We start from the raw sequence: 72,089 nt of genomic DNA, 5'->3' as shown, positions 1-72,089 counted from the left end.
ACAAATTTATTTATTACACAAAAGGCAAAGAAAGGAATAAAAAACATATTCAAACAAGATGCTGAAAATGAAATGCAACTGTAGAAGATAATAACTTCCACTTATTTATCTAACTGCCCATTACTCTTAGAATGTTGAGTGTGTGGTCAGACCAGGATCTTTATCCTCATTTGCTCCCAATTTCTCGACCATTTTACTTATCATGACTCCTTTTGATGTACCCTCAGATGCACAAATTTATGCTTTCTCCTGAGCAGCTTCTTCGTAAAATCCCAATTTCTTGTTATTCATCAGTTTTTCCTTCCCTGATTGGAAATTAGGCCCAAATTTAGATCCGAAGCGATTTTCCTTAGTGATGATATTTTTGGATGGATTCTGAACACATATTGCAACTGTAATTGGCGTAACATTCGTCAAACCTTCTAAATTGCCCAAAACCCCACTTGCCTTCAGGAAATCTGATATAGGTGTTTGAGATGTCTTCAAGGCTGCATCTATCCTATTAATTCTTAAACCCACGGGCCAGTCTCGAATTACATCCATGGAAGCCCTTTTGCTTTGATTTCCTTTCTCATACTCTTGTACCCTGTGTTCTTCATGGGAATTGATTGTATTAATCTCTGTTGAAGCAACAACCCCTTTCTCTTTTACTTTACACCTTTGAATTGATTGCTCTAAAGGATCCTCAAAGTTTCTAGGAACTTTAAATGAATAATTTGGGGTTCCTTTCTGGTTTATCCAAGGAATCACCTTATAGGTCCACTTCTCATTCGGGGGCCACTGTGGATGGACACATCCCGGTGTAACCAATCCGGCTGTGAGCTTTTTCTTCTCATGTAATCCCCCTGACGAGAGATTATTTGGTGATGGCTTTATAGATAGAACTTGATTGTCTTGAATGGAAGATTGTAAAGGGTTAAAACCTCTAATCATGAGAGATTGATCATTCTTAGCTTTCTTGATCAGCATTTGGTCCTCTTCTATGCCCCTCTTCTTTGAGTAAGACTTAATTTTCCCAAGGGAAATTTTATCTCTTGTTAGCTCTTAATTCATTATGGGCCCAGTGGAACCTTCTACAATCACAGTTTCAACACTAGCATTCATATTCTCATCTAACACGAGATCCTCTAGTAGCTCTTCTCCATAGATCACGACATTCACCATCTTCATTAATTTGGTTATCTACTCCATTGACTCGTCCTGAAACTTCTTTGCTTGATCATTCATTTCTTATTGAATCTTAATAAGTTGCTCTTGGAGTTTCTCGATTCTATAAACCCTTGCTAAAATCTCATTCATGGTTCTTATCATTCTCTAGAAAGACCAAGTTAGCTCCAATTTGATTTTGAAAATTCTGTCATGGAATCCTCCACAAATTATTCCCATATTTTCATGATTTAATGCATGTAAAATAGTTTGAAACAAAATGCAAATGCATGATGTAAGATTGAAACTATAAATATAACTATGCAAATATGCAAATGCAAAAAAATGAAAATGTAAATACAAACGTAAAAATGTGAATGCAAATGCAAATGCAAAAGGTATCGATTTCCAAAAGTAATCATTCTTAGAAAGAGTTTCATTCTTCCAAAAGAACTTTCATCTTTACAAGAAATATCAATCTATGAATGTGGTTTGGCCTTTTATTTAGCTTCATGATCTCAGTCATGATCCCAATAACTTTCTCCTTTTTCCATAAATAATTCTGAATCCAAACTGTGAGTACTTAAGTGCAACTTCTGAATCACCTTCCCTCCAATCTATGGCAATCATTTAAGAATCAAAAAGTCTCTGCCAAGATAGTCAGTGCAAGACTTATACCTTTCTCCAATCTATCAAAGCAATCTGTAACAACACTTTCCACATGGAACAAAGTCTTTGGAAATATCACTAAACCATATATAACAAGAGCAAATATGGCAAATATTTTATCTTCATCTATATGCTCGAATATCACCTTATTAAGATAATGCCAATGAAATCATTCACTTTCTCCTTTTTGTTGAATGTTGTACTATCCAATTTTTACATGTACCGGTAATCTTTATCAGTTTATTTTTAAAGGATTGAACTTTCAGAGGTCTGGAATAAACTTTATCCACCTGGATGTTTTCTGAAATTAAACAGAGATGTATACTTCTCGATTGTTAGTGTCAAATCCTGTCTGTTAAAAGTGAAATAGTTGTACGCAGGGTTCTATAATCGGACCAGAGCTTTGAGCAATGGTTCTTGTATCTTTACATAAAAGAGCTTAGCCATGTCACCATATTTCTTGTAGAACCTCTCTTTGGTAAGTACTCTCAAACTTTCCCAAATCTCTATCAGCTCTTGTAGATCATTTTTGCTTGAGATTGACATTTGTGAGCATTTGTGATATGAACTCCCCAGAAAAACTACATCTTTTTTGCCCTTTGTGCTTCTTTAGATCAATCTAGAACTACTGGATTGTGTTCTTCCTTGTTATGAAAACTCTTTTCCATTTCAATGATCACTCTTCTAATCTGATGATTACTTGGTTTAATCAACATCTTTCTTTTATTCATAATGATTATGCAAATGCGAAGATGCAAATGCGAAGATGTAAATACAATGTAATGTAACAAGAAATAAAAAAAATAACGCAAACAAAAGAAACAAAATAAGTTAGGATCACAAACAAAAAAAGAATTAGTATTAGCAAGATAATCAATAGAATTAAAAAATGTTATTTATAGATAAATATAAAACCTACCTAATCATGATATCTACCCGGGCATGTTTGAAATAGATAACAATCCTACTCGAACATGCTTTCTACCCAAAATAATTATTTTCAAGAAATTAATCTTAATCGCATGGTATCTAGTCACATGTTGTTATTTAACAGAAAATAAAAGGTTCAGAAACACTCATCCTATGTGTACACTTAATTTGGGTACCTACTGACGGACAAAGGTTCTGTATAACTATATCTAGGGTGATAATTCTACAGTTCACTATATGCATGGTTTCAACTCTATCAGGAAAAAGATACTCGAATTGTCCTTGATGTCGGTGCCCCCTTGGGCTACCAAACCCTCAATCCTAGCCTATTATAGGTTCATACGAATCGAGTTTAATTCGAGAGGATACATTCCCTTATGTCCATGCGGAGAAACAATTTATCTCACGTAGACATAAGGTATATGAAACCCAAAGATTACTTGCTAAAACCCGTGCGGAGAAACAAATTATCTCACGTAGGTTAAGCTTTCATCTCAACTTAAAAGGAACAAAGCTCGTAAGTGAGCTTATGGTATGCAAATGCCCGTGATGTGTGTGAGGAGGAACATTCAACCCTTTGACTCAAAAGGAAAACGAAACCACTTGACAAAAACTTGGACATATCTGAAAGCAAAAAAAAAATCAAAATGTTAGTATAACAAAAAAATGAAGCAATAACAAACATCAATAAATGAATCATAAATTAACTAAAAACCCAAACTCATAATTTCCATCACAACGACAATATGTAAATGACTAATAGACTGACTCTCAAAAAGTCCCCAGCAGAGTCGCCAAGCTGTCGTAACCGTTTTCCGGCGGGACAATCGTTAATTGTTTTAAAAAACCATTACGACTTTTAATTTGGAAAATTTGGTAGGTTTTGAATTAAATTGGATAAAATTTTATAGAGTCGCCATCAACATTTAGGTTAGGGAGGTCGAATACCTAAAAATGTCTTTTAAAAATAATTTTAAAAAAAATCATTTTTAAGACAAAAGTTGGTCTGCGTTTACCAAAGATTCGATTAAAACGGGTTCGGGAGTCGGTTACGCATGAGGAAGGATTAGCACCCCACAGCGCCCAAAATTGGTATTGTGTCGCTTATACGTTATCGTAACAAGGGAAACCCTGAATCAAATACAAAGTTAAAATATGATCCATTTATTGAATGTTAATTAACTTGCTTCGAATTAAATATTAGGGAAAATTCTTTAACTTGAAAAGAAATTTCGAGATTAGCAATTCTCTATTGGAAAAACTATTTCAACTATTTCTTATCCATAAAGAATATTACCTCCTCATTGATTAAAAAACGCAATTCGAATATAAATTAATCATCTTATAAAATGAAATAAATAAATAAAGTCAAACAAAATAAAATAGACGTTAGTAATATATATAAATATACAAGGGTAAATTAATTTATATATATGCACATATATATATGAATAATATGATATAATATATATAAACGACATAGATCAAATTATAAAGATAATAAATATATAAACATACTTATATGATAAAAATAAAAGTAACAGAAATCAAATTATGTAATAGGAGTCGAGTTATGCACATGAGGATGTCATACAATTTATGTAAAAAATGTCATACGATCACATATACATTGAAGAATACACAAATACCTATTATGCAAAGTAGCATATTCATATATATATATATATATATATATATATAACATGTAATATAAAATACATAGAAACATCAAACAATTATAATAACAAAGCATATTCATATATATATATATATAATACTTATGAACTAGTGTTCAAAAATAAAAAACGCATAACATAAATTACATACACCTGTAATATAGAATATATATAAGTTAAACACATGTTTAATCGCAAACACTAAATTTCGTACTAATATATCACATATATATTATAATGAAAATATATAAAAGCAACATAATGACTAAAATAAATAAACAAATAAAGTTAAGGTTAAATTCATAAATTAAACAGAGTTCAAGTCATAAAACAAAATTAATCACATTTTATGTACTAAAATTGATGTAAGCCCATAATTGCAAGTAGAATTAAAATGAAAGACGTGTGAAATGTAAAGGCAAAAAAAAATTAAACTGAGGACTAAACTGTATCAAATTAAAACTACAAAGAGTTCTCTCACAATTTACTCCCAACTTGGCAAGAGACCAATCACCCTTACTCAAAATGCCACCGTTTTGATGTACCAACTAAAACCTAAATTTTAATCTAATAAACAAAACAACACTCTATCAAACCTAAACCTTTACCCCTTTCCTGCGCAACTTATCTTCTTTCTCCCCTAATTTTCTTTTTCATTCGAGAGCTTCAAAGCTCTTTCTCAACATCGCCTGCAAGCCATCATTCATAAAGCTTCCATGAACACGCCATTCTCTAAACCTTCAAACCCATACTGTCACCTCTCGATTCTTCCATTTGTTTGGTCAAGAACGCTAAAACCCAAAATCACCATGGCTTTCGCCGTACTCCAGTGTTCTTTGGCACCAATATTCAACAAAAATGGTCGGAGAACCACCCCCAAAGGTCTAGACATCCTAAAAGCTTCACATATATTCTTAATTTGATTTAAGGAATTTTATTTACTAACATCAAATTCTTTCCTTTGGCGACAGGACTCAAATCAACGAGGTAAACGCTTCATTCTCTTATATTCTCTATACTTTGCTTTGATTTGAAAAGCACTGATTTCCTTGGGTTAACTACCGAAGGTTGAATATTTTTTATTGTATTGATGGTTGTTTAATTTTCTACTCATGTTGTTAGGATTAATCTATTTTGGTTTTTTACTTTGAAATCAACATGCACACAGTGACACACTAAAAATAAATAAATTCAGAAGAATACCTCAATTGATTTTGCTTTTGAAGAGAATAGGGAAAGACCCTTGTTACAAATTATTTATGTGGGTTTTCAAAATACCTGATTACAACAAAAGTTTATTCTTTTCGATTTCAGTTCTTTTTTCTTGTTTTTTTCTTCCCCGATCCCCCCTTTCGAATACTCTCTATTTTTTGAATAATTTCCCCCGTTTTTACTCCTCTTTCCCAATGCTCCTCCTCTCTCCTCATCCTCTGCGTATTTTATGGTTGATATATTCACCGAATCTCTTTAGATGTATCTGTATTTTCTTTGTTTTTGGTAGGATATTGACAGGTTAGGTATGATTTAGGTGATATGCTTTTGACTTTGCTGATATTGTTTGTTTGTTTTTGCTGTTCGGTGGCCGACATGAGTGATGGTGATGATTCGGACGTGTTCGACAATGGCTCAGGAGTCGACGGTGCGGCTCACATTCACGGCTAGAAGCTGAACATGTGTTGACGGCTGTTGAAGATATTTAGTATTTTAAAACCCTATCCTTTGAGTGATCTAGACCGTTGGATGGGTCCAGATCCAATGGCTAAGGCAAAGTGGCACTGGCAACTGCAATTAGAGTAAAATCCTAATTGGGTTTGGGTTGATGTTGTAGTGGTAGATTGCTGGTTCTATCTCCACTTGGGCTTGTATTGTATGTAATGTAGCCTGCAAAAACATAAATTTGTATTGATAATAATAATAATAATAATTTAATAATATTTTTTTGACCTTGATAAAAACGAGTGTCTACAATATGCTTCATGTTAACGTTTTATATTTTTCAAGTTGTGCATATGTAATTTCAAATTGCTCGTGTATTTTTCTAGAAATCCACTAAGAGCACACTGACGTAAAGCATGTTAGTGTATGATGTATGCATGTACCTCATGCATGTTATGCTTACATGTGTAAAGAATGTGAGGTGGTTAGAGATGTTTAGATCTAACAAACTTCCTCTCTCTCCTCTAATGTCTTTTCCCTCTATTTTCATATTTCTCTTCTCTTGTGTATAAAGGGAGCTTATCTATTACTTTAAATTTTGAGCTTTTCTGATAATAAAAAGAATGCACTCTTGATTCTCTTTGCTCAATCAGTACTCAGTTACTTTTATACTTTAACATGGTATCAGTCGCCAAGGGTTGAGAGCTCGAGCGTTGTTACTCTACTGCTGCGTGAGGTTGTGTATGATGGAGATCTCCTACATGCAGCACATACCCAAACAAGATGTGGTTAAACTTTCTGAGAGTACCTATTTACTATAGAAGCATCAAGTATATCTCATTATTGATGGTTATGGTTTGCTTCGATTTATTTGGATGACGGAGAATCTTATGTGGCTGTTCAAACAACGGAGTCGGGTCATGTTGTGGATACTCCAACGATCAACCTCTATTAGCAAGATAAACTACTAGCATCATGGTTGCTCACTACGGTTAGTATGAAGTCTTACCTCATCTTACTAGACTCACTTCTGCTAATGCTATTTGGACTACTATTGCTCGATTATTTGGTGCTCGATCTAGTGCCAAGGTATCATCCCTTCGACATAGTCTTCACTCTCAACGCAAAGCTGGCCAGACGGTGAGTGAATTTCTTGCCAAAGTCAAGTCAATCTGTGATATGTTATGTCCTGCAGGCAGTCCAATTACTGAACATGAGCAAGTTAGTGTCATTCTTACTGGTTTATCCATGGAATTTGAATCTGTTATTACAATTGCTTCTCGAGACAGTTTGTCGTTAGATGTACTCACTGAAATGCTGCTTGATTGTGAAATACAGTATAAGGCATTTCCAATGAAGGAATTTCAGCCAACTTGGTCTCTAGGTCTACTAATGATACTAAGGAGCATGATTATGGATCATCTGAGGTCACTTTTACTACCAAGCAAGATAGTTCTATGCGAGGTCAATTGGGTGAAAATTATCGTGGACGTGGTCAAAGACGTTTTGATAATTTGAATCATCCTAAGTGTCACCTCTGTGGTAAATTTGGTCATACAGTGCAAAAATGCCATCATCGTTTTGATAGAAATTTTGCAGTGTTTCCACTGATACTCGAAGTAGTGAAGAGTGGAGGCCATCACATGGTTTCTTTTACTCTAATCTGCATTTCATGATACCTAGTACATGAACTTTCTATCAAGGAGTTCCATGGTATTCTCTAATGCAAATGTATGGTGGTTTGGATTTAGTTAAGAATTCACAAGGATTTGCGAGTCCTTCATCTACTTTTGTTTCCACTTCTCACTCACCTCGACCAGCTGTGTCAACTGGTAATGTTGATCCAATATGGTATCCAGATACGGGGGCAACACATCATGTTGCGAATGATGTGTCTCTTCTTAATACTGGTATGGCTTATACAGTAATCATTGCCTTCATATTGGGAATGGGGAAGGTGTTAAAATCTCCCATATTGGTCAAAGTTGCTTACTCTCTAAAACAAAGCCATTAGTTTTGCAAAATGTCTTGCATGTGCCTGATATTCAGAAAAACTTGTTATTTGTTTCTCAGTTTACTCGTGATAATAATGTCTTTGTTGAATTTCATCCCTCTTGATGTTTTGTGAAGGATGCTTGGACGCAGACCGTATTATTGACAGGGAAGCTCACGTATGAAGGTTTATATCAGCTTCTGTCGCCTAATATGAAGCACATACAATTGAATAATGTGTCAAAGTCTTGTGATATGTTAGAATTATGTCATAAAAGATTAGGGCATTCAGCTGTGAGTGTGGTAAAAACAATAATGAAAGCATGTAATATTTTGTTAATGAAAGCACTTTGTATTTTGTTTGTAATTCTTGTTTACAAAGTAAAGCTCACAAGCTGCCTTTTTTGAATTCAATTACTGAGTATACTGCTCCTTTTCAATTAGTTATCTCTATGTTTGGGGACCAACCACAATTATTTCAAGTGATATATTTGCCTACTATGTGTCCTTTATTGATGTTTACAGCAGGTTTACATGGCTCTATTTGATTAAAAGAAAATCAGAAGTTATGGAATGTTTTCTCAATTTTTACAAACTTGTTGAAGTTCAATTTGGTGTCAAAATTAAGATACTACAGAGTGATGGTGGTGGAGAGTATCAGGCGTTAAAAGGGTGGTTTCTAACTAATGGAGTTCAACATCGAATCTCTTGTCCAAGTACATCTGAGCAAAATGGCAAAGCTGAACGCAAACATCACCATGTTATTAAAATAGGGTTGGTATTACTGTCTCAAGCTTGCTTGCCTTTGAAATTCTGGAGTTATGCGTTTACCTCAGCTGTGTATCTTATTAATTGATTACCTACATGAGTGTTACATGGAAAGTCACCTTTTGAGGTATTACATCAACAATCTCCTGATTATTCAATCTTAAGGGTGTTTGGTTGTGCCTGTTTTCCATTTCCAGACATGTAATTTTTTATGAAGGAAAATTTCCTTATGAAGCCTGTAGGTTGAAGAGTCATGATCAGGCAGATTTGCATGTTTTAACTTGGGAACTGCCACTTGTTTTTGCACCACATGTTCGAACTCAGCCAGGATGCGTCGATCATGGTATTGTTGGAAATAGTGTATCACATGTGCATAATGTGCACGATGAGGAAGGTACCGTAGTTCGTGTGTTCATGAAGGAAATAATCCATGAACTACTTGAATAGTGTCAAGCTCTACTAATATTGTTCCTACTACTATTCCTAGTCAAACAGTTGTTGGAGTTGACTGCAACTCTACCTTAAATACTCATCCAATGCAAACAATAAGTAAGAGTGGAATTTCAAAACCAAAAATATTTCAAGCTACAACTTGGATTAATGAAGAACTACATAGCATCAAGCAAGCATTGACTAGTCCCCATTGGAAAGCTGCTATTCAGGAGGAGTATGAAGCTTCGATGAACAATAAAACCTGGTCTCTAGTGCCTCTACCACCCGAAAGAAGAGCAGTAATGTGTAAATGGTTGTTCAAAATAAAGAAAAATGCAGATGGCTCAATTGCTCGTTATAAGGAAATATTAGTGGCAAAAGGTTTTCTTCAGTAGCCATGTATTAATTTTCATGAGGTGTTTAGCCCTGTTGTTAAACCAGTTATTGTTCGATTTATTCTGACTTTAGCTTTATCGAAAGGGTGGCAGCGTAGACATGTTGACATTAATAATGCATTCCTAAATGGTGTACTTAAAGAAGAAGTTTATATCACTCAGCCTCCAGGTTTTGAGTTTGGTGATGATAAGTTGGTTTGCAAATTGCATAAGGCCATATATGGTTTGAAACAAGCATCGCGTTCTTGGTTTGATAGCCTGAGGAGCTATCTTGAATCTGAAGGATTTGTGATAGAAAAATCTGATTCTTCTCTCTTTGTTCGAAAGAATGAGGATAGTCTGATTTATTTACTTGTGTACATTGATGATATAATACTCACTGGTAATAAAACAAGTGAGGTGCAGATGGTCATTGATAAGCTGCATGAAAAGTTTGCCTTAAAAGATCTGGGTTGTCTTAATTATTTCTTAGGCATTGAAGTTAGTTATGACTCTGATGGTGTTGTATTGAGTCAACAGAAATATATTAATGAGCTACTACATCGCAATGGTTTTCAACATGCAAATGGTCTTCCTACACCTATGGTTACTAACTGCAAGCTTTCAACCAAGGATGAAAATCCTGTTGAGAATGTCTCTCAATATTGCAGCATCGTTGGAGCTTTGCAATATGTTGTCATCACTCGCCTAGACATTGTTTTTGCAGTAAATCATATGTGCCAATTTATGCAAGCTCCGCTTGAAACTCATTTTCAAGCAGTGAAACGCATCTTAAGGTATTTACAAGGAACGATTGATTTTGGTTTGCATTTCTTGGCCTCTTCTCGGTTATCTTTGACAGGTTTTGCTGATGCAAGTTGGGGAGCAGATGCTGATGATAGACGATCTACGTCTGGGTATTGTATTTACTTTGGGGGAAATTTAGTTGCATGGAGTTCAAGGAAACAACAAGTTGTGGCTCGTTCAACAGCTGAAGCAGAATATAGAAGTGTTGCATGTGCAGCTATTGAAATAGTGTGGCTTGAATCCTTACTGAGTGAACTGCACATTGTTCCTCATGGGAAACCTACGTTGTGGTGTGACAATTCAAATGCGGTTGTTGTTTGTGCTAATCCTGTTTTACACTCGAAATTCAAGCATGTAGAACTTGATTTCTTTTTTGTACGAGAAATGGTTGCAGCAGGAAAGCTACAAGTTCATGAGGTTCCTATATATGAACAAGTTGTTGATATCCTCACCAAGCCGCTGTCAGCACCTTTGTTTGTGAAACATAGGCAAAAACTATTGATTGTTCAGCTCAAGTGAAGGATGTACGTTTGAAGCAGTAAGGGAAATGTTAATGTCTATGCAGTAAGGAAGTTGGCAGAGTGAAGTATGGACTAGCAAGGGGAATGTTAGTGTATGATGTATGCATGTACCTCATGCATGTTATGCTTACATGTGTAAAGAATGTGAGGTGGTTAGAGCTGTTTAGATTTAACAAACTTCCTCTCTCTCTAACGTCTTTTCCCTCTATTTTCATATTTCTCTTCTCTTGTGTATAAAGGGAGCTTAGCTATTACTATAAATTTTGAGTTTTTCTTATAATAAAAAGAATGCACACTTGATTCTCTTTGCTCAATCAGTACTCAGTTACTTTTATACTTTAACAAAGCAAATATGAATGTGGTGGTGTATAAGAACAAGTGTCAATATGGTTGTTATGCCTGAATATCAATACTCAACATATGGTACCTATAAAGATATTGTCACACCGATATGGATACATATACCTGAGTATCAATACTCAACATATGGTACCTATAAAGATACTATCACACCGATACGGATACATATACCTGAGTATTAATACTCAACATAGAGTACTGATATTATTTTTTGAATCTATCAAAAAGTTTTTAATTTTTTTAAAAGACCAAAATACCTTCTAAGTTTTATAATTCTTTTAAGATGATTCATATTATTATATTTTGTCATTTATATGATTTATTTTAGGAAAGAATTTCGTTAGATTTCATTTGACTTATAATATCTTTGATTCGGTAAGCGTTCAGTCCAGGCAAAGGTATTACAACTCTTATCTTATAAGGAGATTCATGTTATCTCGATCAGAGGGACAAATTTGGAGTTGCCATTTTGATGGGAATTACTCAGTTGAATGTTTAATTTTAAAAAAAAAAAGACAGGGTAATTCTGTCACTGTGTTGAAAATACCTCGGGATGACAGCTAAAAGGGTTATGAAGATTTGGACATATTGATGACCCGATGAGTACAATTCACAGGAAAGGACAGCTAACACCATGAGGGCATCATATAGATCGGACCATCAAGATCTTCGAATGGTGAACTATAAACTTGTTACTTAGGAAGGAATAAAGGACATACAGCCCTATTAAAAATTATAAGAGTATATATATACCTATTAAGCATTTAGAAATCTGTAAAAGTTGTATAAATTAATACAGCTACAATATAATATCAAAGTATAAAAGGTAGACAACTTTAAATATCAATACAGACCTAAATATATATAATTAATGATGTGAGAAGAGAAAAACAAGATTTATTGCCAATATAAATAAATTCTAATTTGTAATATAAAAGGATAGTTAAGCTTAAGGATCCAAATGTGACTCAAAATTAGTAATTATCCGCCGTATAAGAGAATGGTGGTTCCTTCTCTACGTTTTTTTTTCTTTTTCTCTTGCTTTATCTATGACAGTGACGAATAAGTCATAAAAATTCATTCGTATCTTGGGAATGGAGATTTTTATGATTTAAAAAAATGCCAAAAACTCTTAACTATATATGTTTGTATGTTTCCAAATTGGGTTTCTTTTTACATAAAAAAAAAAATTGGGTCTGCTACTCTTCATTACAGCCTTTAACTTCCAACGAAAAAAAAATGCCTTCTTATGGCAGAAGAATAAACCAATAAAAAGCAAACCCAGACAGCTTTTACAATTTGAATGCAAAAAAAATAATGATAATAATAAACCAATAGAACAATTCACAGTAGATGTAATATATATATATATATATATATATATGAAGAGGGGTAAATGAATTGAATATACAAACTGTGGAGTCCGCAATAGTGATAAGTCCCCATTGCTGACCTCGACTCGAAAAAGGAGAAAGCAGCATGCCTTACTCATGTAAAAATTGGAAGGTTGGATTCTCAAGAAGTTCCTCTGCTGGTTTCACTTCCAAGAAGTCTTTCTCTTGGACTGAATTGGAAAGGTCATCAACGGAGAAGGGGATGCTGTATTAACAAGCCTCAATTAGTTTTGTTCTCTATCCAATGCTCAGCATGTAATTAAATTCATTACTATTGCAATCTTTTTATATTAACTGACAACCCCCCCCCCCGATCACAAATCAATTTCCCTCGTAGTGCATATGGTAACAACTTACCTGGAATTGTCTTCCAATAAAAAGGAACTGCTGGCAGCATCAGTCGAATCCTCTGTCATTAGTACCCTCATGCTGGAAATAACCTGTTACAGAGTGCATGTTGCTAATATATCCTTTCTGATTTTTCAACTTCATATACAACCAAGAAGATAAATCATATGCCACACAAACTTACATTTGGAGCAACACTTCGAGTATTGTAGTTGTCATCCCAGTACAGAGTACATATTCTGTATAACTGCTGCACACTAAGAATCTGACCAAACCGAAAGTTAATGTCAGATGGTATTCAGCAAAATAGGTTATTAGAATAGGAGGGGTGGGAGAGGACTTACAGGGCAGAGATCATTTGTAATTTCATCATATGAAATTCTGTACTTCTGATGTATAACCTGTTATATTTTTCAATAAAATTTAGTATAACTCTATATTCACGGCTATTAACTGAAACATCAATAACTTGGGTAATGAATAATGAAAATAAGAAGACTACAAATCAGGAAACAACATTCTGTGCAAAGCACCACTACTTCAGCGGGTACAAATCAGTATAACAATGATTTCATGGGTCAAGTGTACAAATTTGAATAGATTTACAAGCATGATACAAAGATAGTTGAAGAATCATACTGTGCAAGAAAACAAATGCTAGTCAGGTTGATAGAAGTTCGACTAACCTACAACCACAGAATCAAAAGGAAATAGCAAAGCTACTGGTAATTCTGGCCCCTAAATATCTGTTACACTTCCCAAACCGGCTATTTTCATTATTTGTAAAGTCAAAAGTTGTTTTAAGCATCATATTTACATTATTTAGTTCCATAATGATATGGGGCATTTGGAAACCACCATCAATCAATGATTTTGTTACCTAAAACTTTGTGCACTGTCAAACATAATGATGACCCAATGAGTAAAGCTAAAAGGGTATGTGGGAACCGGTTGTCCAGAATTTTAATAAGTTAGCTGGGTGGAAAGTAAATTCACTGTCGTTGGCGGGCAGACTTGTTTTGGTTAAATCCGTGCTTTCATCCTTGCCAATTTTTTACCTATCTATTTTCAAGATTCCACACAAAGTGTCTCAGAAGTTGAACTCGCTGATGGCCAACTTCCTTTGGGGTGATGATCTTGAGAAAAAACGAATCCACTGGGTGAATTGGAAATCGGTTTGTCAACCAATCGAAGAGGGTGGTCTGGGAATACTGGATTTAAGGGTGATTAATAGGGTCCTTCTAGGGAAATGGGTTTGGAAATTTGCCAATGAAAAATATAGTCTCTGGAAGAATCTGATTTGCAGCAAATCCAACGTTAGCATTTTGTCTCTCTCAATTTCAGAAGCGGTTACACCTTTTGATTCCTGGATATGGAGAGGTATCCTTAGTAACTATAATAAGAATGATCAGATTGGTGGTTGTTTGAGAAATAATTCAAAGGTCATTGTAGGAAATGGGCGGTCGATTGCTTTTTGGAATGATGTTTGGATTACTAATTTGCCTCTAAAAAGACAATTCCCAAGAATTTATGCTTTGTCGACAAACAAATGGGGGATGGTCTCTGAGTTTGGTGAGTATGAAGATGATGTTTGGGTTTGGAATATACAACTTAGAAGAATTTTGTGTGATTGGGAATTGAACCAGTGGATTGCTTTTATGTCTTTGATTGACAAGTCGTCACTGTCACGATGTGTGGATGATTTTTTGGGTTGGTCAGGAAAGGGGGATGGCATTTTCTCGGTCAAATCTTGTCGATTATCGTTACAAGATAGGTCTGAAGGGAGTTTTGTATGGAAGAAGTGGGTTTGGGATGGATTGGCGCCTCCAAGAGTACAAACTTTATTATGGCAGATCTGTCATCAGAAAGTGGCAGTGAGAGTGGAATTGAAGAGAAGAGGACTTCAGATTTCGAATGTTCTTTGTCCACTGTGTCATGCTCAGGATGAAACTATTGCACACCTGTTCCTATCGTGCCCTATTGCCTCGGATTTGTGGAGTAAATTCCTAAGGTTATGGAATATCTCTACGGTGTTGCCCCAAGACCCTTCTTCAATTTTGTGCTCGTGGTCGAACCTAAGGAATAATTCCCTTATTTGGAGGTTTATTCCGGCTGTCATCTTTTGGTCTATTTGGAAGGCCAGAAATCAGGTTGTATTTGAAAACGGCAAATGTGACTCTTCTGTACTGTTCTTCATTACTAGATTTAGATTGGCTAAATGGTTCTTGGCTAAATACCCTGGGGTTCGGATTCTGACAGACCTTCTAGTAGGGGATCCTACGCGGGCGGATAAATTACTCTCTAATTCGAGTTCTAAGAAGGTTATTTGCTGGACTCCTCCTCCATCAGATATGTTCAAACTCAATGTTGACGGGGCAGTGACTGGAGATGGGATGCAGGGTGGTATTGGTGGTGTTTTGAGAGACTCCTACAGCTGCACTTTAGCTAATTTTTCTTCCGCAGTGGGCCCTGGTCCCCCTATACTATCTGAACTGAAAGCTATTAAGAAAGGATTGCTATTCTTCTTTTCATCCGATTGGGCCAAGGGAAGACTTATTTTGGAAAGTGATAACAAATTTGCAGTAGATTGGATTTTAAAACGGCAACCTACCCCTACTATTTTCAGTGAGTTGGTGGAGGAAATTGGAGTTCTTGTTACTACAAAGGGAGTTGTTCTGAGATGGGTTTCTAGGAGTTGCAATATGGAGGCAGATAGGTTAGCTAAACAGGGAATCGGTTGAGTGTTAAAGGCTTAGTGTTGTACTATACGATAGTGTTGGTGTGGGGTTAGGCTGATGGGTGATTTTTTCCCATCGCTATTTGTATTATGGTCATGTTGTATTTTCGAGGGTTAGAGTGTTATGTTTATCCTGTGTTTCTCAGGATCAGGATGTATTGTGTATCTTATGTAATTCTGGTTTATCAATAAAATGAGGTGCTCTTTTCCTCCCTCAATTAGTCTACATCAAATGTAAACTATGAGGGAGGTTCCTAATGAGTCCTCCTATTCCTATCAAAAAAAAAGTAAAGCTAAAAGGGTTATGGAGATTATTTCAGGTTTTTTTTTAAAAAAAATATGCTAAATAATCCTTTTGAAAGTTATCAGTAGTGGAATACCTAAAGTCAAGGACTCAAGACCAAATAACTGGGCAAGTGGACACTTACTCCAAATACCAAAAACTTTCAACAATGAAAAACAAGCAAAACAACCAACAACAATATCTATATTGCCAAAGCATGCCTCGACATACCAAGAATCCAACAGCCTGCCTTATGTGCTTAAGTTCATCCCATGATGACCCTGCGTACTGCAGTACAAGTAAAAGTGAAGTTAAAGCATCAGTATAGTTATGGGCCCAAAAAGTAAGCAAATTGTCCGGAAAACTTACGTAGCAACAACTCCAGTTTATAAACACAGATGAAAATTACAACCAAAAAGGTTACCTCTTCTTTCACTTGGCAGCACCAGAGCTCTAACTCAGCTAACCCAGCCTTAACATATTCTCCATTGCTAAATGTACAACACTCACGGCGTAGAAGAAGGCTGGAAAATGATGAAATAAGAAATGTCAATATAACCAAACCATTTGAAATAAAACTGCAAAGAACAATAAACAAAACATACCTATTAAACAATTGTACATTAATGTATGAAAACGTTTGAATAAAGATCTTCTGGATAAGAACAGAAGGCACCTGAAAACCAAATAACTGTAAAAACTTCTGTGCATTTAACTGGAAATCAAGATTGACAGAGGCAATCAAAGTTAATGAAGGTTAGAATGGGGAAAAAAAGTAGGTTCCTCACAAAATTTTCTTTCAAAGTGCTTAGGAGGGTGTTGAGGCTATCAATAATGCTCTGCCAGTGAGTTGAAGGAGAATCTTTGCTAAAGGACCGCCCAGACCGTAGTACACTTCCCTTGGATGTTCTCGGAGCCTAATATTCAGCAAGACAAATTAGACATACAAAGGGATCAAGATTAAGATAAGTATAGCTGCAAGATACAGATTCAAATTGTTGAACAGAAACTAACTGAATCGCCAGATACCTGGATGCATAGAGAAATCAAAGATGATAATTCTTTCTTCAAGTTGTCTCTAATGATTCCATAGTTCTTTTCCACATATGCTGCAAGTTGCTGCTTGAAAAGTAAAGCAGGATATTTGGCCTCTACTTGGCGAACTACTAGTGCAGCAGTCGCAGCAAGGTTGTTGGAAGAAGGAGATGAGCGGAAACCCTGGGTTAAGAGAGAAATGAATGTGAAAATTAGTCTTATACTTCCATAAAAATGATATACTCAGCAGGGAAAATAAGAATTTCAAATACCATTGTCATCCTTCCAAACAGAGAGGTTGCAGCAGTTGGCTTCCGACTTGGAGTTGCACCACTTGAACCAGCAGCTTTAAGGCTTTTTTGTAGCAAAAACAATAACGCTGATGTGTTGGACAACCAATAAGCCATATGACCATTGTTTTCTTCATTCTACAATAAAAGAAGTTTCATTCTTGGTACAGAATCAGAGCAAGAGAAAATGAAGCAGATGACACAGCCTGAAATTACTCCACCAACAAGACTGAATCATGAAACCAATTACCTCAATTGCAGAACCAATCATTTGAATAAGACGGTCAAACACATTAGTCCTTTCGGCTTCAAAAGATTTCCAGTGGAGAAGACATTTATATATGGTAAATGCGGCAACAGGTTTTCCTTGACTGAACCCAATATCTTTTGAAACACAATTGATCAGTGCATCAACGTTCTCCTGTTGAGAGAATGGCAGAAAATATAATTGACACGCTACAAAAAAGAAAAGGCTTGAAGATACAAAAATCAATTGAAGGAACACATACGTGTTGGCGTTCAAGATTGGATCTCCGCAGTTTGCCATCAGTTTCTGCGCCAACCTTCTTCACCGGAGTCACACGCTGTGGTTCCTGCAGTAACAACTCCTGTCGATGGTCACACTATAGAATCCAGAAAAGTATGATCAGAAGTATTAAAATCAGATCTGTAGCATACATTTGATTTGTTCAATTCATCCATATGGTGCCCATTTTCCAAATCCTGCAAAATTTCAGAGCAAAAGCATAATAGGAAACATCAACATAATGACTAATGAAACAGAATAATAAAAAAAATTAATGCTATGTTTTACCGGAAAGACTGGAATTGGTGGGAGCTGTGAAATCTTCTTAACAGGTGAATTTAATAGGGTTTGCTGCCTCAAAACTTGGTTTTCAGATTCTACGTCTGAAATCTTTTCTTCAAGACTGCTAACAAAGAAGCATTGATAACCAGGAAAAGGACAAAAAAGGATGGAAGAAAAAAAAATAAACACAGCTTCAGCAATACACACACAAATGTGCTCCATCCCAGATTCGGGTAGTTAACCATAAGAATTTATCTCAAACCGTTTTTCAGTAAGGGCACAAACTAACCTGTGCATAACAGTCTTCAGCTGAACTATTTTTGATTCAGCATCCAAAGCTTGTTTCAGCCTTTCTTCGCTTATCTTGCTTGTCGCTTCAAACTTTTTCTCTGTTTCATCAATTTTCTTTTCCAACGAACACACCATTGACTGTAGATAATCAGCACATGGGAGATATAATTATGAAATAAGTGTTCTCTTAAAGAACAACCTAAAGATACCCTTATATTGTCGTATGTTCACAACATCTTTATGAAAATACAGATATTAGACAGCCTCCACACCTTCAGTTTTTCATTCTCATTTGTAAGCTTCTCAAGCATCACGGAATCCACCACTGGAACCTCCTGAATTATGGGGACTATCTCAGCTGCCTTTTTAGCAGCCTCACGTTCCTTAGCAAGCAATTCTTTGGTTTCTTTAAACTGAAGTTGTATGTTTTGCAAAGCAGACTGTAGCTTTGCATTTTCTTGTGTTTTAGCCTCTTCCACGTCAACCTACAGAGTAAGACAAGAAATTATAAATTATGATAAGAAAATATTAGCTCTAATTTCAATTAGTATTTAAAACTAAATTTAAATGGAATGCATTCTTAATCTGAAATACCATCCAAAAGTGGCAAGAAATATACAGCCAAGGATAACATAAGAATCCATTACAATAAATGCAAATACAGTTAATTATTTATCTAAAGCAGCTAATTCAAGAAGGGAAGTCAAGTACAACAGATAGCCTCATAACCTACAATATTTAAAGCGTGAGATAGGCGTAAAAATATTAATACCCTTTCTCCATAATAAAGCACATCAAATCAAAAAGACAATGTTTTGATAGAAGCCAACTACCCAAGAACACAATGCCTCCGTTCTGCATCCCCTTGCCTCTAATGAATCAGTTATGTTTTACCAGATACAACACAAACAGAGAAAAAGAAACATGCACATAACAAAACAAAAGAAAGAAACTATCTACAGTTAATGTATTATCATCTTACCCTAATTCGTTTCTCCAGCTGTAGCCTCCATGTCAGTTCCTCAACTTGCTTTTCCAGTTTGTTCTTTGCAGCTTGCAAAGCTCCAGTTTCCCTAGCAGCCTGCAAATAAAAAAATAACAAAAAATGAGGGATGCATAAATAAATAAATATGTCAACGATGGTAAGAACATAGATATTTGGTTTTTGATTTCTCTAGAGCATAGGAATCTTGAATAGACTTCTACCTTAAATGAACAAAATAAAATACAAAGAACCCTAAAAATATATATCATAGCAAAGTTGCAACTTATTAGTGCTCTGATTTCAAATTAAAGCAAAGGGGACCACAAAAGACAATTGTGCCAAAGTCCACCAATTTTCAAACTAAAAGATGGTTGACAACAATTTAAAATAAAAAGTTGATGGGAAAAACAAAATATACCATCTTAAGCTTCCGCAGTTCTTTACGAGCAAGTTTTCCTCTCCATGCACATTGGGTTGCAATTGCTGCTTTCCTCAACCTCAGATAATGCAACCGGGCCAAGTACATGCGACATTGGCTCTGTTAAGTACAAAAAAAGTCATTCCAAGAATTTGTCTTTAAATAGCTATGAAACAAAAAGATGTTCAGCCACTGAAATCAAACTTGGAAAGGTAAAACAATTTTCAAAACATCAACACAAATGCAGTATAATAAAAGAAAATTTAAAGTCCTTGACCAACCTGAATTGTAATTGCTGCTCTGGTCTGCCTTCTGAAGCATAGTTCATTGCGAGCAGCCATCCCCCGTATACCAGTTTGAATGGAAACGGCAGAAGAAAACCATTCTTTATAAGCTTTCCTAGCAAGATGCATTCGCAAATCTCTTTGGATCCTCAAACTGGCTGCTTCTCTTCTCATGCCTTCATAAACTTTGCGTGCAAGTTCTCCTGAAATCAGCAGGGACAAAAACTATAAACAGACATACATAATACAAAATGCCTTAATAGACAGTAAATTTAGTTAATTTACAACTGCCACACCCAGAAGTGCATTAACAGGAATATATACCTCTGCAGACAGATTGAATCTGTAATGCAGATAGGCGAAGCCTAATGAAACTTCTGCGAGCTAAATAAGAATGAATTTTCCTCTGGATTATGCTAGCAGATCTTCCTAAGACTTCAGTCCTATGGGTATCTAGTTCAGCCATCTGACCAGCCCTGAGAAAAACCTTCGTCTTACCAATCTGCCAAAAATAAAATGGCATCAGTATGATCTCTCTTAAAATCCAACCATACAGATGCACAAAACACGTGAGTAAACAATCATGAAACAAGTGGATGCATATACAATTTGTTCAAAAGCAATGAATGAACTCCCACCTGGAGGATGCATGTTCTATATGTATGTATGCTACATGATGCTATCATCTTCAAACAAGAAATTAAAACGCTAATAAAATCACAATATTGAGCACTTATAACATCAAGTTTGTGGCTTGAAAGGCAACAAGTTAGATATGCATGTGACAACAAGTGTTTTGCTCTTTGCTAACAGTTGCTAGCTTCCAGGAAATTTCAAGTGCACAAGGAGGACAGGGGCAGTTTCCGGGGTTGTTTCCTAGCAAATCCAAACTTGAGCTGTTTACGCAATGACATGTTAACATCTACATCAATATACTAAGAGAACCTGGTACTAATGCAAGGAAACTCGATATACTGACTGTTTGAATACATCAGACATTTACCTGATAGCCTTGAAGTCCGACCTTCTCTAGAAGCTTTTTGCATGCAGCAACCTCATCAGAACTAACATGTATAAAGAACAGATCAGGGTGCAGTTTGGAAGAAACCTGTTGAGAGCAAAGAAAATTATTAACTGTACCGTCCATCCAAAACTTCAGGTGCAAGGAGGCCGAATCGGTCTACAAATTCATCAAATTGCTTTCTAGTAGGATATCCAGCACAGCTAATCCTGATTGCCTCCATAACTCCCTGAAGTGAGACAAACAAGGTGGATAAAGTATGAAAGCAGTTCTAATTAAACATCAAATATACATTTCATTTCAACCTCATAAAATCATTCTTACCCCACACCGAAGTTGTTGCAGAACATTCTTATTCTCAAATATTGATGGCTTAAGAAGATTATTGGGCTTTACACAACGTATGTAATGTGGCTCAGTGGAACTGAGGGTTTCGAGTAATGCTTGTAATTGTTGCTGTGTAATACCAAAAAAAGAGCATCCATATTCCATTAAACCGGGAAAAGGTAATAATGATTATTTAAGAAACAGAAACACCAGCACACCTTAAATCGAGAACCTATTGATGAGAATTTGGACGATTTGGAAGATTCCTCAGCTAAAGGTGGAAATAAACCAGAAACAAAGGAACATTTTGAAGCGCTCAAAAGGGCCTGATGTTCAGCTACAACGTAATCTTTGTTCTTGTCCAGGAACAACTCAGTTTGATAAGTGACCTGAAAAAGAACATTAAGAACAATCCATTCACCTAACTTCTTAGTTGTGTTCTACGACATGAATTTATTACAAAGTGATACTAAACATACATCACCAGCATAATGGCAAATTGTGAAGTCGCTACGAGACAATTTGGGCTTACTGAACCGCTTATGGTTTTTAAACGTCTGATAAAGCTTCTGAGCAAATGTTTCATGTGTTGATCTTGGAAACATGCTTTTAAAATTTAAAAGGGGAACATTCAAGATTAGAAACTTCAGTCAAATTTTGAAACGTCAAAAAATAAGTAAATGTAAGCTACATCTTACCAAGCCTCATCTAGAAGAGCAATTATGCCACCTGGTTTCTGGAAACAAGAACAGGGAAAATAATAAACATTTAACAAACATGTATGGACCATCAAACACTTTTGATTCATTGATGTGATTAATGAAAGCCCGCCCAAACCAAGGAATATAACTGGTAAGAATGTTGGAAAAACCAAATTAAAAATATATAGAGAGAGAGAGAGAAAGAACAAGAAAATATTTCTTTGTGACTAGAGAAAAGGAGGAGAGAAAAATGAGAGAGCACAGAAACGGAAGAGAGATAATTGTTTAGAAGAATAAAGAACAAGAGTACTCAAAGAAGTTTGCACCAGATATTGCCAAAGTACAAAGACAATTAATAAATCAATACCGCCATCAAACAAGGGTGATACTATTGCAAGATTCAAAAAATTGTTTGGCTATAAAGAAATAAAAATTTACATGGAACTTAAAATATTTATACGATTCAAGTATTAATCAACTGAACCATTACTCCTCCATTTTCAAGGAGCTTGCTTGAAGCAGGCATTACTTTCTACATTCTTCCCCAATTTTCTTCTCTTGTTTCTCAAGCTGAGCATTTTACATCACACTCGTTAAATCAGGTTTCTGCACATGTTATAAATTTTTTAACAAGAATAAAGTGTCAAGGTTGCCCTTAGTAGTTAGCACATTATCTTCTATAAAGCGTGAAAATAACACATTATCATTTAAGCAACATCCAACATGAAGTATAGAAATTTTTTTGGCACTTTGGCTTATCAAACATCAAGGTAATTTCGTTTGGCAAGGAGATGACCAAAAGATCTTGGAAAATACCACAACATGAGATAGATTATTCATCATTATCATACACCCTAAATATGTTCCATGGAAACAAAGAATGCTAAACATGGATACAACTAGAACTGAAATAACTAGACAAAAACGTAAGGGAACAAGAAAATAGTTACAAGCATGTGTACAGTTCAAGCAGATGTGCCTGAACAAAAATTTCTTTTAATAGAGATTTATAGGTAATAACACAACAATCTTCAGAGTTTTACACAGATCCAATTTTATGAGTGTGAATTTTGGAGGAGTAGATGATACAATACTAAACCAATCTGTAAAAAACCAGCAAAAATCATTAGAGAGGTAGATTCAATAGACCTTTTCAATGAGGTCCAGAACATCCTGATTATCAACAAATTCAATGTAGCTCCAATTAATTTCTTCTTTCGTATACTCTTCTTGCTCCATTTTGAAGACGTGCTGAGCCAGAATATTCTAGATGTCACAAACTATAGGACAAAAACAGAGATATGTTAAGCATGAAGTGGATATGTCTTTCATAAACAAACCTGGTTGAAATGCTGCTGCAATTTCTCATTTGTCAAGTTAATGCAGAATTGCTCGAAGCTGCAACGAAAGTTGTACATCAAACATCAGATAAATAGAAGGCAAGCATCCAAAAGGTCAGTCACAATTAAATCATGATTAACTTTATATATTATGGATTCCAGAATAAGAAGCACAATGGGAACTATCATTCTGTGAAATTTCCATGGAACAACACACCATCACTGCCAAACCAAACAAACTATATAATAATATATCAGTCTCTTCTCTGTTGATGACAGCAGCAGTGACAATGCAACATGATTTACAACCCAGATATTGGAGTACAGGTCTTATCATGATTGTAACAGCCTTGATGCAGATATTAAACTTCATCATTTAAAAGATACTACTGTATCTATGCGTTCCATCACATCAATTTAGGAATTCATAGTAAAAATCTTGAAAGACATTATATTACACAACTAAAACATATTCATGAGGAGAAAGATAACAAGGTCAACAATCCAATAACTAAGAGTAACATAAGGGCCAAATTTCACAATAAAAAGGATGCATATCTTGGAATTCATTTAAAAGGTACTACTGTATCTATGCGTTCCATCACATCAATTTAGGAATTCATCGTAAAAATCTTGAAAGACATTATATTACACAACTAAAACATATTCATGAGGAGAAAGATAACAAGGTCAACAATCCAATAACTGATTTATGCTCTGAAGTGGATCAAGAATCCGGGTTTATGCACTCCTATGTTTCAATTATTGGTGAAGGATATAGTCTCTCTTATGGAAGGGAAGGATATCATTATTAGGCATATCTTGAGGGCTGCAAATTGGGAAGCTGACAAATTAGCTAAAGATGGGATAGGGTGATGTTTTGGTTTCTGTCTGCTTGTGTTGAGGTGTAGGAAATTTTATTTCCTATGTTTAGCTGTTGTGTTTAAGTTTTATGTAATTCCTGGTGGTGTTAGCAGATGTTTAGGGTCTGCCTTTGTTGTACTATTGTTTCATCTAATAAATTTCTAGGCACTCTTTTCCTCCTTTCTTTGTCCTTCATGTTACTTACATAACATGGAGGGTGAAAAAGGGGGTTTTTAATAAGGCCTAATCTTCTATTAAAAAAAACAATCCAATAACTAAGAGTAACATAAGGGCCAAATTTCAAAATAAAAAAGATGCATATCTTGGAAACTGATTTTAAACCTCCAGTAAACCAATTGACATATTTGCTTTGGTTAAAATTATCAAAAGGAAAAATCAATTCCAAAAGAAAACAAAATTAGAAGTGAAAATTTAACAATTCTATACATGCCTTGGAAAAATAGCATACAGACCAAATGCCAACGGAACTTAGATTTATATCCCCCATTCCAAACCCATGAACAGTGTTCAATGCAACAGATGCTCTGAGAAACAAGGAACATTGGGACAAATGTACAGCATAAGCAATTACATATGTTGAAAAAAATTACATACTTCAGAAAGAAAATAAATGGTGACAAGATAATTATAGCGTGACAGCCAGGAATTTGTAATTTTGACTTAAAGGGTGACAGCAGCAAAGAGCGAAGCAATTATTAACAGAGGAAGTAAACTGCACTCGTAATTGTAAAGGCAAAGAATGCCCTACATCCAAAAGCTCAAGAGAAAACAATATTGGTCACTACAAAAAAAAAACTGCATTTCCAAAAACCATCAAATCCATCAATAGAAATTTGATTGTTGAGAGTCAATACTAAGAGTGAGTGCATATCAAGACAATGCTGCATGAAACCAGATGAGAGAAAGAGTTATGTCTAGAACATCCAAATGCACCACCTTTACCATGCCTTAACAAATGGGAATAGGTCAAAACACTGTTTTTATTGTCAAATAACAAATGACTGCCAAAAGTGTTAACTATGGCTCTTGAGACAACTTCCATATCTATTCATTGGTTTCAGGAAACCAACTTTGGACAATTATGAAAACAACAGGCATACCGGTTAAGCACCTGTTATTCTTGAAACTCTCAAATCCATAAATATCCAGCACCCCAATTAAGAACTTTGAGTCATGATCTTGACCAATTGAGCTATTAATCTTATCCACAATCCTGCGGAATAAAAAAAAGAACACATTGTCAGAAATAAATGTCCAAAACAGACCCAAAACAAGCAATAAGCAGAGTCAACTCTGATGTGTTTCTAATCAGACAGAAGAAGTGAACCATACCAATCAAATAACCTCGAGTATACAATTTTAGCCAAAGCATCTCTACTAAGAGCAGCAGATAACGGATCCAGCCATTTTGTAATGGTTTCATCACGAGTGACAATAACGCGCTTACACAAAGAATCTTCAAGTAATTTCTCATCACACCTATTTAAAACTGGGGATTAAACATCCTTTCTTTCTTCTCTTACAATACAACAGCATATCAAAATGAACAAATATTAAAGGAATGTCTTTCAGCCTATGTTAGTGCAAGTCCGTATACTGTACACCTACATTAAGAGCTCAGCAGCAATCCTCAGATGGAATCGAGATTTTTCATCTTTGGGTACTGATGAGTCCATTTCCTTCCCTTTAGCAAATTCAATGTTCCCAAGATGGAGAATTGCTGCCACAACCCGGAATATTGCGTCCTGACAAATGGAAGAAGCAATAACCAATATGACAAATTTTAGGAAACATTATGCTTAAGGATCATCTCTCAGGATAATGTTTCATTACCATACCTGCTCATCAGAACTTATTCCAACAACATCCATTGCCTTCCTTGTTGCAATATATTCCTGAGAATCATCAACTCCATCCAACTCATAGCAATTAGATTGGTTCAGATAGTGAAATGTTCTTGGGTTTCCTAATTTATACTGCTCAATATCCTGAAAAGTAAAAGAAAATGAAAAGAACAGGAGACAAACATTCAAAAGTATGAGAATTGACAATCTGAAGCATTACAATCTCATGTATGAAAAAATTGTTCTCCTTTTCCTAAGATATAAAATGCTACTCACAAACTGCACACCTATCCATAAGTGAACAAAGTTGCAGGTCCAAGATTTTCCTACTCTTTCAGAACCAGATAAATTGAGCAAAGAACTAAAAAGGGCTTTCAAGAACTCCCTCATATTGGGTCATCTATATCACTACTATAAAAAGTTATGAACGTTTTCAGACAACTGAGATGCCAGGAAATACAATACAAAATCATTAGACATCAAACTTGGAAAATAATAGATATGATGCACAACGCAATTTCGAATCCAAGATATTTGTTTACAGCAAAAAAAAAAAAAGTGAACTAGGAGCGACACTCTGTATCCAGATATTAGAGATTAAATTTATTATTTGTAGGACTCGTGTCAGCAAGCGCATCAAAAGGACACTATCAATCCCCTAACCTTGCAATCTTAGATACTTCTCATTACCTCCACTCATCCAAGGCACGTGTAATGCCAGTAGTCAATTCTCATCCTACCCAATCTATTTATTCATTGATTAATATGAAAGATACACATGTTCACAACTTAAGATAATCCATAAATTTTAAATCTAAAGATGACGAATGCTTATTCAGGGAATGAATATAAGAACCTATTGTATCAAATACTTTACAAGTAACTTGATTAAGCAATCAAAAGGCACTCGCCTCTGATGGTGCCGCACAAAGCATGTAGAAACAGTGATAATTTCTCTCTGGGTCAGACACTTGACAAACACGTGATCTTTCTAGCAAATAAGTTCTGATAGCAGCTCCTGAAATCCTTCCCTTCCGGTCAAATTGAATCTCCACAAACTTGCCAAAACGACTAAATCATTCAAAAAAATGCAAATAATGATTAAAAATTTGATGATTTTGATTTAGAATCAACTGTGCATGCAGCATGTGAAACTTGATAATAAATATTCACCTTGAGTTATTGTTCCTGACAGTCTTTGCATTACCAAATGCTTCTAAAACAGGATTTGACTGCAGATTAGGAAAAAAGCAAAAACAAATGTTGTTGAACACAGTTACTAGGATGATACATTCAGACTATCAACATTAGACTTAATCACAAACATCAAAATTCATAGCCACACTTACCTCTAGAACTTGCTGCTCAACTGATCTTCCTTCAGCAGCAGCTTTACCCCCCATGTAAGCAAGATACCGCATAAGTAATTTTGTACTTTCTGTTTTTCCAGCCCCACTTTCACCACTAACTAAAATCGACTGGCTTATTCCCTCATTGATCATTAGTCTGCATTAACAGAGACAGAAATATTAAAAAAAAAACAAGTTATCATATAAAATGAACTTCTAGTCAGGATAGCAGGGTACCTGTAAGCAGCATCTGCTACAGCAAAAGGGTGTGGACTCAACTCACCAAAGGCCGTCCCTTTATATTGTGCCATCATATGGCTATCATAAAGATGAGGTAGTTTTCTGAATGGGTTGACAGCAATCAATATATTTCCCGTATACGTCTGGAAGCACCATTTAAGAAAATTATCACCTTTTGTTGGCAAATTTTAAATATGATGCAACAAAATAATTTGACCCACATTCACAGATGCAAGCAATACATCATATAAAAACATACATCCAATACACAGCAATCGATATATTCTATTATATGCCTGAAAGCAGCATTCCAGAATTGCCTCATTTTATCAGTAAGTTTGAGAAAAATGATGGAACATAAAGATATCACCAACATTCAACAATGCAATATGACACAAATAAAGAAAATACATCAATTCCGTCCAATAAAACTGAAGAAAAAGACAAAAAGAACTGAAAGAAGGTGAACATTTGCTTGAAATCTTACATATATTTCGTTCATATCATATCTCGATTTTAAATTCTGCAGGACGCCTGGTTCATGCAAGTAAGCCAGCTTTGTCATATCATCAACTCCACAAGGTGGGGCTTCAGCATCTTTAGGATAGACATTTGCAGCCTTGACAACAATCTGTTACAAAATAACAGGTAAGTAAAATTAAGGAACTAGCTCATCCAAGCCTTCTATGTTCTCAATGGATCTCCATAATATCATACTAGACTGCTTGACAAGTAAAAGGGGGAGGGGAAGAAAATTCAATCCATATGAACATGATTGTGGCAATAAAAGAGTACTCACCGTCTTCCCTGAAATGCACAGGACTTTAATATCTTCACCATTAACCTCCACAACTTCACCATCTATCCAAGCAATGTCAGAATCCTCCACCCAAACAAGAGATCCAGCCACAAGACTGGCTGTGGCAGCCTACAAAAGCCAAGAGAGCCCATGACTTAACAATTAAATTGAAATTATCTTTAGACACCTTTTTAGTCAAGATTCAAGCATTAAGTCAAAACCACATAGATAAGTTCTCACTTTCAGTCTCAAAAAGACTTTTCATAGGAGCCATACAGATAGTGCAGAAACCATGTAAAAATTTCACTCGTAAAATGAAGCTGTTAGGTCACCTTTCAGCTTCATTAAACATACAATGAAAAAGATTTAGATCAAAGGCACATATACTCTATTTCTTGTTTGGACTTTGGAAACCATTTCAATGATATGGAGGGTTTTTGGCAGTTACGCTACCCATTCAATACCCGCCAGTAATAACAGAAAAGGCACAATCCAATTTAATGGCTTCAATATCATATAAACAGAAAAGGCATCATACTTTCCACACTCTAAGCTAGTTACATCAATGGAGATAAATCACCGGACAAATAACACCCCCATCATTGAAGGTAATACTCAACCAACTATCACCACAAACTCGTAAGACCAAACTCAATACTAAATCGTACTTAGAACAAAATGTACTACCTCAAGTTCTAGTCAATGAACCAAAAAAACAAAATAATAGAAAGCTTCAGCTTCAGATCAGTCAACTACAAGTCGACAAAATTACCAAATGGTTTCTCCAAATCAAGATCGTCCAAAGCTAGAAATAAAAAATAATGACACGAGAAATGAAATGCAAGAAGAAAAAGGCCAAAGATGGCAGAAATAAATTACCATTTTTTATCCCTTGACCGAGATTGATCGGATCAGAAACTTGCGTTGCTTCTCGATCTACTCCCAATGCGCTGAAAATTAATCATTCAACACAATACTCGACCGAGAAAACTATCGGAAATAGTCTAATGTTCTAAACGATTCACACTACAAAAGAATTCCAAAACAAAAAAAAAAAGAAGCTCAAGTCTCTTCCACCAAGATTTTTGAATATATTATCCTTGAAGAAGAGATTAAACCTCCCGTTTGCTCTGTGTATGAAAGCAGCTTTTTCTTCCTCTTCACTTCTGTCTGAACTCTTTTAAGTTTTTTATTTTTCTTTATGGTGAGAATTTTAACTCTTTTAAGTTAGTTTAATTTATTAAATTGGAAAGGGTATAATTACGGGAAATTAAGCGTTTTATGTGAAATGAGAGGAAATTCCGAAGAAGCCTTAGATTTGGGGGTGTAATTACGAACTTTGATGACAGGTCAAAGTGAGGTCTTAAACGAGAGAAAGTGCGCTGTCCGGTTCTTGCAAAATCGAAATGGACGGTGGGGGTGGTAATTGGTAAATAAACCGGGTAATGATGATTTCGTCCGTTGGGTCTGGAATTACGTGCGGTTCCCAACTGTGCAATTTCATTTCTGCTATGTTTTGTGGGACCCAAATTCGATGGGTTGGCCCGCACATTTTATGATTTTACTATACATAAATTGAGTAAACTACGTATTTAGTCACCAATTATCATTTTAATTTTATTTTGATCATTTAATTATTTTCTTAAAATCATCACTATCGTTACGTTCTAATTTTATTTTTGTCATATTTTATTAAAAATTAATAAAATTATAGATGTGATATTTTTATTTTTTAATGATAATGTGGTATTGCATTATAATCATACGTTAGCATCGTCATTTGTTTTTTAACAATGGATAATAAAAATGAAACCAAAACATAATTTTAGTGATTATTTGATAAAATAATTGAGTGGTAAAAATAGAACTATACAAATAGTTGAATGATTAAATATATAATATACCCTACAAGTTAGGTAATACTTTAAAGTATTTATGATATGATATGATAAATTATATTTTGTAAATGAATATATAAATTATCGTGCATCATGTAATGTAAGTGTGTATTCACGACGAATTAAACGATATTGACAGTAAATAAATTATTATTATTTTTTGAAATCTCGTGTTTGAGCATCATGAATACTAAAAATGTGAACGTTTAATCTCAATGATTAAGAATTATTTTTTAACAATAATTACATTATTCTTATCTCATATCAATAATAAAAAGTGTGGTATTCACCAGCCAAATTCAAATTCGGTATGGTGGCATAGTAAATTTTAGTGTTTGTAATTAGGAGTTTTACTGTTCACGAAAAGTATCTTTTAGTCTTGTCGATATTGTCGCGGTCTTTCTAAAATGAAATTGCCATCAAATTAAAATGGGCAAGCTACTTTTTTATCACTCATTTTTTTTAATTTTTTTGGTCATCCAACTTTAGAAACTTTCAATTTCATTATTCAATTTTTAATTTTACTCTTTTCGGTCACTTAATCATTAAGTGTTTAATATCAGTACCAAAAATTTGTGCTTTGGGCCTTTATTTCTAAATTTGACATAAAGTATAAATCTTCTTCCTCTCCGTGGTGGGCGTCCTTCTCCAATCATGCCTAATCATCGTTAACCATCTTTTGCGGTATAATTGGTACTAAAATCAATTTTATTTTTCTCTAAATTAATAAAATTTTGATCTTATGTTAATCTGATAAATTATATTTGTATCAGAGCAATTAATTCAAATAACATAATACACAAAGGAAATTATAATTACAGATAATATAATCATATAATTATAACTATATCAATCATTATAAATAATAAATTAACGAATTAATAATTGGAACATATATGAACCTCGATCATGATCTAAACAATATATATATATGGGATTTAAACTAAGACTAAAAAAAATAGATTTATAATTCATACCTACATAAATTTACGCCTAATAAACTTTAACCTAAACATTCAAATTTTAAAGACTTCAACTTTTGCTATTTTTTTATTAAAAAAAGCCCTAATTGGTTAGCCCTTGCTTTACCTATACAATATCCATATTCTTATTTATTATTTATTTATTGTCGTATTTGTTTAAGTTGTCGAAGACGGGATTGGGATTTGAAAATAAAAATTCATAGAATTATTTTTAAGACAATACATAAATAAAAAGATAAATTCAAAATTTTAGAATAATGGTCCCCCCCCCAAAAGTCACGTGTCTCGTCACTATGTAATAAATATTTATTGTTCAAAGGTTAAATTTATATATGGACCATATTTTCGAAATATTAAATATATGGATCATAGTAAGTGGATGACATCTCAATCATTGTCAAGTTTATATCATTGTCATATTCGAACTTGGCTACGAGAAAATAAACTATTGTAATAACCTTCGACATATGATTAATGACTCGATAAACTTTGATGAATATTGATTAAAGTTCTCATGTCATGTCTTTATATTCCTGTTTGATTGTGTGCTTATATTTATGGTTTGAATGAAATACAGTAGAATGGATGTGTACCACCAAGCTTATAGGGCTCAATGTTTAGATTTTTTTTTCTTCGTAAATTTTCATCTGTGTCAAAGGATCACCTCCATCATGGGCACCGACACTTTTGTTCAGAGTACAATACTTGTTTCTTTAGAGGATAAATACATCATAAAACCTTACTTGTATTTAGTTTGTAACTATGTTATTATTATTCTTTTGATTTATGCTATGTCATATTCTGGACTTTTGATTTTGTATGAACAATTTACTATGCCTATAAATGACTTTTATTTAACATTGATGTTTTATTTAACTTTATGTTTTAAAAATTATGTATGTTTTATTTACTATGCCTATAGAATGACTTTATGCTATGCCATATTCTTACCATTGAAATTGTATGGTTCGTAAGCAAACTAAAAATTTATTAAAGGGGTGTAGAGGTGGGTATATGGGCTAAGGCCCGCGGGCTACCCGTTTAACCCGCGGCCCGTGCGAGTTTTGGACATAAAAAATTGAAGCTCGTTTAAATTGCGGGCTTTTTAGCCCGGACGTTAAACCCGCGGGTTTAATGAGTATAACCGTGAGTAGCCTGCGAAGCCCGTAATAGCCCGCTTAATTTAAAATTTATAAAATTTTAGAGAAAATAAATTTAAAGAATTTTATAGAAAAAGAAAATAAATTACTTATAAATATGATGTTACTTATAACTATTGTAGTCCTTAAATTTATTAGGGCATTTGTCATAATTCTATCGTTGCTTGATATTTTTTTTTCATTTACAATGTATCAAATTATTCTTCATTTTAAAAAATAAAAGTTAAAAGATTTATATAGTATTTTAGTCTTATAAAATTTACATAATTATCACTTTAGCATTTAAAGATTTTTTATTTAATTTTGACCTTTATTTTTTCATTAAGTATGTTATTCATTTCGTTCTTTAATTATAAAAAGTCACTTGATATTCTAATAATATATCACATGACACGTAATATTTGGATTAAAAATAAGAAAGAAAAGTGAAAGAAAAAATTGAAAACATACTTTTCAACTTTTAAAGGCTTTACAAAAGAAAAATTGTTAGATTTATATAATGTTTGACTTTGTTGAATTTTTTTGTTTGAATTTCTACTTGCAGACACTTCTGTGTTTTCATATATAGCCTTGAATAATCGTGTTTTATAAAAGTATAATATGATTATTGTTTTATTTGTTTTTTAATTTGGTGATATAAGTGAATATTGTTTTTTTTATTTGAGTTTAAATAATTATATTGTTATATATATATTACTGATTAAAAATTAAAAAAAATTATTTTATAATCATTTTCGGCTATTTAAAATAAAATTTAAATATTATTTATATATTTTGACGGTGATACATTCTTTTTCAAGTTACTAGATCATTTTTAAAGGCGTAGCAAGTAGAATATTATTTTTATTGCATTTAAAATATTTAAAATTATTTTTATTTAACGGGCCGAAGGTATTTCCGTTTAACCCGCGGGTTAAACGGACGGGACGCGAACCTTAAAATTTAAAATCATTTATGATTACAGACTTTTTAAACCTCTCCGTTTAAATTTACACTTTCAAAACTTACGGACTAAACGAGCGGATAGCCCGTATACCCACCTCTAAGGGGTGATTCCGTGGTAAGTCATGGAGCAGGCAATAATTTCCTTTCCTTTATTTATTATGATTAAAAGAAAGGTCACGAGACTTTGCGGAAGGTTTTTCTCAATTTGCAGAGGTTTTCTTGCCATTTCATGGGCATTTATGACATTTTCTATATGTATTTTAAAACTAATTAAATGCTTAATTAGGAGCGAGACAGATAACCCGCGGAAAGAGGATTAAGCAACAGAATCTAAAGAAACAAAAGTGTTATATTAAGAATACAGCTGGGGTAGGAAAGTCCATTCCTAGTATGCCACGTAGAAGGCCCCATTGTCTTCTCTTTAGAACTCATTATGGGAATTCTCTTTTCAATTGCCAAAACTCAAAAGCCAACTCCTGTAGAGCCACGCGCCATTAATTACTGGTGAGTTAGGGAGGGCAATTCCGGGACTAACATCTTTTATCATTATGGTAAAAGGGTACGTGAGGTGTTTATAATTTTTTTTATAAAAAATATGATCTTTAAATTATTTTTGTATTTAATAGGACTCTTAAATTTAGAAAAAAATTAATGTAATCATTTAATTAGTATTTTTTATTGTTAGTCATTATAATATTAATATGACATTTTATAATATTAACATGACTATCTAATAAAATATCTAATGTGACTTTTACTCTAAAATAATATTAATGTGACATTTTATGATACTATCATTTGATAAAATTTATATTTATAAAAGATAGGGATCGCATTTCCTGAAAGAGCCACATGACGAGTTTTACCCCTTTATCTAAGTTATTCTCACGGTCTTAAAACTCTAAAATGATATACTACAAAACGTAGTTGTTTTATTCTTATATACCAAAAATAAATTATCTATCCCCAATTTATCTTGACTATATAAGTACTTGAATTTATATCGTGGTAAATTTATATAGACACGTATAACAAATAAATTTTTATTAAATTAAGTGATAATTAAGTAAATTCGGTTAAATGCATGCAAAAAAATCATACGGCGCGTAGGATAAGGCTCCAATCACTATAAAATTATAGTAATTGCCTTTTAAATATATAATTAAAAAAGCACTTTATTGCGATGTTGTCAAAAGCTATTTTTCAACGCGTACGTGTAATGAAAAGAGGTTTGGTTTACTTTATTGGAAGAACTCAAACAACGGCTGCGATTAACATGATTGATAATCGGTGCATCATCAGCCGTTCGATTTTTGAAACCTCGAAAAGGCATCCGCCTTAATCGACGGGGTCAGATTGCAATTTTGACACTGCTCACATCGTGAATTCTAGTCTTCCAGACATAATTTCAAAATTAATTAATATTTATTCGCATAGTTATTTTAATTTTATTTTTTTAGAATAATTAAATCTTTAATATTTTATTTTTAGTCAAAATAAATTTTATTATATAAAAATTATTTGTTAATTTACAATTAATATAATATTTTCATATATGTTATATTGTAGACGTACCATATAACATGTCACCTAAGACGATAACGTGATAAGTGTCATACAATCAATGTATAACATGATATATATCATATCATTTAATGTAATAATATAGCACGTGTCATGCCGTCTAAAATAATAATGATATAAAAAATTTATTTTAAAGTATAGATTCTGGAGACATATTACACTTTCTCTCAAGCCAACTTTTAGTTATTATTATAATTTTAATAATGCTTTGATATCATATGATTTTTATATATTTTGTTAATTATTATAAATTGTATCATTAGTTTATCAAATAATAATGATATAAAAAATTTATTTTGAAGTATAGATATAATTATAATAAGAGAAAATAACCTCAGTGACTGAAAATGTCTTATAATATACGATTTTAATCAACTTTTTTTGGATTTGCCAAAATGACCAACAAATTCGCAATGCGAATTCAAATTTCGCAACCCAGGTTCCAAATTCGCAACGCGAAAGTCAAATTCGCAATGCATTTGTTTCTTAAGAATTTCCTCTAAAAATATAGTATCCGCGCGGACGTGTCGAAGACACGTATTACCACGACCACGACCACGGCCAAAATGATTGGAAACTTGGTTAAATATGTTCCAACTTCCAAATGTTAAATGTTAAATGTTTCAACTTAGCATTGAAAACAAGTGTTGGTAATACTCAACCCACATAGTATTGGAAACAGTATTGGTAATGGGTATTTAAGACTTGGATTTCCCACTTCCTTGTTGAGTGAAAGAGAACAAGGAGGACTCTCGCGCACCGCTGCCGCCGTAGTGGTCGTGGTCGTGGTAATACGTGTCTTCGACACATCCGCGCGGATATTGTATTTTTAGAAAAAATTCTTAAGAAACAAATGCATTGCGATTTTGGAGTATCGCGTTGCGAATCTTAAATCGCTTTGCGATTTTGGACTATCGCGTTGCGAATCTCGACTTTCGCGTTGCGAATTTGGAACTTGGGTTGTGAAATTTGAATTCACGTTGCGAATTTGTTGGTCATTTTGGCAAATCCAAAATTTGTTAAAATCGTATATTATAAAGTATTTCGGTCACTGAGATTATTTTCTCTTATAATAATTTTGAACTATTATTTAACATCAATATAATTTGTATTTGTATTTTACTATTTAATCAAAATATGATTTTAATTTATTTACACAATTTGATACTATTATGTTTTGAATGGTGATTTTCTACTCTCAATCATTATTAACAAGGGTAACCCGGTAAAGTACAAAGATGGTCCTCCCACTATAGGGTACTATTCTGTTGAGTTCTCACACTATTAAAAGTTATAAAATGATCTCCGATTATAGATATTACTTTATTGAGTCTCTTGACTATTAAAGTTATAAAATGATCACTCGACTATTTATATGTTCCAAACTTGTCTAATTTGTTAAAAAAATTGATGATAGTCTGAGCTAGATGTTAATATGTTGATTGAGATTTGATAGTATTTGAGATTTTGGGATCAGATTTGATCATATCACAATCATCAGGTTAACATCCAACTCATATTGTCGTCTAATTTTTAACCTAAAATGATTAGTTTGGAACATATGAATAGTTAGAGACTATTTTGTAACTTTTAATAGTCGGATGACTCAACAAAGTAATGTCTTATAGTCAATGGATCATTTTGTAACTTTTAATAGTCAATAGACTAAGCAAAATAACACCCTATAATCGGGGTTTTACCCTATTAATAATTGAATATAATATTACTAATTAAATCTAAATACATTTCCTTTAAAAAAAATCCAAATACTTATTCTATCAATTCCACATCCGATCCAAATCAAACAGTAGAGGTATCCATATTTGTCATCATAAACGAATTTTTCATAGTTTTACCATTATCTTCATGGAATTCATAGGCCAATCCTCCATGGCTAGTCACATCGATTCCGGCCATCTCCTCGTCCGATGAGATCCTCAAAAGTCCCAGTTTATGCAACACCAAAAACAATGGCCCCATGGTGGCGCTCACCCACCCCGTCACCACCAAAATCTGTATCAAATGTGCCGCCAACAGCCGTCCTCCGCCTCCCATGAATAGCCCGTGCGGTCTCCCGGGTTTCCCTGGATATATCTCGTTCACGTAAGCTTTCTTTGCGAACAATCCGGTGAAAATTATCCCCCATGCACCGCACCCTCCATGAAGTTGCGCCGCCTCCAACGGGTCATCGTATTTCAACTTCTCAGCCAGCTTGTTGAATCCGATGAGGACCCAGGACGCGACGAATCCGCAAATGATTGCCGCCCATGGATCTACGACCGCACAACCGCCGGTGATCGCAGCGAACCCGCCGAGCAAACCGTTGCAAACGTCTGTGACGTTCCAATGACCCGTGAGCAAACGTTTGCCGAAGAGAGTAGACAAAGCGGCCGAACTTCCCGCGATCGTCGTCGTGACGGCGGTTCTTCCGATGGCGCTCCATTGACCGTAGAAGGAAGAATCTGTTGTTTGTCCGTAAGTTTTCAAGATGGCGAGGAATGAACCTGGATTGAAACCGTACCAGCCAAACCATAACAAAAATGTTCCTAAGACTACCAATGTACCACTATGTCCACGTAATGTCACAGGCTTGCCATCACTGTCGAATCGACCCATGCGAGGACCTTCAATCCAGGCGCCCCATAATCCGGCAATCCCACCAACCATGTGAACTACACCGGAACCTGCAAAATCAATCACCCCAGAACCGAACAAAAGGTTGTCTTCTCGAGCGGCGCTTCCCCAACCATCGGCAGACCAGAACCAATGAGACACGATGGGGTAAACCAAACCAGTCAAGAAGGAAGAATATATCAAATAAGCAACAAATTGAGTCCTCTCCGCAATAGAACCACTGGTGATGCCGGCAGCCGCAATAGCAAAAGACCATTGATACAGGAAGTAACTATAATCAGCCGACGGGACAGGGAAATTGTCGAGCCCGAAGAAGTGCTTCCCGATGAAGCCATTGGAAGGAGAACCATAGGCCATAGCAAAGCCAAAGAGGTAATAAGATAAACCACCGGTGGCAGCATCGAGGACATTGGTAAGCATGATGTTCATGGTGTTCTTGGCGCGCACCGAACCGGCACAAAGCATGGCAAAACCGATCTGCATGGAGAATACAAGATATGCTGAGAAAAGAAGGTAGGTGTTATCGATGGCATACGTGGCGGCAACAAACTTGTTCGAGACAACGTCGAAGCCATTGCATATGTATTCGGCAGCAGCGGTGGCGTTGGAAGCAGTGCCGAGAAGAGGACGAAGATCGGCGGCAGAGCAGGTGAAAGTAGCCATAATGGATAGTGGATGTAGCAGTATAGATTCTAGTTGAAAGGATTTATGTATTAAGAGCCGGTTTCCTTTAGACTAGGAGATATCTAAACAGAATTAGAGACTCTAACAAAACTCTGTTACTTTCCTGGTATGTAGGAATTATGACAAGTGAAGTAGTAATTACACAAAATTAGAAGATTATTAACTTCTATAATAATTTACACAAAATTACAAGTTCATTTTTTCTTTGATCATTAGAAGAAATAAAATCACATTATAAATTATTACAAAATTTTTTTATGTAATTTTTATATCATTTGACATATTTATACAAATATTAACAAATATCTAACAAAATTTTCAATTTCTCTAAATTTTACAGTAATTACTCACAAAATTATTATCTTTTATGTTGATTATATGAGAAAATGAGATAACATTATACTTACGAAATTTATTATAAAATCTAAAAAATTTCCATACATTTTACAATATTTTACGTCATTAAAAAAATTATTAAAAGATCTTTAACAAACTATGTAATTCCTCTAACTTTTACCGTAACTATTTAGAAAATATTTTACATTATAATTACTCGGAGAAATGAGATTATACATAAACTTCTCTGTAAATTTTATGAAGTTAATATATATATATAGTAAAGCATAATATTTTTCAATTTTGAATATAGGATAGAAATATAAAATTCATTAAATGACCTAAGTAATAAATATGAGTTTTTTTTTGAAGTTTTAGATTCAAATATATACATATGTCAATAGCTAAAAAAGAATATGAATAGATACTATGGATATAAAAATTTCACAGCTGTGGAAGTAAATAAATAGACGCTTTCATTCAAGTTATAAAGCAGTAAAAAAAACTCCTCCCTCCTAGACCCAGTTTGTCTTTGTTGTATAACTTTAAAATGCCAACAAATACACTAAAAATCATTGGAAAATAATATTACACCTTTGGCTTCGCTGATTCCAACTACAAAGGCTCGACAATTTCAAGCTCACTTCATAAACATTTGAAGTCCAAGCTACAAAAACGTTTCGGCAATGAACGTCACGACCATTGTATACGGCAGTGCGTAAAAGTTGCTTGCTTTTAACTCGATAAAATGTAGAAACCCCAAGCTTGCTGTCTAGTAGGCGCATTCAATTCACACCGGAGGTGTCCATTTTCCGGTTACAAAGTCCTTACAAAAGGTGGATCTTTTTGAAACGACATAAAAGACTGCAACAAGGAAATAGCACGAGATAATTAAAGACAGATAACGGAAATACTTTCATTAGTAGTGAAGGAAAACATCCATGTATACGTATTAATCATGCAGAGAATGCTTTCTAAAAACAGACCTGGTATCATTGGGATAATGAAGTTTGGTTCTTTCAACACATCATGAAGTGTTCTTTTTTCACCCACTTTGACCCATTTGGATGAACCTGATACATCAAACCATAGGTCCTTCAGATAAAATACGGTATTGTGTAGTGTAACAAGATTAATGAGGAAACAAGGTTGATTACCTTATTTTAGGAATTAATTTACCGAGAATATCCATATTGAATTAAAGAGAGACAAAATCAATATTTACAAAAAAGAACATGATGTGAAAGACTGCCTAAGATACACTGATTCACCAATTTTATTCTAGCAGCGGAAAGCTACGAACAATCGCAATTAACAGAGAGAAAATTTGATGTGAAAGGTGAAGAGTGCAAAGTACATGACCTGCAGAATTGCCATGACGATAACCATCAGCTGCATCATTTTCTTCCTCTCCAATGCTTTCCACATTAGCAGCTTCAGTCCCTTCTAGAAGATAACGGAGGATTTTGGTCTTAGAAAGGCAAATCCCAGAACCAACCTGTCAAAAATCAAGGATAACCAAAATACCATCAAAACTGGATATGAAAACAGCGGAATGTCTTTGCCTCCAGCAAACCAAAGTGATTTTAATACTTCTTTAGCATACTATCATTTGAAACATACAATTTAAAAATTAGACTAACAGCTACATATAAAGACAACTACATGGTACGATCTCACTTTCGAAGAGCACCTACTACAAGTAGACAACTAGTCATTTTACTATAATACAATATACTTTCCAATGGAACATAAGATGGTTCCATTTTATACCTAATATAAGATTACAATGGCAAGCACACTCCGCTAGAATTTGTCAAATTAGAATTCATCATAATCATCAATTCATAACCAACAAGGCTTACCTCATAATAGAGTTCAATTGCTTCACGGGAATAATGGTTGTCCTTATCCCATGGTAAAGGTGGGCAACTTTCTGAAAACATGTTCGAGAGTTAAGGAAGGCATAAAATGAAGACAATATAAATCATATGGTGAACTAACAAGCAATTCGATTCATAAAGAAGAAAAAAAACAGAATGGATATGATATCAAGATGAGCCGAAAACATGTCGGTTTCACAGAAGTCCTCTATAAAATCACTGGACATAACCTCTGCATAGAGTAGCAAAACAGGCCAATGAAAAATTCCATTTTTATCCAACACCGGCTTCCTTAATCCGGTAAGTTCTCTATACATTGCATTCCCAAGCTTCAGCCTTCTATCTTCAATAGCAGAAACAAGTTCCTAATCAAACAAAAAGAAAATAAGATCCAAACCCTTTCCCCTCTATTCTTAATTAAGAAAATGGATTTTGCAGATTAAAAAAGTAGAAACCTTAGCCTCTGCAAGAGCCTTGGAAACTTGAGCTTCACGATGTTCCTGTTCCAGCTTCTTTAAATCAATCTGCTTTGCCAGTTTCTTCAACTCCTCATTACTTGGGTCTTTCTCAATCCCACTTTCACAATAAGATTTCGCCTCCGATAACAGGTTTAACGACAGGCACGCCTTGACAGCTCGATAATAAGCCTAAATATAAACATTCCAAATGACCCAGTTTTTTAAGCACCAAAAAAGGGGAAGAACAATAACTGAAAAATTAGTACCTTAATATTTGCAGGGGAGAGTTTAATGGCATCTTGAGAATCAGCGAGCGCACGGCGGTAATTCCCGAGGAGTAAATTTACATGAGCTCTATTTGAGTACAAAACGGAGGTGTATTGGTCGTTTAAAGCCTTCTGGTTGATAGCTCTAGTGTAACAGTCGATGGCTTCTTGGTAATGCTTTTGGCCCTTTTTCACCAACTCGTTGCCGTTCTCCTGGAAAACCCAATTTTCCAAAGAATTGAAGATAATTAAAGATTAGAGAGAACTGAAGAGAGGAGGAAAAACAACCTTGAGCTCGAGAGCAGTTGATTCTTTGAGGGCGGCAATGGCTTGGAGGTCCGCAATCTCAGTTTCAGTTTTGGGTTCAGAGCCTGCTTCCATCCATAGCGCCATCTTATTGGTTTTCTAATACTCGTTTTCGCTGTCTGCTGGAAAGGTAAGGTTTTTAGGTATAGCAGCAATAGAGATTATAGAAGATGAATAGAGATTTCCAGAAATGAGAATTTTCGACAGAAAAAAGGGGTAAAATATAAAATTATTCCTCCAACTATAGGTTAAATTTACATTTTGGTCCTTATCTTTTACTATTTTAGTTTAAGTCTAATTCTAAAATTAGTCCTCGACATTTTAATATTATATTAATTTAATTCCTGCCAACTATGTACAAACATAGGCAGATGCAGATCATGTTCAGGGTGGGTGGGTGAAATCTATATTTTTTTATATTAGTTATTAATTTTATTATTGGTGTCTGTCCTAAAATTTTGTTTAGGCCCACATGTATGAAAATTTTTAATAATTAATATATGTGTGCCCATTCTAAAAATATTTATAGATCTACCATTGACAATATCTAACAACCTCCTCCTCTTCCTTTACCCTCATCAGCTCTGTAGTCGGGATTGTCTCAGGAAAGGCGGGTTAATATACGGCAGTACCGGATACATTAAAATGTATTTAATAAATCCGGTTTAGCGGTACCTATTATGTTGACAACTAATAATGTTTTAGGTAGAAAATATGAAAAACTATTAAAAAATTTGGTAACCGGTAAACTTTGGTTATCGGTAAGTATCTATCCTTTTATAAAAGTGTCCAACTTTTAACATATCAAGTAAATTTACCGGTTTTGTCATAATGAATCTGTTTTGTCATATTTTTACCTGTTATTTGTAAAGTATCTTTCCTTTTTATAAAAGTGTCTATACTTATTTCACTGTAAAAATATATTTATTATTATCTTTGGTTAATATTGTTAAATTTAAATTCTAAATATTATTTTATAAAATATCAAAACAATCAAATAATTTTTTGTGTAAATGAAATTATTAAATTAATATTGTAGGTGGAAAACATGAAACACTATTAAAAAAATTGAAACATAATTACATAACTTAAAAAAATATCGATCCTTTTTATAAAAAGTATGGACACTTTCAATATAATAGGTAAAATATGATGTAATAGGTAGCGCTTATATAATGTAATAGGTATCGTTATATAATGTAATAGGTAGTTGTAAAGTATCTATCCTTTTTATAAAAGTGTCCATACTTTTTTCACTGTGGAAAATATTAATTTAAGGTTATCTTTTGAGTGAGTTTTAAGATATTAATTTAGTAATTATAAGCGTCTAATGATTTATTTTTTACGTTACGATATATATTATTATTAAATTAAAAACAATAAACATATATATTACATATTTATTATTATATTTGGTTAATATTGTTAAATTTAAATTCTAAATATTATTTTATAAAATATCAAAACAATCAAATAATTTTTTTATGCAAATGAAATTATTAAATTAATATTGTAGTGGAAAACATGAAAACACTATTAAAAAAATTGAAACATAAATTACATAACTTTAAAAAATTATCGATCTTTTTTATAAAAAGTATGGACACTTTCAACATATATAATGTAATAGGTAATTTGCAATGCTATCGGTATAAATATACGGTTTACTTATAAAATAGGTAAATATAAGCCTACCTATTACATTATATAAGCGCTACCTAGTATTTTATTGTACTTTATAATATTTCCGGTTAAATAATATAACATAACCGGTCTAAATTTTAACCGATTACTTATTTAACCGGTCACACCATATATTAATCATTTTTTAGGCGCCGCACCGCAGAACTACCCTATACAGTCTCCTTCAGTATATGTAAACTCTTGTTAGTTAAATTTGTTGTCGATGAAACACCAGAAAACTCTTCAAATCTCTCGACCGCTGTCTAACTCAAATCACTATTCCACTTGTTCTAAATAGCGATGGCAACAGGTGGCTGGTTTAGTTGAAAGAGATGAAGCCTACATGTGCTAAACGTTTTGTTCTGTATTATCAATTTTTTTCAAATTTGACCCAAACTGTATATATATATATATATACTTAAAACTAAAATAAAAATTTAATTAAAAAATAGAATAGACAGAAATATCAATATAATTATTTTAAATATATAAAAGATAATTATAATATTATATAGGCTTAATCTTACATCACGTGTTTCTTTACCTTAATTCTGAACCCAACTCAAATCCGAATTTTTAAAATAAAAATTATCCCTAGTTCTATCGGAACCAAAGTCCTAACAAATTTAAACCTAATTAAAGAGCTTGACGATAATAGAATTTGGAGTCGACCATTTAAGGATGATCAAAATACCTGAACCGCCGATTCGACTAGGAGCGGATTTTAAAAAAAACAAATTAAATTCAAGACAGGACAGGACAGAATATATACAAGACGGGTAGAATTGGATTTTAGGTGAAAAATCACTGATCCAGTACAAATTATTATCTTTCCCTTTTATATATATAATATATTTAAAATTTTAAGAATTTTTAATTTAATAATGTTAAAACATATTCTTTAATTGTTAAAATACAGTAAAATATTATAAAATATATTATTTTAATTATTTAAAGTATAACAAATGATTATAAATATATTGTCATATAATATATTATTTTAAAATATTCGAATTAGGAATCAGGATTTTAATCTAAAAATTGGGACGGAAGAAAACTAAAACTCATGATTCTATTTTCTTACTGTTCATGGTCTTGTTATTTTGATGAAAGAATTAAAAACTCATTTTCAGAAGTCAAATACATAAGAAATTAGCTGGGAAAAGATTGACGAATAACGACCCATTTCCGTACAGCCACTTGCTGTTTTTCTGTTCAATGCACACCATCAAAGCTTCTATTAAAATAGTCACTAGAAAACTCATGATTCTATTTCTTACGTCATGGTCTTGTATTTGATGAAAGAATTAAAAACTCATTTTCAGAAGTCAAATACATAAGAAATTAGCTGGGAAAAGATTGACGAATAACGACCCATTTCCGTACAGCCACTTGCTGTTTTTCTGTTCAATGCACACCATCAAAGCTTCTATTAAAATAGTCACTAGATCAATTCTAAAAAAACAACTCTCTCATTTCTCGGTTTTTTTCTTCTTCTCTAGAATGCACAAGCCTATGCTAATCAGCTACGCACGAGTTAGACGATCCCAAGAGGTTTCAATATCAAAGAAAATCATACCAGTGTCATAAGACATATGATTGGAAGAAAGTGAATTAAGTTCTGCAATAATAGACTCTTCGGGAAATGACTGGTCATCTAAAAGGAAGCTCTCGAGCTCGTTGAAAAGCGATTTATGTCCCTCGTTTACCTCCTTGGATGCTTCTTTCTCGTTTGTGGAGTTTTGAAGCTGTAAATAATCAACAGACGGTTGTTGATTGCTTTGACCGATGTTGTTGATCCAATTCAAGTCAGAATCTGAGAAGGCATGATTTGTTGCCAGTTGATTCTGATTCTGAAGGCAATTGTGATCGTGGTTCAAGCTTGACTGAAGAACAGGCTGACCATAAGCTGAAGATTGAGGCACGGTGTTGGAAGGGACAAATTGGGGACCCAAGTTACTAACTTTAATACCTCGATCCCTTCGAATTACAGTATTATGCACCCCTAGTAAATGATGTGAAACTGGAAGCGGATGCATTGTTCTTCTATTTAAAACACGTTGGCTACCCACATTTGGGTGATGTGGAACCCCATATCTGGTAGAAGAGGAACTAATTATGGATGGCCGTTGGATATGAGTTTGAGGTATGAAATTCCGACCAGCTCGAGTTGGAATTACCCTAGAAACTTGACTTTGCAGTGCATACTGCATACTGTCATGTCGTGTAGCTTGGTTAAATCGGGGCATTGCTGTAGATTGAGAAGTGACGGGAGCTTTTGTAACTGGTATTGGAGAATTTCTCTTATGCCTGAAAGTCTTCCTCAAAGTCTTCCACTTCTCCTCTTTATCAGTGGCATGACAATGATCAGTACTAGAGGTACCCAAGCCCCAATAACTACATGGTGCTCGCGAGTCACAAACAAAGCAATGGCACTGCAATTTCAGAAGGGCATTTATTGTTTGCGTTAGAAATGCATCCAAACTACGAAACAATGCAGCAATCAACCATCACAGAAGTATAAAGTTTCAAGTCACTTTACAAAAAAATTAAGATATTACCAATTCACAATGTTGTTCATGTGAGGTTGAACTGAATGGAAACTTAGCACAATCATGTCGGGGATGGGGGTAATCTCTGCACGCAATCTGCAACCATATCAAAGAGAAATGAGAAAGCTATCACAAATATCGTACCTTTGAGGCAAGAGATACAGTCTTCAATGCAAAAAGCAAAAGGTAAATAAGTTAAACATTAATAATATTAAACATGTTACACAAATGCACCCCAAGATCACCCCAGGTCTTGTGCTACTTTCAATTTTTTGAAATTTCAGAAGCAAGATTGGATAATTACGTCCACTTCTACAACAAAATTATCAATCAAACAGACGTTCTACTGTCGTTTAAGAATAATAAATGCATCACATCTTTAAACAACATGAACATTTAAAATTGCTGGAGCTAGAACACATTCCAGAAAAATATAGAACCGCAATGAGAAACTCACAAAAAATGCAACAACAAAAAAACATCAATATTTTAATCAATTTAACATGCAATGCTACCCAGAAAAAAAAAACTTTCTAAAGCAAAGCAACCCTAAAACACAACACCAAGTCACCAAGCAAAGCCTTCCTTCACTTGAAAGCACATGAACTAAACAAAGCCTTCCTTCTGAAGAAATAACCGCTTGCCTAATTTCAGCAGCAGAATATTGAAAAAATAACCAGCGTACTCGGTCAAAAGAAAAAATACCAAAAAAGGTATAAATTTACCTGCCCTTTCTGGCCGACAATAAGACACTCATCGGAATCTTTTTGGGGATCATTAACCTCCGACAGCGCCTTATCTGGGTCACTTTCCAAAACGACACAATCACCGTCGTCCTCATCAGCAACCTTCCTTACCACTGAATTCGGTGACTTTGACTTCTTAGTGGGGTTGACTTCTCCGACAACCGTCAAGTCATCAGGGTCGTGGAACACATTATCAACGGCTTCCAGAACTTCCGATAACCGGTTGTACTCGTCCCCCTTTGGATCCTCCCAAGCAGGAGTCGCCTCGTCGTCGTCGGAGCTTAGGTAAAAAATAATAGGAGACGCCTCCATAAAAAGAGTAATTAAAAAATTTAGGGTTCTATTTTGTCAAAATAAATAAAGTAAGAAGAACCTTCTTCTATTCAAGGGAATTGCAGGGCTTCTTGCAATCTGAATAAATAGGAAAAACGGGAGAAATCAAAAGGAAAAGCAGAGCTTTGATACATGAATAATTCAGTGAAAGAATCTGAAAAGAGATTAGGAGATACGAATGTTGGGGTTTAGGAATGCGAATTTGTAGGGAATAATGTCGAAAAATTAGGGTTTTTAAGTCTCGAGAAGATTTTGTTGCCCTTTTTTGGTGGGCGAAATTGAAATTGAAATTGGAATTGAAGCAGTGAAGTGAATTGAAAAGTTTAGGGAACTGGACGTGGATTTATATTGGAGACCCTAAAAGCGAAAAAGGAAAATAAACTTAGGGGTATAACTGAGATTTCGAAGCTTTGGAGTTCGCGCGACGACCGACGATATCACATACCGTCTGTCAGTTATATATACCCATTGCACGATATATTGACTCATGGCTTTCCGTTTCTTTCTTTTATTATTTATTTATTTATTATCTTTTTAGGTCTCTACTATATTTGACATGTGATTTAATTTTTTGTTTTCGTTAATTTCTTTTAAAAAATAAATAAATTTTTAAAGAGAAAATAATTTCAGTTACCAAAAATCTCAGATGATATACGATTTTGATCAATTTTTTTGGATTTGCGAAAATGACCAACAAAATCGTAATGCGATCTCTAATTTACATTGCGATATCCACTATCGTAAATTCGAGTTGCATTTCGCGTAATGATAATGGACGAACGACGAGTGGGATGGTTCTTTGGGATTAAGGATTTTAGAAATATTTAAAAAAAATAAAATTTATAAAGACATCAAGTATCACATTCTAACTGATTGATAAATTTTTTATAACATTTGTCATGGCCAAAACATTTAAATAGTAATATTAGAAATATTATACATTTAAATTGATTAAAAAATGTTTAGATACCTAAATAAAAAATATATAATTTGAACACAATATTTATATTAAGCCTTCAGAATAAAATAGTTTTCTTATATTTGAAAATTCTTCTCAAATAAATTTTGAGTCCTCTTTTTTTTATTGGTCTTTGAATTTATTTTAATAATATAAGATATGATTATAAAATAATATCTATTCATAATTTTTTTAATTATTAATAATATATATACTTTACAAACACAGCTCAGCCATAAACCTCTATGATAACATTACTCTCGGGGAAAAAAATCAATTTGGTTTTCTCAGTTCCTGACAAAATTTGTATGTAAAACAATACCCAGTGATCATTGGGATTATTTGCAACTTGCGGCCACATCTTGTCGATTTTCTATAGCTTCAAAACGATGAGCATGCGCGACTCTTGATGGTTTTCAGTTTTTCACGTTTCACCGCTTTAAATGCGCGTTTATATCATGAAATAAAATAGTTTTCTTATATTTGAAAATTCTTCTCAAATAAATTTTGAGTCCTCTTTTTTTTATTGGTCTTTGAATTTATTTTAATAATATAAGATATGATTATAAAATAATATCTATTCATAATTTTTTTAATTATTAATAATATATATACTTTACAAACACAGCTCAGCCATAAACCTCTATGATAACATTACTCTCGGGGAAAAAATCAATTTGGTTTTCTCAGTTCCTGACAAAAATTTGTATGTAAAACAATACCCAGTGATCATTGGGTTATTTGCAACTTGCGGCCACATCTTGTCGATTTTCTATAGCTTCAAAACGATGAGCATGCGCGACTCTTGATGGTTTTCAGTTTTTCACGTTTCACCGCTTTAAATGCGCGTTTATATCATGATCCTAAAGGAAAGAGCAGAGCAAAAAGAAAAAAGGCCAAGGACAAAGACAACAAGAAGTGAAGCCCAGGAGCCGGAGCATTTGACCGTTCAATTTAGGTGTGAAAATCTGAGTATTTTCTTTCCTGTTACTACCTTTGCCATTTTTCTCAAAGGAAAGTGTTACTGCAGTGGTATTGCTTATAGTTTACAATATTATTGTTTATGTATTTTGGAAATGTAACAGTTTACCTTTTCTCATTGTCTTTTTTCAGAGAACTGGTTGACAATTACAACAAAAAAACAAATAAAAATGATATAAATGGGAGTCTTTTACCACTTCAATTGATGACTTATCTAATACACGTGATGCATTATCTAAACTTAATATTAGTAATTGTTTTCGGTAGAGTTCGCTTAATCTCCTCCTATGTGTAAGTGTAACCTCTCCTTTCACCTTTTATATTAAAACTTAACTCCTTTCTATTTTTAGCATTTCCCTTCCCCTCTCTCTCGCTTGAAGGACCTAAAACTATGCTAATCAGACAACCAAAATAATAGTAACAAGAATAATGATAAAAGCAAGCAAGACAATCTCTCCTGTTTCTGTTCTGGTTATGTTTGATGCTATATTGCTTATTTATTTCATGTTCTGTTTTTATTCTCATTTCCTTTTAGGAATTTGTATCATGCTGGGCCTTTTGATTGATTGGTTTGGTCTTTTCTTTATCTTCTTTCCATTACAGCCTAGGTATTGTTAATTCAAATGTGTAGACTTTATGGAAGAAAGAGGCCGCAATTTCATTTTATATGATTTTTGAAGCATATGTATTGGAAGGTTTCATGGTTCGGGTAGTTAGAGCATCGGATCAATAGGTAATAAAAGGGCACCCGTTTCATGTCTTTGTGTAATTTATAAAAAGCTTTGCTTTAAGAGGATGGTGTCTTGTAGATTCTGCAGCATAAATGAAAAAGTGTGAATCTTTTAGTGATAATGGCTGACAATTTAACGGAGGAGAGGTTTGGGTTTAATTGGTGAAATGAGCAGCGTAACATAAGATAAAAAAGCAAGTGTTTACAAAATGGAAACCATTGAAGAAGCTGAAGGACAGGTAGACCCGTCACAATCTTCCATTTGGGAAATAAACCCTGATTTTCAGGAATCTATGAATGAGGTTGGGGAAACACAGAATCCAGTGCAGCATGGTAGCACTGGTCCACCAAGGCTGCCGCCATCGGGGCATAGGCGCACTCGGAGTGAATTCCCAACGTCAGGACACTGGCGTAGCAATAGTTTCCAGAGATTGAAAACTCAGATGCAGAAGGCTTGGCAATGGGGCGGCCATGCAAGGGATGATTGGTACCAGTCGAGCTTCAATCCTGAGGTTTTGGCAAATCAGAAACGCCAGTGGTACCAATTCAGCTCCAAGTCTATGGTATTTAGACTCAACTCTTTTCTTTTTTCCAGGTTTTCTGTAATCAATCATTTTGTGTAGCTGTGAAATCTTTTTCACTGCACTTCTACAAGTCACACATTGCTTCCTTTTCTTTGTGCTATTTTCTGTAATGACTTAGTATGTCATAATGTAGGAAGTCAAGTTCATACCTTAAGGTAGTTATTCTGACAAAAATCTATTACTGATTGAAAGATTTTTGATGTTGAGATAAAACAGGTAGTGAGCATTAGTCAAATTGGATTCTGATATATATATATATCTATGCCTTTCAGAATTCAGAATTCTAATCTGGAGGATGTTGTTTCAGGATCATATTAAATACAAGCAGCCCGAATCGATCTTCGAGCACTTCATTATTGTTGGGATTCATCCAGATGCTAATCTTGGGGTCATGGAGGAAGAATTTGCTAGAAGGAAGAAGTGGGAGATGGAGATGAAAAGATCTGGAATCATAGATCTTAAGCTGATACAGCATAGGGGGCCTCCACTTCCGACATTCGAGCCTCAGGTTGACTACATAACTAAATAGAAGGAGACCCTTTTTATATTTTCAACATGTTACTCTGCTCCTTAATTTTCTGCAATTTAACAATTTGTGTTTCTCGTATTTCGTGTTTTCATATGTAATGAGGCGTTTTATTCAATGAAATATGAGATACTCTTTTCTTCCTTCCTATGTTCATTAACATACTTCTTAATATGTGGACGAATACGAAGGGAGTTTTTAATGAGACCTCCAACTTCTATCAAAAAACAATTTGCGTTTCTCCTTGCAAGTAAAGGCAGTGCCATTACAGAAGCAAGAACTTGGTTTGTCAGTCTTTGTGTGTTGTCTTTTCTTCTTAAACTCTACTTGATTTCTGTTCATAAGAAATGTTAACAAAAGAAAATCATTTTTTAGAGTATATGCATTTGATCAATGATAATGTATTTCTTTTCATATGAACAGACATCATTGTTGTGTGTTTTTCTTTTCTGTTATTAACAGATGCTTTTTAAATACCCTCCTGGGAAGAGGTTAGCTATGCGTATGAAGGACTTAGCCAATTTTTGTTTTCCTGGAGGTGTTAAGGTTTGATCCCTGACTTTTTGCAACTTTTTGCAATGTACTACATTTCTTTTTCCTTTTCTGGGTATTAACATTTTTGGATTTACATACAACATTTAAATTTTTATATGAATTAGGGACGGTTCCTGGAAAGAACACCATCATTTAGTGATCTAAATGAGCTTCTTTATGGACAGGTATACATATTTAATATGTTTCTATTATATCACGTTAAAGAATTCCTACGTTTTCCTCGTCTTGTTGGACCTTTTTGTTCTTTTTGAGACTTAATTAAAATGTAAGTGTCCGAATTATATGTTTTGTTTTGTTTTTGGTAATGTTAATTTCTAATCTCTAAATCGCCCACTGGTTCATCGTCATTGGTGAACCTGTACCACTGAATCAATCACCACTACCTATTCCTTCTGTCGTTGGACCCCCACTGGTCGATCACCCCTCCTTGTTGCACGAAATCTCTAAATCCCTTCAACTCTGCTCCATCATGCACCCAGCCGTCATCCACTGGTTCATTGTCGTCGGTGAACCTGCACCGCCACCTAAACTGAATCAATGGACCGCGATGCCCGAACCTCCGGCCATTTGAGTAGATTTAGGGATTTCATGGGGCAGCAAGGGGGCGATCGACAAGTGTGGGTCCGATGACGAAAGGGGTGGACAGTGGTGATTGATTCGAAGGCAACATTTGACGTTTAGTACGGAGTTAGGGATTTTTGAGGTTTTTTAAAGAAAAATAAATATTTTAACTTTTTTTTAAATGAAAGAAAACAAAAATTAGACCACGTGTCATGGACGGCAGCTTTTTTTTTATATATATACTTATATCGTAAGGTTGACCATATAATAATAATAGAATAAAACTTTAGTCACCTATTTTGATAAAAAAAACCTTTATGCCAAAAGTTATTTTTTGAATGGGGATTACTTCTTGTACTGTATTACACAATGACTCGCTCATTCTCAAGTAAATAAAACATAGCAGATAAAAGAAGATAAAAGAAGAAAAGATTATATGATTTTCTTTTATTCAGTTATATGGTAAACCATTCCTTTAAAAACATGCATGTGTAGATGACTCTGTGCTTACCTCTATTTCTATCTTAGTCAATGAACACTTTCTTCTCATTTACCAAAGTCCAAAAAGTGATGCTCCAACTGTATATAAGATGAAAGAGTTTTGTGTTAATCAACTCAAAACCATTTTTGGGTTAAGCCACTTAACTCGTGTTTTGTTTTGAGAGGTATTCTTAGTGTCTTTAGTCATATATATGCCATTCATTCTGAATGGTTGTCCTTAAAAAGTATAAGAAAGGTAACATTTTTAGCGGTACACTCTTTGCAGGAGCATTTGAGCACAGACGATAGCGCATTTATTTTTAAACTTGAGGTACATTTCATATTTCTTCCTTGAGCTTTGTTGTTGCATCCTCAAAATGCTTCCATGGATTTGATTGTGTTGAACTGGATCACTTTATGGCAATCTAGCAATTCAATTTCTCCAACATTACTTTCATTTTCTACTCAATCATTATGACCTTCATTGTAAGTGTTTATAATCTGTGTGAATGACTTGAGTCCGACAATGGAACAAGAATTTCTCTGTTTTGTTTCATGTCCTTTCACTTCTTGTAGAATAGGCATTTATATGACAAACAGGAAATGATGGATTGTGAAACATTTTATGCTCCCTTGATCAGGTGGCTGGCAATGCTACAATTTATGGTGTTTGCTTACATGTACTGGAACTTGTTGAGAGGCAACCTGGTATTTTAGGTGGTACATCACCTCCTACATCATCCGGAGCATGCTGCCAGTTTATGGTATCTGCACCTCGCTGCTATTGTTTGCTAACTAAAGTGCCTTTTTTTGAGTTACACTATGAGATGTTAAACAGGTTTAAAGTTAATTCCTTTTCCCATATGATCCATATTGTTACTGTAATTTGAGGCAGATGTTAACTATGAGTATAATGTTGTTGATGCTCTAAATTCTCAATGTTTTACTTGGATTCAGTATCATTGCTCAGGAGCGCTTGAATCGAATAACAGAATTTGTTAATGAAATGTCTTCTTCTCTCAATGATTATGTCCCATCTGCCACCAAACTAGATGAAGAAATGAATGATAACGCTGAGTCTCTAGACCGGGAGTATGTTAACGATTGGATGGCTTCTGCAATACCCGTAAACAGTCCTATAACTCGTAATCCCACTGCTGGTGGATTAACTGCTGATGACGAGGTTTCATCTGTTTCACTAAAGATAAGTTCAGCACTGACATCTGAAAGTGTAGCAGCAAGTGAGGTTTCAGATTTGGGCCAAGTTATGGAAATAGAGAGGGATGGTAGGAAGAATGTCCTATATTTTGATGATAATATATCTGAAGCCTCAGGATATCATTCTGATGCCTCGGAAAGAATAAATGGCAACTATGAAAATGGACAAGCTTCTCCTGAGATTGGAACCTTTATTGGCCTGAGGAGCCGTAATTTCGAGAGAGTTGGGAGTTCTCCATGCCTATTCAGGTGGCAAATTATGATTAAATTGATTGTTAATTTTGTATTTAGAATAAATTGAAAAGAACTCCATTACCATAATTAGATGAGATTCTCATGTGAGGAAGTACTGTAAGATATATGCCTGATATATGAGTGTATCTATTGTTGTTTTAGATTTCTCTTTTTTTCTTGTGGTTTCTCCCCAATTTATCCCTATCACAATTCAGTAATATATTGTTATCTTTGGCAGTCCAGCTAGAAGCCTGGCGTCAGAGGATGACGATGACGATGACCTTTTCTCAAATCCTGAGAAAGATTTCGGGGATGACTTCATATTGGAGTGGGCTAGGGTTAGTTTTCTATTGTTTTCTACATGTCATTTGTATGGTTGGGTTTCCATTTGATGTTTGCTTATCTGATCACTTTGATAGGAAAACAAAAACGATATTCTACGGATCGTTTCTGCTTATCATGCTATATCTCTTCCGCCACGAGGAAGTGAAATAATTTTTCAGCCTCTTGAGCATTTACAAGCTATTGAGTATGTGAGACTTCCAGTTTCTGCCCTTGGAGTGGATGAAAGTTCTCTATCTTCATCTGAACCTGCCGAGGTATTTCTTTGTTACACTGTTTTTAATCAATGCCTGCTTCGTAGCATATATATTCACTAAGATATCACTGAACTTGGTGGAAGGTTGAAGCAAAGTTGGCAGCAGCTGAGGAAGCTTTTGCACTTTCGGTATGGACGGTGGCAACAATTTGTCGAGTCCTCTCTCTTGATAGTGTAATGTTCTATGATGCAAATCTCTTCACTTCAATTCATTTTGATAGATATGTTTTCACCTTTTGATCATTCTTCCAGATTTTGGCAATGGTTGCTGGAGTATTATTGGAAAAACAGGTTGTAGTAATTTGCCCTAATCTGGTAAGAAGATTGCATTCGTATTTCCGTTCCTATGTGTCCTGCACTTTGGTCAGCTATAGACTATATCCTGACTTTGCCACTAATTTGCATCAATGCAGGGTGTCTTATCGGCTGTGGTGTTATCTATGGTTCCTTTGATTCGTCCGTTTCAGTGGCAGAGTTTATGTCTTCCAGTAATCTCCCTAACCTCTATTCCTGCTGCTCTTTCTGAAGTTCTAGTTAGTATATGTACATATAACTGTAATAGAGTCCCTTGATACTTGGTGGCAGATTCCATTTCAGATGTTTGGCTTTCAGTTACAAACTGCATTTAGTAATTCTTCTGGATATCATTCATACTTTTAATAATCTTACATGATCCTTTGTATCTCACTTTCTGAAACTATATTGCACTCAGGTGCTGCCGATGAGGATGCTTGATTTTCTTGATGCACCGGTTCCGTTTCTTGTGAGTTGTAGTGTTCTTTTGGATGTTAATAATAATTAAAAGAAAAATGATGGTATGATTCATGAAATTCTAAGCTGACACTTGACATTAAACTGTAAGGTTAGAGTTTTAACCTGCATAAGAAAGACAAAAAAAACATGTTCCTTTACATGCATATGTGATGTATATCGCACATGCACGAACAGGAAAAGATTCTTCAGCTTTGTAAGTAGGTTAAAGCTCTGAATGAACGTACAGTTATTATCTGCAAAAGATGTTACAATAGCATATATTTAGTGGTAATAGAATACCCTGATTTAGTTTTTTGTTTCTTCATTATATAGGTTGGCTTACAACAAAAACCCATGGATTTGAAAATGAAAACATCTAATCTTGTTCAAGTTAATGTGCTCAAGAACCAGGTATTTATGATTTATAGACAGTTTGCATGTTTGGTTATGAGATTTATAGCTCCAGATTATGACACTTGCTATTATAATGTTCGATATAGACTGAGATTTGGTAATCTATTATGATTGCTTGAATTGTTTCACCCTAACTCGGAGTATTCTTAGTTCTTTTAAATGTTATTCAGGTGAAAACATGTCACTTGCCTACACTTCCTCGGCATAGAGAACTTTTATCGGAACTAGGGCCGATACATTCCAGACTCTCATTAGAAGGTTCATTTGCTAGAAGGCATCCTACATATAGGTGCAATGAAGTGCAGGTGTTTACTGGTTATTTTATAGATACCTTTTATTCTCGTCTTTTGCAGCAACTGACATCAGTTTTACCTATTCAGGCTGAAGCTGCAACAGAATTTTTGGAAGTCATGCGACGATACTTCGAGTCACTTTGTTGGGATCTGAGATCTCATACTATTACTAGTGTAGAATCTAATAATGACAGGGTTGACACTTCGGTTCTTATAATTTATGTTGTCCTCTGGTTTCTTTCCTAACAAGTAACAAATCGCTGCATAACTGGTTGATCTCTCTCATTTTCTTTTTGTGTGTTCAAATAACTTCCAGGTTTCCTTACTACTTAAAGATAGCTTTATTGACTCTTTTCATAGCAGGGACAGGCCGTTTATTAAGGTAATTTTATGTTCACTTTCGCAAATGCGTCGAACCATATGTTACAGATTTGCAGCACTGGACCCTGATTGAACACATTGCTGTTGTTTTCCCTTTTGCAGCTGTTTGTAGACACTCAGCTATTCAGCGCTCTATCAGATTCTCGATTGTCTACCTTCGAACATGAACCCTTAACATAATCCGATCAACAGGTTCATTGCGTCGGGATAAGCTTCCTAAGCCATTTTCGAATAGTAAAGGGTGCAGTACCATAAAGATGTGACTCACTTGGCAGCAAAAGGTTGCTAAAATGCTTATGGAATCAAACTTTGGTCTTACTCACAAATCCTTGTAAATGTCAACATTTAATTGAACAGTTTATACTTTTATAGAGCAACTCTTGAAATTATCAACATATGTTTCTTTGGAACCTCTCGTTACAAAAACTCCTGCATGCAAAAATAGTCTAAATCATGTTTTTAATAGTCCGGGTATTTATAAGATATTATATATTCAAAATTTTCTTAATTTATTAACAGCATACTCCACAAACACAATTATTCAAATCTAAATCTTTTAAAAATAGTAATATAATTCACCCGATCGAATTTAAATTATGCCTTAAAACTGAGAAGTGGGGGCGGTTTCGTACATTGTTTGATGGCTAAGGCACTTGAACCACTCCAAGAACAAGACAAACTTTTGATTTGTATGAGCTTGGAATGACGTGAAATTCACGGGAGTGAGTTGAACGGTGTAGGATCAACTGATTAATATTAAAGAATTAATTGATTAATTTATGTTTTTGTGATTCAGTTTGATGTGACATTTCTCGAACAATGTTGAAGTAGCCCCAAAATGGAACTTGTAATGCATGAGAGACATTTGTATTAAGTCGATGAAATGTTCCAGTGACAGGAATGGGATGGAGATTCCAGTGTTTTCTTCGTGGACAGAATATTCAAGCAACAATGCTTCCTATTGGAAAACACACAACGGTGGACATGCTCAAATTTTCTATCCATTCGACTTGATCCAAAAATATACACATTCTATTCAAAAACATGATTCGTCCCGAGTCTAAGATGATTTCAATTGAATCAAAATACAATCCGTCTTTTGAGATAAAATTCGACTCGACATAAATATATTTATAAAAGATTCTTAATTTTATTAAAAAAATATGAATATAATTGAAAAAAATAATACACAATGGGTATTATTGTAATTATCTCTAAATATATAATATATAATAATTTATATTTTGAGTTGAGTCGGATCAATTATTTTTTACTCTATACTTAAATTCGACCTGAACTTAACCTCTAAAAGATTTAACTCGACCCAAACTTAATTATTTAAAAAAAAAATCCAATCTAATAGAATCGAATCAAAACTCGTCGAATTTAAAACTCATGCCCATCTCTAAACACACTCATCAGATGATGTAAATATCCTTATATTCTTTACCTTATTTGCCTTCAATATTTTCCTACATACATAAATGGATTTGGGAAGGTATATATTTATCTATATGGTAAAAAAGATTAAATATTTTTAAAATATTCGAAAATAATCTAGAAATTATAAAGTAAAGATTCAAAATATAAATATTTTTTTTAAAAGAAAATGGGTTCCCTCTCTTCCCTTTAACATATAAACTAAAATTTAACAGCTTTTTTAAAATAATAAATATAAAATTTAACAGTAAAGGAACGTTGAATGTAGCAATGGAAAGGAAGAAATGGGTTTAAAGCGTGGACCTTTACAAGAATCTGATACTTTTCGGAAGCATCTAAAACGTGATAGAAAGGAAAGTAAAAATCTTTCCACAGTACCTTTACTGTCATTAAAAGTAAACGATGATATATTGTTATTGTACGATTTACCGGCTTGGTAATATATTTAGTAAAGTATGATCTAAAATATTATTTTTTTATCGAATATATTACTAAATCTGATAAAACGTCCAATAATAATAATACCGATATAAATAATAATATTTATGGTAATTTTTATAAATTTTATTAAATTAATAATAACAAAATCAATAATGTATTTCTTCAACCATATATTAATCTGTCACACGTAAAACTTCCACATATTTTCAGTGAAACTGAGGGGTTGTTTGTTTGGCTCTGAATGTAATCATTAAGCGCTGAATGTTGAATTGTTTAGCATTCAGACTATTTGTTTCTCATTTCTGAATGATTCAGTGCTGATTGATTCAGCAAAACAGTGCTGAATGATTCAACACAAAAATATATTCTGAATGATTCAGAGTCATTATCAAACAACATATCACATTCAGAGCTAATTCATACAGAACCTCTAAATCATTCAATATTTAAATTTTTTAACGCTTAATCATTATAAAGTAAACAAACAACTTAAGTTGGTGCTTAAAAGAAGAAAATTACAACATTCTTCACGTTTTTATTCTCATTTATCGTCGGCATTGGATGCTGTGGAAACAGACTGGGAATTTGGATTCGCGGGTCCCAGCATTGACGATTTTAATTTTAATTGATCCAAACAAGAAGAATGAGATAATCAAATAAATATAATAGGACGAGACACTAAATTTTTTAAGTAATATTAGGAGTTTAAATCTTAATATTTACGAATAGAGCAAATTAAGTTGAGAAGATCACCCTCACTTTTACAGTATTCGATCTGAATTAATCGATAAATATATCAAATATCAATAATTAATTAAAAAAAGAAATCTAATAAAAATGTACACGCATTTCTTTTTATCCTTGAAGCAAGTTTGAATCAGAATAACATAATTTTACAAGTTGACCCCACTACAGTTTTTACTATTTTTTATTAATCCGATATGAATATAAAATAATATTTGTTCAAAGACTTTTAATTATTTGATAATAAACACTTACACACCCTTGTATACACGGTGCTCGAATACAAAACTTTAACAATCTCTTAATCACTAAATCGCTTGATTCATGCTATTTTATTCTTTTTAATAACAATTATACTTCATTACAAAATATTACAGAAAATGATACATCCCCAAAGGATACAAAAATTGGTCTTTATTTATTTCTTTTACTTTTGCTACTACGAAATAAAACAAATAAATTGGTTGTTACAATATGTTTCTATATTTTTTTTACATTTAGAATTTATTTTCTCTATTTTATTTTTCAAAAATCTAATTTTTTGGTGTATTTAGATACCACAATATAATTGTATAAAAATATAATTACTATTTGTAATTACAAGTAATTCAAATTCTCAAAACATGTTTAATTTTTCAAACATGCTTTGAAGATTAAAAAAAGAGAAAATAACTTCAGTGACAAAAAATGCCTTATAATATACGATTTTAACCAACTTTTTTTGGATTTGCCAACATGACCAACTAAATCGCAATGCGATTGATAATTCGCAACGCGATCTCCGGTATCGCAAATCAGTTTCCAGATTCGCAACGCGATTCTGACTATCGCATTGCGATTTTCGAAATTCGCGTTGCGATTTTCCTAATTCGCAATGCGAATACGTAAATCGCAATGCGAATCTGACTATCGCAATGCGATTTACATAGCGCCATTCGTATCCAACGCGTATTTTTTTTTCAAATTCCAAACACGAATATATTAATATATCGGAACACTGAACCGTCCACAGTATATCCCGTAATCGTAACTCATAACCTAAAACCCTAAATCACAACTCAGTCTCATCTCCATCTCTCACTCTCTAAGGGCGACATCCGTCCCCCTCCGACGAAATCAGTACCCATCTCTGACGATCAGTCTCCATCTCCGGCGAATCATTCACGGTCAGAAATGGAAAATCATCCAAATCAACCACCGAGGGTTAGTTTTTTAATTATTTTATTTTGAAATTTTGCATTATTATTAGGTTTTCATATTGAAATTGATGATAAGTTTACTGGTGTTTTCAATAATAGATTAACCATTTCACTTAGATTGCTTATTATATTCATTCGATTGCTGCCAATACTGCTAAACTGTTTAGTCTTTAACCATGTGAAGTTAGTATTTTTCTTTGTTTTGTCTTTTGGTTGAAGTAGTGCAATCCATTCAAGTTTCTTTCAATTTTAGTATTTGAAACCGAGAATGACTATCGCAATGCGATTCTGTCGTTGCGATTTTCATTTCGCGTTGCGATTCTTGCGTTGTGATAGTCATTTTCGTGTTGCGATTTTCATTTTTGTGTTGCGATTTAAAGTTTCAAAAACTATTCTTATTCTGCAAATTGAAACTTAAATGAATTGCATTACTTCAACCAAAAACAAATACTAAATTCACAGTGTTGCAAATTTAAGTTTGAAGAATAAACTACTACTCTTTATGTTTATTGTTCATATCTTCACAGTGTAGTTTTTGGTATATCTAAATTGGTATGTTTATTGTTTTTGCAGAACTTTTATTCGGCTCAATTGACCTTAAGAAATAAAGTAAGCCTGGCCAAAACTATTACCCTATCATGGTTTCTCGGGTTTTTTCCTGAGCTGTCAACGGAGATTCGAATTTACACGTAGAAGACTTGACGAGATATTGATAGAAAGATGGTTTTACTCGGAGGATGACGTCGATGTTGTCCGAGTATGCCTTTTAATACTTTTGCAAGCCGACTTTTTAGGCAGAGAGGCCCGACAACCTATTCCTAATGATCTAATTAAATTGGTAGAGTACCTAAATGAATGGAACCTGTTTCCGTGGGGTTCGTATCTATGGAGAGCTACATGGAATAAGTTGTAGTCTGCCTTTAATAATCGGAAAAGTTTGCGTGGCGATGGTTCCAAATACACTTTGTCAGGCTTTATTTGGCCTTTAAGGTAATTTTTATATAATATTTCCAAAATTATAATTAATTCTTTCACAATTACTATGTTTGTTATTTATTTTTGTAGATTTGAATATTTGAGGCCTTTCCCACCATGCAGACATATGCATTAAAATTCTAATGATATTCCTAGGGCTATTTCCTGAAGAGGAAACGGTCCTTGCAGCAATGGAAGATTTACTACCGTATACTACAATAATAATGTAAGTTAACACAAATACTACCATATTTATAAACAAGTTATTACTAGTACACGTTTAACTTTGTTTGAGCTTTTATATTGTTAGGAGGCCAACACTCCATTACAGAGGCTGACACCCACGGAAGCTGAGCTTGCCACTGATTGGTGGCAAGCTAGTAAGCTTTTTTTTGATGGCACAGATGATGAGCAGCCACCACTTTGAGAGCCATCACCTCACCCAGAGTCATCACCTGATCGACTCGAATATACACTTACACAACGAGAGTCATCACCTATTCTGTCACATCATCGAGCCTCTTCTCCACCATCACCTCATGATAGGTGACCGGCAAAGATGCCACAACGTTTATCTCTCTGTTCTCCACCTCCACCTCCACGGGATGAGTTAGGGGAGTTACGTAATGAGGTCAATGCCTTGCGTGAGGAGGTTGGTACTTTACGCGATGACAATGGTGCATGGCGTATTGAGATGTCTACTTTACGTGGTGAGGTAGCAGCTCTACGTGAGATTGTAACATCGTTGCAGAACGAGAGGTTCATACTCTACGCAACGAGGTAAGTTTAATATTTTTCATATTTAACTTGATGATAAATTTACTTGTAATTTCACTTAGATTGCTTAGTAAATTCATTCGGTTGCTGCCAATATTGTTTAACTGTTTATTCTTTAACCCTGTGAAATTAGTATTTGTTTTTGGTTGTCTTTTGGTTGAAGTAATGCAATCCATTCAAGTTTCAATTTGCAGAAGAAGAATAGTTTATTATCACAATGCAAAAATGACTATTGCAACGCGAAAATGACTATCGCAACGAGAGAATTGCAATGCGAAATGAAAATCGCAACAATAAAATCACAACGCGAAAATGACTATCGCAATGCGAAAATGACTATCACAATGCGAATTTGATTATCGCAACGAAAGAATCGTAATGCGAAATGAAAATCGCATTGCGATTCTCTCGTTGCGATAGTTAAATTTGCATTGCGATAGTTAAATTCGCATTGCGATAGTCATTTTCGCATTGCGATATTCATTTTCACGTTGCGATAGTCATTTTCGCGTTGCGATGGTCATTTTCGCGTTGCGATTTTAAGTTTCAGTTTCTATTCTTCTTCTGCAAATTGAAACTTGAATGAATTATATTACTTCAACCAAAAGATAAATACTAACTTCACAGTGTTGAAAATTTAAGTTTCAAGAATAAACTACTACTCTTCATGTTGTCATTGAACCTGCACTAAACCTATATGTTGTCCTTTTAAATGTTTATATAAGTGGTTACTTCTGGAATGTTATCTGATGCATTTTGTGAACAATGATATAATAATGACTTGGGTGAATACCGTGCAAGTTTGAAATATATTTGTCTTTGTTTTCACTGTTTAATATCATATCTGTTTATTTACTGATTTATGTATTAATTTATTTTTAGCGGCCCGCTAAGGTGGATGCTCTACGTCGGGTTTTTCTTGCAAGACGGAGTTCACGCATCAGACGGCGTGCACGTGCCATTACGTCTCCGTTCACCCCAATAGTGCGAAGAATCCGTAAGAAAAAGCCCGACTCACCTGTCATCGTTCAAGAGGCCTCCCCTATCGTTCAAGAGGCCCCTATCATCCCTCAAGAGTCCCCTCCCACCGTTCAAGAGGCCACTGTCATCGTTGAAGAGGTCCCTCCCAACATTCTAGAGCCCGATTCACACGGCGTAATATATCAAAATTATTGAGAAGCCCCCTCACGTGCCGGACATGATGGATGATTATTGGCTTTCGTATAAGTTACTGGCCAGTACCATTCCGGCAGATGAAGTGGAGATGAAATAACTACCAGAAACAATTCTGGATAATACCCTTTGGGCTAAGACCGCAGTTGATTTTTATCTACATAAGCGAAGCCAAGGGTGTTACGCATACAAACTCAACGATGAAATGCATTTGTTGATTGAACGGTCTTGGTGGGGTGTATTATTAGGGTTGAAGACAACGACTATTTCGATGGGGGTAAGTCTTATATTCTTATATTTCAGTTTGATTAATTTTTTTTAAAATTTATGTAATTCACTAATATATGTCTTTTTTTGTAAAACAGCATATTGATGAATGGGTGACACGTCTTCTAATTGTAAGGAAATTGAAGAAAAATATAAAAAAACACGATATACAATTATGCCGATGTCTTTTCACGTAGTTCACTTGAAGAATCAACGACAAGAATCATATGTGTTGGCTAATGGACAAGCTAAACTTTATCCTGCATGGTGGGAGGTCGATAAGGTTAGTATATTTGTTTAAATATTTTAAAGGTGTTCATAAATAAGTGCGCAATTTGAATTATTACATTTCGATGCAGGTGTTTATCCCTGTTTTGGACCGTACTTATTGGCTTCTCGTCGAGCTTCAGCTCCCATCCCTAAAGATAATAGTATATGACAACATGATAAATTACATATCATTGTCAAATTTGAGAGATATTATTAAGGTATGGAGCTCTCATTTGGCTAAATTCTTGGATGCAATTAATTATTGGACTAAGTCTGGAAACAAGAAGCCAAAGAAGTTCAATGTTACAGTTATCAGAGACGAGACCGTGCCACAACAAACGAAGGAAGCCAGAGAGGGGATTGTGGTCCTCTCGTATGCATGTGCTTGGAGCGTTTGACGACAGGAAGTACACAGTTTCTACCTCCCACCGATAGAGATAGAGGTACAGTAGGCTTGTGGTTTCGGCATTTTATGGCTAGAGCGATATATGCGAGATGCTGCCTACCTGCATCCGCGTTATGAAAGTGTCCATAAGCAATTTGTAAGTCAAATGCAATTGTTGTTAAACATATATACTCTTTTTGGTTTGAAAATATTTGGTTAAGTAGCTAGAATTCAATAATTTGTTGTTTGTAGGTTTTAGATGTGTAGAAAGTGTTATTGATTCAATGTTTGGTTTCTGCAGGTTAATCCTGAAGTGAGCTGCATGAAATGGATGTATGGGTGCAAAAGTTGATTCAATAATTGATGAGGAAATAATTCATTATTATTTTTTGATTGTTTAATTGATTTGTAAAAGATGATTTGTAAATGTTGATTTGTTTAATTGATGTGTACATAATTATTATTTGTGCTTGTTTAATTGATTGAAATGTAATAGTTGATTTGTTGATTTCAATCTGCATTATGTTGAATGCAAAACAGACTATCGCAACACAGAAATGACTATCGCAACGAGAGAATCACAAATGCGAAATGAAAATCGCAACGAAAGAATCGCAATGCGAAAATGAAAATCGCAACGTGAAACTAAATTCGCGTTGCGATTTTCATTTTTGCATTGCGATTCACTCGTTGCGATTTTTCATTTCGCATTGCGATTCTCTCGTTGCGATAGTCAATTCCGCGTTGCGATAGTCAATTCCGCGTTGCGATAGTCATTTTCGCGTTGCGATAGTCAATTCCACGTTGCGATAGTCATTTCCGCGTTGCGATAGTCAATTCCGCATTGCGATAGTCATTTCCGTGTTGCGATAGTCATATTCGCGTTGCGATTTCCGCGTTGCGATAGTCAAATGAATGTCTAATAAGTGATAACAACTGAACATATCATAGCAATGTTCAAACTCAAGTTACTAATACATGCCTAACTGAAAATGTTAAAAGTTCACACATAATATACACATAATACAACGTTTGCATTTAAAAATCACCTAAGTTAACAGTCCCAAAAGGTGAAGCCGGTTGTGATTGGGATTTTGATGAGGATCCATATTTTGGTAGAGGAAAAGATGATTGTGATGGCACTGGTGTTCCACATGTCAACCTTGTATGACCACTTTCCTTGCACCGACTACATGTCGATCTCTTCTTCTCTTCACCCTTAGACGGTATACGATCGTGACTTTTTGGTCGGCCAGGTAGCCTTCTGTCCATGGCTGGTGGCAAAACTGTTTGTAAGTCATCTGGTATGTCCCACTCAGAAGGATGTGGAATAGGGTAGACAATCTCGACATAAGTCTGTCGATATACTTCTGTAGTGTAGCAATCCATAGCGTATGCGCTTGAATCATCTTGGTTTAGATGAAGATAAACTTTTATAACATGGCCACACGGATAACCAGATGTTTGCCATTTCATACAACTACACGTCTTTGCATTTAGATCGACAAGCCCATTTAAGTTATTATCCAGTACTTCAAACAAAGTGTTTGAACATGGTTCAACTCTCCATGACGTTGACTTCACAACACATTTCGTTATCTTTTTTTCAGTCCATGGTGTAACACGATGTTCCAATGTTCCTGTAAATTTAAATAAATAATACTTAGTAAAATATATAATAAGTTACGAATTTAAAGAAATAATACCTGCATTGTTTCTTTTCTTGTAGTACCACTGTTGAATAGAGGCTCGAAAAAACTCCATTAACATAGTAATGGGTAATTTCCGGGAATGACGCCTTAGAGCGTTGATTGATTTTGCACTATTAGACATCATGAAACCATATCTTGCTCCAAGTTGATGTACTCTTGACCATCTTTCAAACCCGACATCTTCTAGTATTTGAGCACACTGAGGCAAAACACGTCTTAAACAGTTTATATGCTTATTAAATCCACTTCCCGATAAGCTTTTACAGCCTTCCAGTATGTCCATTTGTGATTTTTTATACCAGCAGACCTTGATTTTAGATTTCTATACAAATGAACACCACAAAGTCCATGAAAAGCATCTGGGAAACACCTTCTAACAACGTTGTCAATTGAGTTTGCCCTATCGGATATGATTGTCAGATTGCTAATAGGACCTATGCAATCCTAAGATGCCCCATAAACCATGTCCATGAATCAGAGGTTTCAGATTTGCCAACCCCGTAAGCTATTGGCAGTATCCCATTGTTAGCATCCATGGCTACTGCTAATAAGTTTACTCCAAGGTATCGACCTTTTAAATGTGCTCCGTCAACTATAATAACTGGGCGCATGCAAGTAATAAACGAACGAATCTACAAAATCATATACACAAGAAATATAATCATTTAAATGTGAAATGTAACTAACAAAAATGAGTCAACAAAATTATATTGATTTACTAACCGCATCACCAATGGCGATAAACAAAAACTCAAAGCGTCAATCTCTATCTGTTTTGATATGAGTTACCGACCCAGGATTTTTCAGCTTTAAATTGTGACAATAAGCCGGCAGTTGGGCAAACGATGCTTCTGGCGACCCCTCAACAATTCCAAGACATAACATTTGGCTCTCCAAGCTTGAGAATATGAGATACTAATCTTGAACCGAGCATTCATTTCAGTCATAATTTCATGTCCCCGATATACCCTGCCATTCAAAAACATTAACTCAGCCAGAAAACCACCCAACCCTTTTGTTTGCCTGTCTATGGTGAGGAAAACTTGGGTTCTTGAACATGTATGTTTATCAATAAAAGTCCTAACTTGAAACATTTCGCAATCTTTTATCCTCTTTGCAATCATATGCCACGTACAGTTTTTGTCAATCATACACCTTGTTTCGAAACGATCTTTGCTTGATTTGTTAACTTTTAGTTGATAACCATCTTCCACACATTTTATATACAAAGCTATCTTCAAGTCTTCATTTGTATTAAAACAATCATCTTTCTTGATACGAATAATTTTGTGTAACAATCAACTGTATCTTTACCAACTCTTCTTCGGTATCTGAAGTAATTCTGGTATATTCCAGTATACTCCCGTGGCATTTCTTCGGGACTTTTCTTGGGGATTTCTTCTTCTTCTTCTTTTTAAGGTTAATGAATACAGAATGGATGTTCAACATGTTCATTTACAATCGTAACTTCCTCCTCATTATCATCAACAACATCTTCCTCGGTAACGGCTGTTTCATCAGCAAAATTCGGGTATTGACCAATATCAAAATCATTACACGCAGGGTCTGTTTCTTCTTTTGCAAAATCATCAAAATCCGAGTATTGACCAATATCAAAGTCTGGGTATTGACCAAGATCAAATTTTGAATACTGACTAGTACTCACAATTTTTTCTGTTGGCTCAACATCGTCTAACTGGTCAATACGAAAATCGGAATTTGGTGCTGAAAGTTGATTGGGATTTGGATTAGGGAAATGTTGTGGGTTTTGAGATTGTGTTTGGCATTGGAAATGTGGTGAAACAATATTTGCTTGGTGATGAAATTGTGGTGGAACCATTAAATTTGAGCACCATAACTGAGGTTGAAAAACTTAGTTGATTACTACCCGCTACTGACCCAACTTCACTACTTCTAGGTTCAACAACATACAATGTAACATCATCACTTGAAACACTAATATAAGCAATGAATCGTTCAACATCTTCATTGTCGGTTAACAAATAAACTTTACCATTTCTCTGATAAGATAGCCTAAATCCACTTAGGAGCTCTAAATTCAATTTATTTGCAACATGTAACATTAGAGTTTCATAAGTTAACTTTTTTAATGACAGTTTTAGTTGAAGATTCATGGGTAAATGCATATATTGTAAAACACCATGAACATTCTCCCATGACCATCCAAAACACAAATCTATCCAAACATGATCAACATTAGATGATTTCATTATTGTAAATTAATTTACTAAACAAACGAGCTGCGAAACTAAAACCTGTTGCCGGATGGGGAAGGATGTCGTTGGATATAGGAACGGATGTCGCCGGAGAGAGTGATAGATGGAGATGGAATGAGTTGCGATTTAGGGATTTAGGTTATGAGTTACTGCTGCTGCGTAGTTATATACCCAAAACATTTATGTTGTGAAACTGAAACCTGTTGTGAATTCAGAAATCGAGTTGCGAATTTGAAATTCAGTATTGCGATAGTCAGAATCTCGTTGCAATAGTCAAAATCTCGTTGCGATAGTCAGATTCGCATTGCGATTTACGTATTCGCATTGCGAATTAGGAAAATCGCAACGCGAATTTGGAAAATCGCAATGCGATAGTCAGAATCGCGTTGCGAATCTGGAAACTGATTTGCGATACTGGAGATCGCGTTGCGAATTATCGATCGCATTGCGATTTAGTTTGTCATTTTGGCAAATCCAAAAAGGTTGGTTAAAATCGTATATTATAAGGCATTTTTGGTCACTGAGGTTATTTTCTCTTAAACAAATTCGAATACATTTATTGACATTAACTTTTTATTGTTATAAACTTATGGAGTACAATGTTATTTTAAGGTTACGTGACTTCCAGATTAATATTTTCTTTATGCCAAAATGTTACGTTAAGGATTAAATAGAATAATTTTAGTAATATCGGCAATTAAATTTGAATTTTTAAAGTTAAAAAGTGAAAGAGATTAATTTTTTGAAAATAAAAATAAACAAACTAATTTCAAATGTATAAATTGTACAAGGATTTTTGAGCATGTTTCAATTTAAATTGAATTAATTTTATGTTAAATTAATATTTGTATTTTTTAAGAAGTAATTATTGAATAATTAAATGTTTTTTATTAGCAAATGAAACGCTTTAGCCTTTAGAATCAATTCATGGAATCATACTTTTTCTTTTTTGGTTGTTAATTATTCATGGCATCAGAAGTATATATACACTTATGAAATCCACCTCACATGGCACCACCTCCACAACTGTAAAGTGAAAACAAGCAAAAACCCATTTATTTCTCAGAACAAAATATTTAGCATGAGGATGTTTGGGATCCCTATTGTCAACACACATTTTCGTCCTACTAGGATTCAAACTCTTAAAAATAGGATAGAATTTTGCTAGGATTCAAACTCCTAAAAATAGGATAGAGTTCTACTATTATTTAAACTCCTAAAGATAGGATCAACAAGCATTATAAATAGTCATTGTAACTCACTATTGTAACACATTCGAATGAGGATATACAAAATACCAAGCAAAAAATTACAAGCAACTCGTAGCCATTTTTCGAAGCATTTATATTTTGAAATGTAAAGTTCATACTTTCGCATGTTATTTTTCCTTACCCTTGCTGTGTTTTTATTTCGAAAGAAAACTGAGAGAAGTGTTTTTGGCCGATGAACGGGGGCGTTTTCGAGATCTATTTTTGTAGATCTAGTCCCCGAGGCTTGTGTTTTTGAAAAACTATTCGGATTTTTATAAACGGGTCATGTGGATCCGCGTGTTTTATCATTTTTTTCTTCGATTGGCTTTTAATTTTGACCCCTAATTCATTTTTTATTTTAATTTAATCCTTATTATATATATATATATATATTTAATTATATTTATTTATTTATTTATTATATTTTTTTTCATTTTTCTTTGCGTATATTATATTATTTTTCTATTATTATTATATATATATTATATATTTTTTTTAATCTATGTTACTTATTTACTATGTTTTTTACTATATTTTCCTAACGTTATATATATATATATATATTCTTACTTTATTTTATTTTATATTTCTATGATTACTATTTTTTTAGTTAATATTATATGTATATTTATTTTTCATTTATTTATTTATTACTATTTAGTATTTATTATATTATACATACATTATATATATATATATATATATTATTTTTTATACTATTTATTTTTTTCATATTTTTAGTTTCTTTGCTCTTATTATTATTTTTCTTTTTAAAAAAACACTTTACCTTTTTTATTCTTTTTGTATATATTTTATCTTCATTTTTTATTTATTCAATTTCATTTTTTTTTCATCCAATTATTTTATGTTTATTATTATTGGTTTCATTTATTTCCTTGGTTTACTCTTTAGTTTTGTTACTTTCTTTTTTAATTATTATTATTTTTTAAAATCTTATTTTTAAGGGTATTTCCGTAAACTCATTAAGGGTAAGTAATTCAGATCAAATTTTACCTTTTAATTTAACTTGCAATTTTCTTAATCAAAGACAACTGGAAATTATGTAGTACCGAAAAGATGGTTCAAGGGTGTTAATCCTTCCTTGACCGTAACCGACTCCCGAACCCGACACATCTTTGGAAAGACGCAGGGTAAGAAATATGGTATCCGATCAACCCATTTGTTTTAAATAAATGATCGGTGGCGACTCCAATCCACATTTTTCAAGTCGAAGCCCAATTCCGGGGCCCAACCGAAAGACGGTTGCAACAGCTTGGCGACTCTGCTGGGGACATGTAAGTGAGTCAGGCTAAGGTAATTTCAGTTGCCTTTTTAATGAAAAGGGTAAGTTTAAATTTTAAGGTAATATTTTGATCATTTTTTATTTACTTTTGATTATATTTTCGGGTAAATAGTTGTACTAATCGTTTTCTCGTGATTTCAGCCTTCAAATCTTTTTCATTTAAGGCTCTATACCCGAGCTCTAAACCCTGTCTTTAGTGGGGGTAAAAGCGATGCCTTCGTGTGAATTTATTCACCGTGCGGGCATAAGAGAATGTGTCCTCTCGAGTTTAACTTAGTCCACACAAGCCTGTGATGGGTTTAGGACTAAGGGTCTGGCAAGCCCAAGGGGGCACCAGCAAAGAGAACTCGGGTACCGTTTTTAGAACCTAAACTGGGAAACCATGGAGAATTAGAGCCTACCCCGAAACCACATTCCAAAACCTAAGATATTTTTACCCTAACCATTTTCTTTTTTGTGTTTTTTTTCTTTCATCATTTTATTTTTATTTTTATTTTACTAATCCTTTTGCCTTTGTGTTTGTTTTCTAGCATTTGCATTATAACAAGAGGTTATTGATCCTTAAAAAACGTTTGTTAAACACAAAATAAATCCGAATTAATGGACAAAGGTGTTGTAATACAAGAGATTAAAAACGTTGAGGCATGATTATGGTCCGAGAAGACTCAGAACGAGAAGGAAGACAGTCTTCAGGGAAATTATGTGTCAAAGCTTGTTAGTTACGCATCTGTCAGCCTGAAACAAAATGATGTCCAAGAACTGCGAAATATTTGGGAAAATTGGGGGAATGACAGAAAGCAGAAGTTCAGCCAACGATATGGTGATATTGCCCTCTTACTCCATGTCAAGACTGATGAGCCCATGCTCCGAGCATTAATTCAATTCTGAAACCCGAGATATAGTGGTTTCACCTTTAACCGGGAGGACATGGTGCCTATAATTGAAGAGTATACTACCATGCGAAAACATCAAACTAGAGAGGGCATATATCAAACACATCAAGAGTCAGCCTTTTAAGAACGGACTAGCTAAGATTGCAGGGGTTGATGAAAATGGGTGACTGATCGACTTCGACACAAAGGTAACGGGGAAGGAATCGAGTGGATCCATATAAAGCAACTAATGAAGAACCACCCTGATAAATGGAAGACTATAGATCTTTTTTCACTGGGTCTGTACGGTTTGATTATCTTTCCGAAGACCTTGGGGTGCATCGACGCAGCCGTAGTAGAACTATTTGAACAACTTCCAAGGCGAGTCAACCCAGCGCCGACCATCTTAGCCGAGACCTTTCGGTCTCTTAATCATTGTAGAAGAACTGGTGGAGGAAGGTTCATTGGATGTGTTCAGCTCCTTTAAGTCTGGATTCACAACCACTTCTGGAAGACTAACGGGGTTACCTACTGCCGATTCAGAACTACCTATTCACCATTGGGAGAGTTCATCACTATAAAATGACATGAAGGCGCTTCGAAGGAAGAATGGATGA

The 72,089-nt window shown here is 34.2% G+C and overlaps 5 protein-coding genes across 6 annotated transcripts; 1 reads left to right on the top strand and 4 right to left on the bottom strand.

Moving 5' to 3' along the window:
• Positions 1–12,735: 12,735 nt before the first annotated feature.
• LOC120143550 (myosin-6-like) lies at positions 12,736–29,872 on the bottom strand. The gene is made up of 39 exons (XM_039157850.1): positions 29,590–29,872; positions 28,711–28,839; positions 28,399–28,542; positions 27,909–28,054; positions 27,672–27,828; positions 27,496–27,554; positions 27,234–27,393; positions 26,317–26,466; positions 26,087–26,223; positions 25,811–25,957; positions 25,590–25,691; positions 23,594–23,651; positions 23,403–23,504; positions 22,251–22,288; positions 22,032–22,158; positions 21,771–21,941; positions 21,550–21,681; positions 21,345–21,454; positions 21,208–21,268; positions 20,529–20,706; positions 20,202–20,407; positions 19,921–20,040; positions 19,500–19,598; positions 18,790–19,002; positions 18,516–18,655; positions 18,233–18,347; positions 18,097–18,141; positions 17,928–18,011; positions 17,669–17,839; positions 17,401–17,556; positions 17,123–17,311; positions 16,882–17,010; positions 16,699–16,769; positions 16,518–16,617; positions 16,325–16,381; positions 13,418–13,474; positions 13,258–13,338; positions 13,083–13,165; positions 12,736–12,930 (listed from the first exon to the last, which is right to left on the bottom strand). The coding sequence occupies exons 1-39, from the start codon at positions 29,590–29,592 to the stop codon at positions 12,816–12,818; spliced, it is 4,542 nt and encodes a 1,513-aa protein (XP_039013781.1). The 5' UTR covers positions 29,593–29,872; the 3' UTR covers positions 12,736–12,815.
• Positions 29,873–37,080: 7,208 nt separating this feature from the next.
• Positions 37,081–38,584, bottom strand: LOC120143548 (ammonium transporter 1 member 4-like). The gene has a single exon (XM_039157846.1). It carries the CDS (start codon positions 38,575–38,577, stop codon positions 37,081–37,083), a length of 1,497 nt encoding a protein of 498 aa, XP_039013777.1. The 5' UTR covers positions 38,578–38,584.
• A 979-nt stretch (positions 38,585–39,563) lies between these two features.
• On the bottom strand, positions 39,564–42,018 carry LOC120143480 (tetratricopeptide repeat protein 4 homolog). The gene is made up of 8 exons (XM_039157789.1): positions 41,830–42,018; positions 41,542–41,754; positions 41,273–41,464; positions 40,982–41,182; positions 40,800–40,880; positions 40,297–40,432; positions 39,921–40,007; positions 39,564–39,798 (listed from the first exon to the last, which is right to left on the bottom strand). Exons 1-8 carry the CDS (start codon positions 41,932–41,934, stop codon positions 39,725–39,727), a joined length of 1,089 nt encoding a protein of 362 aa, XP_039013720.1. The 5' UTR covers positions 41,935–42,018; the 3' UTR covers positions 39,564–39,724.
• Positions 42,019–44,927: 2,909 nt separating this feature from the next.
• Positions 44,928–47,457, bottom strand: LOC120143492. The gene is made up of 3 exons (XM_039157799.1): positions 46,808–47,457; positions 46,092–46,178; positions 44,928–45,965 (listed from the first exon to the last, which is right to left on the bottom strand). Exons 1-3 carry the CDS (start codon positions 47,138–47,140, stop codon positions 45,057–45,059), a joined length of 1,329 nt encoding a protein of 442 aa, XP_039013730.1. The 5' UTR covers positions 47,141–47,457; the 3' UTR covers positions 44,928–45,056.
• A 2,157-nt stretch (positions 47,458–49,614) lies between these two features.
• LOC120143481 lies at positions 49,615–56,607 on the top strand. 2 transcript variants are annotated; one of them, XM_039157791.1, is made up of 19 exons: positions 49,615–50,393; positions 50,722–50,922; positions 51,403–51,486; positions 51,600–51,659; positions 52,823–52,867; positions 53,178–53,374; positions 53,494–53,572; positions 53,615–54,003; positions 54,227–54,326; positions 54,408–54,587; positions 54,671–54,760; positions 54,839–54,901; positions 55,000–55,074; positions 55,299–55,349; positions 55,673–55,750; positions 55,924–56,058; positions 56,134–56,241; positions 56,363–56,428; positions 56,530–56,607. In XM_039157791.1, exons 1-19 carry the CDS (start codon positions 50,040–50,042, stop codon positions 56,605–56,607), a joined length of 2,433 nt encoding a protein of 810 aa, XP_039013722.1. In that variant the 5' UTR covers positions 49,615–50,039. The 2 variants fall into 2 exon arrangements, with proteins under 2 accessions (XP_039013722.1, XP_039013721.1); XM_039157790.1 differs by having other exon boundaries at positions 53,494–54,003.
• Positions 56,608–72,089: the final 15,482 nt, after the last annotated feature.

The sequence above is a fragment of the Hibiscus syriacus genome, unplaced genomic scaffold (genome assembly GCF_006381635.1).
Source record: "Hibiscus syriacus cultivar Baekdansim isolate YM2019G1 unplaced genomic scaffold, ASM638163v2 tig00110858_pilon, whole genome shotgun sequence".
NCBI lineage: Eukaryota > Viridiplantae > Streptophyta > Magnoliopsida > Malvales > Malvaceae > Hibiscus > Hibiscus syriacus.
Note: the sequence above shows the minus strand (reverse complement) of the source record. Positions and strands in the feature narration are given on the sequence as shown.

Excerpts from the sequence above, each read along its gene's own strand:
- LOC120143550 (XM_039157850.1), bottom strand. Across the intron at positions 28,055-28,398 it reads ATGATATGAACGAAATATAT|ACGTATACGGGAAATATATT; the intron begins GTAAGATTTCAA and ends TGGTGCTTCCAG. Across the intron at positions 27,394-27,495 it reads GTCAGGAACAATAACTCAAG|TCGTTTTGGCAAGTTTGTGG; the intron begins GTGAATATTTAT and ends TGAATGATTTAG.
- LOC120143548 (XM_039157846.1), bottom strand. The coding sequence starts at position 38,577 with ATGGCTACTTTCACCTGCTCTGCCGCCGATCTTCGTCCTCTTCTCGGC.
- LOC120143480 (XM_039157789.1), bottom strand. The coding sequence starts at position 41,934 with ATGGCGCTATGGATGGAAGCAGGCTCTGAACCCAAAACTGAAACTGAG. Across the intron at positions 41,465-41,541 it reads TCTCCCCTGCAAATATTAAG|GCTTATTATCGAGCTGTCAA; the intron begins GTACTAATTTTT and ends GTTTATATTTAG. Across the intron at positions 41,183-41,272 it reads AGGCTCTTGCAGAGGCTAAG|GAACTTGTTTCTGCTATTGA; the intron begins GTTTCTACTTTT and ends TTGTTTGATTAG.
- LOC120143492 (XM_039157799.1), bottom strand. The coding sequence starts at position 47,140 with ATGGAGGCGTCTCCTATTATTTTTTACCTAAGCTCCGACGACGACGAG. Across the intron at positions 46,179-46,807 it reads TTGTCGGCCAGAAAGGGCAG|ATTGCGTGCAGAGATTACCC; the intron begins GTAAATTTATAC and ends ATATGGTTGCAG. Across the intron at positions 45,966-46,091 it reads ATGAACAACATTGTGAATTG|TGCCATTGCTTTGTTTGTGA; the intron begins GTAATATCTTAA and ends CTGAAATTGCAG.
- LOC120143481 (XM_039157790.1), top strand. The coding sequence starts at position 50,040 with ATGGAAACCATTGAAGAAGCTGAAGGACAGGTAGACCCGTCACAATCT. Across the intron at positions 55,751-55,923 it reads TTAATGTGCTCAAGAACCAG|GTGAAAACATGTCACTTGCC; the intron begins GTATTTATGATT and ends AATGTTATTCAG. Across the intron at positions 56,059-56,133 it reads ATAGGTGCAATGAAGTGCAG|GCTGAAGCTGCAACAGAATT; the intron begins GTGTTTACTGGT and ends TTACCTATTCAG.